Source organism: Rhipicephalus microplus, chromosome 4 (genome assembly GCF_043290135.1).
Source record: "Rhipicephalus microplus isolate Deutch F79 chromosome 4, USDA_Rmic, whole genome shotgun sequence".
Lineage (NCBI taxonomy): Eukaryota > Metazoa > Arthropoda > Arachnida > Ixodida > Ixodidae > Rhipicephalus > Rhipicephalus microplus.
Window position 1 is genome coordinate 17,697,716 of NC_134703.1, and position 72,089 is coordinate 17,769,804.

Below are 72,089 nucleotides of genomic sequence, written 5' to 3' on the forward strand. Positions count from 1 at the left end.
CACAGGTAAGTAGGCAGAACCTTCAAGAAGATGATGCCCTACTGCGTCTTTTATCGTAATTTTCTTCTGGCCTCAGGGAGATATGGGTGCAACAGAATGAAGGGAACAAGGCCCTACTATATACAGATCAGGGAACAATATTCGTGAAATAGAGGGTCATCGTGTTAGGACAAAGGTACATAAGCTGACTCTTCAGACTTCTCGAAGAGAAAACTTCTTAGTTGATGAAATACTCGTCCTTGTTCTGAGAGCCGTTTGAGAAGTACGTATGGATTTCCCCTGCGGTCTCTTGCTACAAAAGAATGGAGGGCAATAGCTTTTTGCTGTCTCTAACCTTCCTTCATAAGGGAGAGTTTCGCAGAACTGACTTGCCAGCGAAAGAAATTATGCGAGCTTTTCAGGAATTCAAACTTTTTAGTGTAAACAATGTACCATAAGTCGTGTAACTATTCTGTGGAATAATAGAAAAGCCGACATTCTAAAATTTCTTCATTTAAATTGAACCAACCCACAAGTACGTGCTTCCAGGTCAGTTTTCCCGGCAACTTTGATCGAATTCAGTTACCGCTCGATAATTACGAGTACTCACTCTTGTCCAGATTGTCACCACCTTTCGAGAGTGTCAGACTTGTATCCCTACAAGCGGTGTATGCGTCATGAATCATTATTAAAGAGCTTAGTAACCACACGTGTGACTTACCGAAGTGCGTAGAATTATTCTTGATGCAGGCTGTTTTTTTTGCACGTACAAGTGATCTTGATTTGCGAACCTATAGCACCGAATGTGGCATCCATGTCTCAAGGTGCCTTACTACAGCTTTTTGAGTCAGGGCAATCTTTAACTAAGCTGCATGTATACTTAGCGGGATTGATTGATATACGGGGTTTAACGTCTCGAATCCATCATATGACTATTAGAGACGCCGTAGTGGAAGGCTACGGAAATTTTGACCACCTGGGGTTCTTTGACGTGCTCCCAAATCTGAGCACATGGGCCCACAGCATTTCCGCCTCCATCAGAAATGCAGCCGCCGCAGCCGGGATTCGATCCCGCGACGTGCGGGTCAGCAGCCGAGTACCTTTCACTAGACGACCGCGGCGGGGCAACTACTTGGCGTGAAAGGCGTGCCTATTGCATATTAAATGGCTTGGCAGCCTGTTATCATGCAGCGTTTCGTGCGCAGTGCAGCTAGAATCGGGTTTTGACCGTTTGCATACTGGGCACCCTTCAAGGTTTAAAATAAAGTTTTTAATTATTAAGGAATTGTTTAAAAACCGCATAAAACTCATTATTGATTGAACTGCGCCGTCCCTGAGTTATAACGGAAAGATTACAAAACTGTTTATTGTGTGAATAAGCCAAATTTTCCATACGAATTCATAATTACACTTCCTTCATAGAGCAGCTGGAACTAAGCGACGCCTAAGTTATTTGGATATATATGCATCCAGTACCTCGTGTTTTCAATGTATATATTTTGCACGATTCATTCGGGAAATTCGGCGTTTATGGGAGTTTATATCTCAATATTATTCCATGCACCGAAGTTCAGTATTTTGCTGTGATTTACCTGCGTTACGACAACGTTTTTATATAATTTCATTTCCAATCGATATTCGCTATTCTTGCTAAATATGCCGTTTTTATATTCTTTCATTTTCAAGGTTAATTTGCCCTAAAAATAAAGCTGTTGAGGGCCTATGTTGTAAACTTGCCAAAGTGTACTTTTGCTGGGGCAGGGGCTAAACAAGCTGCTTCCAAGTTTTTTTTTTTTTTTTTTGTCAGACTCTCTCATCTTTTTGACGAAAGAAAAACGTTTATACTAAATATTATTATCAGTACGCCCCGAAATATTACGTGAGACGATATCTGAACACGAAAATATATGAACACACTAAATGTATTTTTAGGTGTGTGTGAAAAAAAGTATGAACGCGAAACCACATACACATTTGAGCGCAAATACTTGTGCAAAACACCTCCGTTTGTTCGTAGTACAACCATAACCGTTGTTATTTACGCAAGCATATACTTTTCAACGTTACTGCCGCTGATGAAAGTGTGCTCTTTTTTAATGATGATTCTGCACTTTCAAAATGTTCTTTATGCTTTGATAATGGCCTTTGAAATCAGAGCTTGTCGAATGAATTCAAATTGCCACTTTTTTCACTGGTGAGTCTTTATATTATTTTCACATTTATCGGAACACACGTGGCCTTAGATAAATATTACATCATGTGAAGCTACACTAAAAGGTGTGAGCCCTTAAGGTATTTCATAAGGCGTCATATTCTTACAGAAATTACAGAGTCATCTGTGGCATATTGACAGCATTTCTCCTCAACACTTTTCGCGAGCAGAATAATATTAATCAACAAATGAATAGCAGCACCATTTGATTGATTGATTGATTGATATGTGGGGTTTAACGTGCCAAAACCACTATATAATTAAGAGAGACGCCGTAGTGGAGGGCTCGGGAAATTTTGACCACCTGGGGTTCTTTAAAGGGCACCCAGATCTGAGCGCACGGGCCTACAACATTTCCGCCTCCGTCGGAAATGCAGCCGCCGCAGCCGGAATTCGATCCCGCTACCTGCGGGTCAGTAGCCGAGTACTTTAGCCACTAGACCACCACGGCGGGGCTAGAAGTACACTTTTATCCACAGTTAAAGCTATACGATACGCAAGCTTACCATTTCTGAACTATGGAGATTACTTCTCGTATAAAAGAGGAATTTCGGTGCTATATACTATATTGAAACCAAAGAAATCACATAGTCACTTGGTCTCTGAATTGGCGCGAGCACTTTGCATAACATGTAAAATAAACCCGTTGTTTAGCAGAAGCTGTTAATAGGTGTTATTAGGATTCAGGAACATCTATTTAAAAACTAAATTAATGAGAACTGCACTTCTGTGAATATTTTGAGAAACCTAAACACGCAAAGCTGCCAAGAAAAAAAAGCCTAAAATATTGCAGCTAAGCAAACACTGATACGAAAGGAGAGATCAAGACAACATAGACACAGTTTGTAATGACCAGCGTTTGTATTAATTTTCATCTCTTCACTTTGAAATAGCCCTAAACAAGCACTGATATTCTATTTGCTCATGTCAATATTTTTGCGTTAACGTGCAGCTAATGAGTTCTTAGTAGCGAGTCGTGGCATATAATCACGCAACTGTGGGACGAACAACTATCACTTTAATTGGTTTATATCACTGGAATATACTACTATTAAAAATGGCCGACAATCTTGTCAATATAGCATTAGGAGCGCTATCAGTGGTGCTACCACGCGGTCACCTCCAGATTGCGCTATGGCTGACCACTTCACAGAAAAGAGCGACCCTAAGGCCGGTCTCATGTATCCGTTGCAGAGCGTCGGCACTGCAACAGATACGTGCTGTCAGGCCTCAAATGAAGGGCACCTCTCTATTCTGAAATTTGCTGTCTGTGCTTTTTTAAGGACAAGATTGGCGCTGCGAAACATCTTTATTACAAAGTACGCTTAGTATTTTAACCACCCTCGTGTTTCTCGTGCAGAGAATGCTTTTGATTTCTGGTTGCAGTGCATGAAGCTCTTCTGCTCAATACAGCTTCCTTTCAAAACATTCGACGTTTGTTCCTTGCATAAAACGTTTGTTAAAGTTGAGCCATTAGACGCATGCGTATCTTGGCAGCCTTTGGACAAGGGAATGTCTTGTGCAGATGTTTATATATAACTAGTTATATTGAGACTGACTGGAGCTGTGAAAAGAGCGTGTACAACGTTTTATGAATGAAGCTTGTTCCACTTCTTTTATAAATCTCGGCAACAACCAGAAGTCTTGCGCGCATATGTGTGCTTGAACCAAAGGCAGATGTCACAGTACCACAAAGTGTGCACTTGATTGGCGACTTTCATTTGTACGTCTTTTGCGACTGATCAAGAAAGAAAAACTTGTAATTTGGTTATTGTTAAGCATGCTTTCTTTTTTGTGACACACAAACATCGCACGTTCTGTGATTTTGCTAACCTTGCTGTGCGTAATTTTGGCGTCGATCAGCCGTTTATTTGCTTTCTGGACGGCGTGACGACAGCCCTGTCTTTTAGCATATTTTTCTGCCTGCTCAGCGAAAGCTAAGACCACACTTAACGGCAGCCCGTCGCTAACAAATAACGATGATGCCGGCTGCACAGAGCGATGGGGTGGCTACTTTTCGCGTGCATGGCTTCGGCGGTTTGTGCGCTCCGGTCACGTCGCGAGTTTGTGAGAGGACATGTTTTTGCTCTTTCCAGCACCTCCTTCTTTTTCTTAAGACTGGCTTTGTTTAGACGAAGGCAAGCAGAGAAAGCAGGCACGGGATGGCCGGTTCCTGCGGCCATTGTACATTCTGCCTTCCCTAGTATCCCGCATAAAAGGGCTTTCAGAAAAATCCCTGCATGCGACTTTTCACGAATGTGGTCGTCCCCGGTTTCCCCTTCCTGACTCTGAAGGTTTCCTTCCCCAAGGTCCCGAACGATGGGCATTATGAGGATAGGCGCTAAAGTGAGGAGGCGGGGATGCATCTGGTAGGCTCCATCTCCTAGGTCTGACACTACACTGCCTCCCCTCGGCGTAAGCAGGCCGCCAAGAATATCGCTCTCCCCACCTCACACTTTCGCACGGTTAGGCAGACTTTAACCTTCATATACTGCAGATTCCAGAACCTTAGCATTTTCGAAGCACTTAGAACTGTTCTCACTAGTTCCGGCTGACAAGCTCTTCTACACGTTTCTCGGCTGTCTGTGCTTAGTTTGTTCACTCGAGCAGACGTCTAATGGAAAGTCGTTACTGAAGGCAAATGGTGTTATGGCAACATGGGCGAACTATCGTCACTGGTAATTTTGTAACATGAGAGAAGCATCAAATGAGTTGGTGTTGTGCCAGTGGACGGTGGATGAGCCGAAACCTGATTACGCAATTTTGTGCAGCTGTGGAAGCAGAAGCTAACATGGGTAGGGATATTACTCTATCGCATCACGGAGTAGATAGCATTAAGAGATTATTCAAGAAAGCTCGGCAAAGAGCTCACAATTCTCAACCAACGTTTTGGAGTCTGCAAAAGTCTGATGCCTAAACCAACTTCTTAGTGGAGCCTTCTCACGTTAAAACACAGCGAAGAATAAGAATGGGATGAATAATGTATGGAAGACATTCCCAAATGACATGACAGGCAGTCTGTCGCAATCAATAAAGTGAAATGTATGAACCACAGCATTCGGCTGATTCTAACATTTGAGAATGAAACTTGAATGGTGGCAAGAAAACTGGTTCAGGACTACGCGCAGTGTAAAAAAACGGAAATTGATTGTGAAGTACTGAGAGACCAGAATGCATCAACGAAGGTATCAGAAAAAAAGTGCCCACTTGAGGTGTAATCTAAACATCTGAGAGAACAATGGATTGCATACCAAGGAACTGAAAATGCAACCGAAGACGGTGGCGAGTTATATGAGACAGACATAAGCAAATTCAAATTGCTCAAGATAAGGTAGACTGCAGAAGTTTCGTAAGGTCTTCACCCTCGAAAAGCATAACATATGCTGATAGTAAGCACATGCGTTTTAAGGGGAACAAATGCACAGCATTGCGTGCGTAAAGGTTATGTGCACACGAGACAACCTCATTTGATAAGAATTGACCGAGAAAGTACTTAACAACGTCCTCGTCAATTATCATAGATGGTTCCTGATAATATATATATATATATATATATATATATATATATATAAGTCACCAGATGAAGCGAACGAGCAAACGAAAAACGATGCTTTATTGCCAACGTTACGGCCGGCGACCGGCCTTCGTCAGGGCATACGTATGCCCTGACGAAGGCCGGTCGCCGGCCGTAACGTTGGCAATACAGCATCGTTTTTCGTTTGCTCGTTCGCTTCATCTGGTGACTTATATATATATATATATATATATATATATATATATATATATATATATATATTTATATATATATATTTATATATATATATAGTGGAAAGAAGTGTATACCTAAGGGCTCGTTTTTCCGTGTTTTTGACACAATAATAATGAGATCTAACAGACAATAATGCCAAGGAATGTATAGGGCAAGTTAATACAACCAATCTAACGTAGATAAGAAAAAAGTAAAGTGGGTGAAAAATAACTTGCCGTGAGCAGGAATCGAACCTACGACCTTCGAATAACGCGTTCGATGCTGTAGCCTGCTCAGGGCAAGTTATTTTTTCACCCACTTTTCTTTCTTCTTATTTACATTACATTGGTTCTAATAACTTACCCTATACATTCCTTAGCATTATTATCTGTTAGATCTCAATAATATTATATATATATATATATATATATATATATATATATATATATATATATATATATATATATATATATATATTTGTGCGTGTGCGTGTGTGTGTGTGTGTTAAATGTCTATTTAACACACACACAAACGGAAAAACGAGCCCGAATATGCACTACTTGCCCTTATTCATTACCGAGGGTCTCACCTTTCACATGAGCTTTGACAGGAAACTAATTTATGCTCCTCCACCTCGGTCGTACAGTGGTTATGTTATATGTCTGGTGGCTCAAAAGCCGTGGGTTTCACCTAGGCCATGGTGAACGCATTTCTATGGAGGTGGAAGGCTAGAGGCTTGTTGACTCTGTCAGGTAAATGTGCCCAGTGCACCATCTTTTACTACCATATTGTCGTTTTGGCAGAGAGAAGAGTACAAATTTATACATTGATGCCGTGGGGCTTCCTTAACGTAAATTTTGGTTCCTTAGCTGCTGCTTCATTCGTTTTATATAACAGAGAAGTTAATCGGCGCTAATAAGAATGCCACCACAAAAAACATAAAAAGTTATCTTAGTTGAGTATTCAGAAAACGTTCGTTATTAAAAAAATATATCCAATTTTGAAGTGCGAATAACATTTAGCGCTATTTAAAAAAGGCTCTCTGTAAAATGCACTTCGACGTTACATTCACGTTACACGTTCGTTCACGTTACATTCACGTACACGTGAACGTGATTCACGTGTAACGTTCATTCACGTTACAATGTAACGTTCATTCACGTTACATTCACGTTACAACGAATTAACAAGAGTTCGTCGGAAAATGAGGAAATTGGTTAGGATTAATTTTCGTCAGGCTGTACGGCTGGACGGTACGCGCTAAACTGCGTGAACGCTACATTAAAAAATCGAAAGCTTCCTTTTTGGATGTACGAAGCTTTCGTTTCGTTTGTTTCAGTTTGTGTCCCAACATGCAGTTTGACCGAGATATCTACACTTGCTGTCCGCGTCATTAGACCTGTAAGCCATCAGCGCATACGTTGTACGTAAAACAAAGAACAACACGTAGCTATGTTGGGTTCCGCGTGCGAAAACCACCACATAATTTCATAGCACTTTATTGTACGGGTCTACAGAACAGTTTTTCACGTTCGCACTTTTTCAACGTCGAACTATAACAAACTGTGCAAGTATTTTCGCAATTCGCCAAGACAAATCACTTTAACATGAAAATTTTCTATGCCAATGTCCACCATGGCTCCACTGATGCTTTTTCGTCATGACTATGACGTTATAAAACACGTACAAAAGAAATGCAAAAACACACCAAAAGTTCCATACAGGCGTGGAGTCTACACAGCCCTTCTCCCCTAGGCACCCGGTGCGATGACATTACACCATGAAGCATAAAGGATGTCCCACTTGTTGATGGCAATCTATTTACATACAATATATCGTTGGTAGTCACCTGAGCTCAGCCACTTCAGCACGTTTTGATCATCAATATCAAGTTGACGCAAAGGGCACCCGTTGGATGCACTCTAAAGATCCTCGCCATGCGCGCTGACCTCCACAAGGTGTTGCCCGTGTGCACACACTCATTTCGTGATTCGGGCGCATTGTACCTCTTGTGCTAACACCGCAAGTTCGCTTTGAAGTTAGAGTGGTTAAAGACAGCACGAAGGTCACTTCTCGTGCTGCCACGGCAGCGTTTACGAAAATATCGTGCTTCTCATACACGAACAAGCAAGAACTGGGAAAGTTCACGATCGTGCTGTAAATACTTGTGCGTTCAGGTTGTGCACACTTCTTTTGTTTGAGCACGCGCTGTAATTGCTGGGCTATGACCGTTGTTAGTCCACGCTATTTCTGTGTATGTTCACTTCATGCTTGCCTTTTGCTTGAGGTGACCGCTGCAAGTTTGAGCTGCTTGCCGCTCTTCGCATGACATTACAGTTCGTTGTTCCAGTGTTCATTCTTTCGCCTTTTTGGCAAAACCAAGTACAATAAATTATCAAAGCACTTTGTGAAGCTCCATTTCACTTTCGAGATATATACCAATTTTTAAACAGAAGGATCAGCCTCGTGTTGATTGATTGAATGATTGATTGATTGATTGATTGATTGATATCTGGGGTTTAAAGTCTCGAATCTACCATATCATTGTGAGAGACGCCGTAGGGGAGGGCTCCGTAAACTTCTACCACCTGGGGTTCTTTAACGTGCACCCAAATCTGAGCACACGAGCTTACAGCATTTTCGCCTCCATCGAAAATGCAGCCGTTGCATTCAGGATTTGATCCCTTGACCTGCCGGTCAGTGGCCGAGTACCTTAGCCACTAGACCACCCTGTGGGGCAATCAACCACGTGATTTTTTTTATGCGTAGATGTACTTAATATTACAGAGATATTGTTATTTCAAAACAACTACAACAACAACAATGAGAAGAGCAACTAAAAATTGTAGTGAAAATCGCACTGTATATGACATTGTTACTTGTATTAGTCTGGAAATAGTTGATCTTTCCTTAAAATTATGTGCAGTAATGTCAACCTGTTCCCGCTTCAGAAGGAAAATTTTTTACGTCTGAAAAACACCCTTTATTTTGTCGTCCAAAGTAGAGTAAACGAAAATTTGGACCCATGCTGGGCGTTTTGTTTTCAACAATAGTATTCAATATCGCCTGAATAAAAAAATAGCAACGTTCACTCACTTGTTTTCTTGAGCACCTCAAGGAACAATTTTTTTCCCGAGAAAAAATAGCCGCAACGTGCTTCTCACGCAGAACTTGGAAGTGAAGGACAAGCACATTTTTCAGTCTCTCCATCCACGTTTCGAACAGCGCTGGAAGACTACGAAACCTTTTCGAGATGCCCGCCCTCTGGACGCCCAAGATTCTCGTCAGCCACGTTGTAGCATTCCTTGGCGCAGTCGTCTCTTCTTGTCTTCCTCTCGTAATGTACATGTGCCCCTTGCTACGGAATGCACGCTGTGTGCAAGCTCCCATGCGCACCCAGCCAGGCGGCACTGTCGGGGCAAACCCACCGCAGAAATACCCTCTTCTACTTTGGGGGCTGCTGTCCTTGTGTCTTGTTTCATCGCAAAGCACTCCATTACACGCCTTCAGAAGCGAGGCCACACTGTGACTAACGCGAGAACAGTAATGTGCTCGTTTTCGGTACAATTCGATCACTGCGTCATCATGTTTGTTTACGGCTACGATCTTCAGTTTCCCCCTGCTTCCCAGGCCGTAATACTTTCTTTCACTTGCGTATAAGAAATGACGACTGAATGATTGAGTTAGACACTAGGGCGCCTACCAAAGAACATATAAAAGCGTAAAATGCAGACAGATCTATTGCCGAGTTCATGACTTTTTGTGGCCTGTGTGAGCATTTGTGTGCACAGTTAACGTTACAGGTTTGTTACCATGTGCCCTCTTTGGTCATTTGTTAGAAACGTTACAGCCCAACCTTACTTAGTATCCTATACTATAGCAAGGCCACTGCGGAACTTTGAAGCGTAAAGTTTGCGTGTGTTAATGAAACATCTTACTGCGAACTTTGTCCAGTTATTTTATTACACAGCACTGAGATGCGAATTCTGCTTATTTGAATTTTTAGGAATAGTGGAGCTCTTTTAAGGCAGAAGCCAATTAAGGAAGAATATCTACAAAGCCACTCGAATGTGTGTGTGAATCGAGATTAACCAAATATTGTAAAATGAGTCAGCCCCCACTGGAATGTTACTTTGTGACCTTTTCCATTAATTCATAATTGACTGGTCTGATTTCCGCAGCAAGCCGGCCATAGGAGCCATGATGCAAAGCATTTGTTAACCTTTAACTCGTTTCACTGAGGCGTGGCCCAGTAAGCTGGGGAACCATCTACTCACACGAGTTAAAGTAAGCTGCTGCAATATTCAAGCCATGGAACATCCTCCGCTAATCATGGTGTCATTAACGTTTTGCTCCATTGGCGTTCATAAATTTGTCCTTTAGATCACTTCGAACTTTAAGTTTCTTAAACAACTACCCACGTAGAAATCATCAAATCATCCTGTCCTGTTTGCATATTACGCTCACCGATAGATTATTTCAGACATCTCGAGCCACCCCTGGGCAGCCGCTATAGTTCTATAGTGAGGACTTGCGAATGTTCTCTCTTTTAAAGTAGTAAAAAAGAGTGGTTGCGTTTAATAAAACTAAGACAAAACTAAACAAGTCAATGAACGGAACCCCTCGAATTTCATTCGAGCCAGTCTACTCAAGCATAGCACGGAGAAGCATGCTTTGAAGTACTGCCCCCATCCCTGCTATACTGGGAGATAGCTCGCGAACTGCAACGCAAGGCGCATTCCTTCGTGCAACTACTGCTGCAAGTATGAAGTACCAGGGGTGGAAGGTGAACGTTCTCCACTTCCCGTCCTGCTTTTGATCGCACGTCCTCCGGCGTAAGGTTGCTATGCGTGAGCCCAGGCACGCTTCTTTGTCTAGCTCCATCAAAGTTGTGCAACCATGCAGAAGTGCGAGTCCAGAATATCACAACATATTGTATAATCAGAAATAAAAGAAACAAAAATGACGCTGGATGCAACGCACCCTGCGGCGATCTATATAGAGAGAGGAGTTCTATAAGCGTAGTCTTGAAATTCACTTGTTCTTTTCATTTCTGTTCTTTTATTACTTTTTTTTGTCGGTAGCCAGAAGCCGTGGTCGACGCTAAATGACGTATCAACGTGAATACCTTCCTGTTTGTAACAGTGTACGATGCGCGCAATCTTCATAATGTCCCCAATGCACACAATCACTTCTGTTTGCATTTATCTGGGAGGTCTTTTTAGAGAACGTATGGCAGGAAGCGAAGTGATATAGACATAGAGCAGAAAGTGGAAACCAGAACTGAACGCAAAGCTGCAATTACCCCTAAGTCACATGAACCACTAGATGTTGAACAACGGGAGTCAGGTATGACCTTGTTTTAATCTTTCTAAAGATATTGAATCCTGAGCTGTTATGTTAAAAATGAGCATTCAGGAGAAACAGGAACGCCGAGGCGAGCAGCAAAACATGCGAAGGCTGTAAGAGGAGGAGGAGTAAACTTGGTGCAAAGTAACAAAAACGCCGACCAAGGTAAAATACACAAAATATTAAAAAAAGACGTTTCGGCTCCCCACACGGGAGCCTTGTTCACAGTGAAAAAACAAATATGGCTCACTGTGAACAAGGCAAAAATCAAAATATTAAAAATAAAGACGTTTCGGCTCCCCACACGGGAACCTTGTTCACAGTGAAGAAACAAATATGGCTCACTGTGAACAAGGCTCTCTTGTGGGGAGCTGAAACCTCTCTTTAATTTTTGTGTATTTCACCTTGGTCGGCGTTTTCGTTACTTTGCACTATGTTTGTCCCCGACCAGATGGGATTCCGTCGGACAATGGACTATAGGAATAAACTTTATTATCAGAAATTCCAGGTGTAGGTGGCCGGCTCTAGGCCTCCCATGAGGGGACGTCAATAGCTTGCCTCGAAGCCACCTTATGGGTGTGCTTGGTCGCCCAAGTTTGGTCGTCGAGAGCGGGGCTCCACAGAGCGTCATGAAGTTTCGACGAAAGGCTCATGGTGTTCGCCTGTCTGTACTGTGCCTGGCACTCCCGCAGCATATACGAAAGCGTAGCCGGGTGAGTACCACAGCCTCGGCAGTGGGAAATTGTGTACACGTTCGGAAAGATGAGGTGAAGGCGGGCAGGGGAGGAATACGTGTTTCTTTGAAGTAGATGAAATATAGTAGCCTGTGCCCAGTGTAGCTTGGGGTGAGGTGGGGGAAAGGCTCGGCATCTGAGGTAAAAGTTTTTGACGACATCATTATAGGTAGTCAGGTTGTCCCTGGTGTTCATCTCAACTCCAGTGGCAGACGCGTGGTTGAGAAGGTCTCAGTCCACTAGGTCACCCTAGCCACTCAGGATCTCACCTGTGACACCATCGTATGCGACTCTTGCTCAGCCGTCACTAATTACAGCAAAGGCCGCATTTCTTCTCAAGTGCTTCGCATCCTCTGCCAGGCACCACACTCGAAAAACAACATGGTCACTCTGACATGGATCCCCACCCACGCGGGCCCAGTCCACTCACATCTCCCAACCTCAAAGAGGTCATCCACTCCTTTGCACGAGTCAATAGGAGAGGAAAAAAAATTCACAGCATATTCATGAAGTAAATAATGAAGAGCTCAGCGAAGCGTCAACCTGTCCGTGCGTCCATCCATGTATCTGTCCTTCCGTACGTCCGACCGTTCGTCCGTCCTTCCGTCTATGCAAGCGTCTGTCCATGCAAGCGTGCATCCGTGCTTCCGTTCATGCTTTCATTCACACTTCCATCCATCCGTCTGTCTGTCTGTCTGTCTGTCAGTCTCTCTGTCTGTCTGGTGATGAGCACTAGCCTCCACGGCCCTCCGCGCCCATCCCTCCATTTCGTTCATGTCCCACCAACGTTCCGACACGTATACCGTGATGATCCAGGACACTGAGAGGCACTCGTTTAACGCGCACCCAGGCGGCGACGAGCACGAGCCACCGCGGCCTTCAGCGCCCACTGCGCCGCCTTGTCCATGCCCCACCAACAACCCTACACATACGGCGATGGTCCAGGAGACCGAGAGAGGCACGCGTTCCCCGCGCAGAAAGGCACAGCCCACGCAGCAGCCAATCGGAGAGTAACGGTACAGCACCATTGAAAATATCTTCAGTCAACTGCTCTTTTTTAAATAAATATATATAAGCAGAGGTTGGGGCCAATGCGGGGTGGCGGCTACTCCTCTTCTGTTGCACAAAAGTCGACATCGCATATTTTGTAGCAAACACAAGGCTATACATATGTACATAGCACAACGCTTACAAAATGAGTCCACGTTTTTCAATACTGAGTGTCCACACCACACAGAAATGTGTCCACACTACACAGAAATGTGTCCACACAACACAGAGTTTGTAAAAACACAAGTAATCACGCCAATTTAAGTGTTCACACAAAACATGAAAGTTCAAAAAATGTCTAAGGTGATCTTGTTGCTTAAATACTGAACAGTTTTCAGAAATGTTTTCACGAAAATATTGTAGTGAAACACGAAAATACTGTTTTAAAACATACCGCTTAACATTGACAAAGTAGATTGTCTTTTGTTTAGTACTTTTGAGCTATTTCTGATTTCTCCAGAAAGTGAACGACTGCACGCGCTGCATTGGCTTGTAGCTTTCCTTTTGGCCATGTACCCATGATTTTTGCAATTGATGGAGGTCGCGTATCCAAAGAATTGAGTTTTTGTAAAAGGGTATTTCGGGGTACGTCGTGATTTTTACAATGCAGAAGAATGTGCTCCGTGTCTTCTTGAGCTTCTTCACTTGAGCAGGTAGGACTGCCAGCTTTCCCTATTCTATACAGGAAGGACTTCGTGAAGGCTGTACCAAGTCGAAGCCCATGAATGACTGTTTCTACCGATCGGCTAACCTTTAACGGAATAATAAATACTGTACCAGGATTAGTCTTATACAACTGAGAGTTTTGTGCACCATTTTCGAACCAGGTTTCTATAGACAGTTGACAGCTCAGCTTATTTATTAGACGGATACTTTCATGAGACAGCCCCATTTAGTTTACTTTTCCGGGGACACTACCAGTTACGCTTGGCGTGGGACAAGGTAAAACTAAGAGGAGCTTAGTTCCTAAAATTGTGTAAAGGCTTATGCGTGAAGGTGGGAGGGTCCCTTATTCCAAGAAGCCTGTGGCCTGGATTGCCCGCCGGGCTCGAGCGACAGGTTGACGCTGGTCGACCAGGTCCACTAGGGAGGTCGCAGCCTCTGACGCTTCACTGAGGAAGTTTGGGTCCACATCTATTGCTTCTGCTTGTAGCCTAGGAATGCTTACCTTGCTTGCACTGCTATAGAAAGCGCGCCAGAGTGTCAGCCACATTGAGTGCGGGCCGATGGAGCTATGCAACGTTGGCCTACTACGGTGCGAAAAAAAATACTGAAACAACAACATACTGAAACTTTAGCGCACACACACGAATACAGAGACAATAGGGACGCAAAGAACGTGTCTGCGCTTGTGTGGGTGCGCTAAAGCTTGAGTATGTAGCATAACACACAAGCCCGCCTTTCCGTATTATCATGATGACAAACACTGCGAAGAAGCCTGACATCGACTTTTGTTACTTTAACACTTAAAAAATACATTCGGGGTCTTAGCCCCGTATCAGAGTGTGCGTAGATAGCAGGTGAACGGCGCGTTCCAATTCACAGTGGGCTGGGCTGTGCAGAGGACGCGCACAAGAGGACACATATAAACTTTCTACTTTTCACTGCACTGTTTTTGCTTTCTGTGCATATGATCCTGCTTTTTTGTTCTGTGCGCGTGACGCAAACTAGGTGGCTCGGGAAACGAGCGTTTTCATATGTGATGCCACATCAGTGATGAATGAATGGAATATAGTTCTATCTAGATGCTAGGGACTGAGAGCTGCTGCTTCGACTTGCCTCTTGTTATTTTTTACAACGTGAACGACTTTGAAAACGTCTGGTCTTGCGGACACTGACTATCTTACATATATATGCAGACTTTGCATGAGAGAGAGAATTATTTTAATGAGAAGCTGGAGAGGTTTGCCTGTGTGATGATGTGGATTGTGTGGCCCGTGACGGGGCGAAGAGGTAACGGCAGTTCTGCTCTGCGGTACGCCTTGGAGGCGAAGACGAGGGAAAGGAAGCGCGAGCAGGGCGTGCGGCTCGGGCAGTTGGAGCGTGACAGGGTTCGAACGGCAGCTGCTGGTCGGCGGTTCGCGTCGCGACATCGCTTAACCAGGCGTCCGGCAGCCTTGCGGACCTGGTGAGCTGGCTTCCCGCTCTGTGGCCGGCGCTGACACGGGGACCGGCAGCATAGTCTGTTCGTGGCCTGGGGTCCTGGGGCCCGAGTGGTGGCACGAGGTGGCCGCGGCTCATGTTGGCGACGGGCCATTAACCTGCACTGCAGTGGCCTGGTGATCTACCGGCCTGCAGCACCACCATCACCACCACCACCACCTCACCACGGTCAAGGCAGCGTGACTGCACAAGGAACACCGGTGACGACCGACCTCGCCGCAGCGGCAGCAGTCATAACGGCGAGTAGGACAGTTCGTGTGCCGAGGCGCGTAGGACGTTTGGCATGTAAATAAGGAACGCTATAGTGTGTTGTGTGTGAATTGTAAGAGTTATCGGTTGTGTTAAAGTCTGTGTTGTGTGTACAGAGTCACCTGATTGCCGGTTGATTTATTCCGGATCCTGGGCCCACATTACACCATAACAAACTTGGCGAGCCTGCCAGGATCCCGCCAGTAACATCTCGAACGCGGAAATCGCCAGTCAGGTGTGTGCACGCAGCACAAGACGAGAGACATGGATCTCGATAAGTTAGTGGCTGTAGCAGCTCAGTTAGGCTTGTCTGGCGCGGAACTTCGCGAATGGATTGAGCGAGAGCAAGTTAGGCAGAGTGATGAGCGCGCAGCTGAGAGAGAAGAGGCCAAAGAAGCAGCCGAGAGACAACGGTTAGCGGACGAGAGGCAACGGTTAGCAGACGAGAGGCAGCTGCAAATCCTCCAAATTAAGCTCCAGCTTCAGGAAAGTGCTCAAAGTCAGCCATCTGCGGCGGCAGCACTCGCCCCATCGGCAAACCCGTCATGCCTGAATCCGCAGAAGTTACTACCGCTATTTGACGAGCGACGCGATGACCTGCACGCGTATTTGCAGAGGTTTGAACGCGTGGCTACTGGGCAAGAATGGCCAAGAGAGAAATGGGGAGTAGCCGTAAGCATGTGCTTAACTGGTTAGGCACTCACTGTCATTGGTCGAATAACTGCTGACGAGGCCCTCGACTATGATAAAGTGAAAAAAGCCCTACTTGAGCGCTTCAGATTCACGGCACAAGGATATAAAGACAAATTTCGGAAAGCCCGGCCTGAAGATGGCGAAACAGGGAAACAACTAGCAGCAAGGATCTCGAGCTATTTTGATAACTGGATTGAGATGGCTGATGTGCCCAAAACATTTGAGGGTCTTCGTGACCATGTTATAGCCGAGCAATTCTTGCGTTGCTGTAATCCGAAGCTGGCCATCTTCCTGAAAGAGAGGGAATGCAAAACCCTTACATCCCTTTCAGAGTGCACCGACCGCTTTCTCGAAGCACAGGGAGTCAATAACATTGGTAAAATTGCAGATGATACAAAGGAGGCAAATAAACCCGGTGCTATGTCACAGTACAAACATCCGAGTTGCTTTCTGTGTCACCGCAAAGGACATAGCGCTCCGGATTGTCGTGCGGTTCCGAAAGAGTCTGTGAAATGTAAAGTATGTGGGCGGCTTGGCCACAAAGCCACCGATTGCAAGGATCAGAGCAAAGACAAGTTGGTGTTTTGTGCCATGATAGAACAGAAAAAACAGGATTACTTCCCTATGGCCAAGTCCAAGGATGAGACATGCGCTGCTGAATGCCCCAAGAAGTGCGAGAACCAACCTATGTTCTTAGTCGACAACATGCCAGTGGTGGAAGGACGGGTGCTTGAACAACGCGCACGTGTCTTACGAGACACAGGGAGCAACACGACCATCGTCCGACGCGAGTTCGTGCCGGATCGATGCCTGACCGGGAAGACGGCAAGAGTTATGCTTTTGGATGGAAAGGCCAAGGAACTACCGGAAGCAAACATACAGATACACACGCCCTACTTCGTTGGTGATGTAAACGCTTTATGCATGACTAACCCTTTGTACGACCTCGTGCTCGGCAATATTCCAGGAGTAAAAGGACCACAGGAGCCAGATACTACCTGGGAGTACTCTGACGCCCTGTTCCCTGAATCAACTGGTTCGAGCAAAATGCCGGCATGCTGGGAAAAGTCAACCTTGCTTTCTGCCGTCGTCCGGACGCAGGGGAAGACGGAGAGTATGATGAAGATTCCGCTAGTTGGTTCGCTAGAAGTGACCCGAGTGCAGCTGAGAGCCAAAAAGACGACCCAAGTCCGAAGAGTTGCTTCAGCAAGATTGGGAAGGAGTTTCACTCCAATAAAGACACGACGTACCAGTTTTCTGAAGAGGCTGGTCTACTGTATCGACATTACCGCCTTTCTACGGGGAGGACCTTTAAGCAAGTATTCGTGCCAAGGACACTTCGACAACATATTTTGAAGGTTGCACACGAGGGCATTATGGCTGGTCACCAAGGCGTGCGACGCACCACAGACCGTATCCTTGGGGATTTTTACTGGCCAGGTATGCATGAAGAAATCAGACGGTTTGTCAAGTCGTGCGACGTCTGCCAGAGGACAACGCCGAAAGGGAAAGCCGGAGTCGCTCCGTTGGGCAACATGCCTTTCATACGGACACCATTCCAAAGAGTCGCCATTGACTTGATCGGACCGTTATCTCCTCGATCAGATAAGGGAAACCGCTATGTGCTTACCCTCATTGACTTCGCTACTCGCTATCCTGACGCAGTAGCCCTACCCAGCATCGACGCTGTCAGTATTACAGAAGCCCTCCTTGAAATATTTTCCCGAGTGGGCCTGCCTCGAGAAGTGGTTACCGATCAAGGTAGAAGTTTCACGTCGGAACTCATGAAAGAAGTGGGCCGACTACTAACTGTAAAATTTTTTCGTACCACCCCATATCTTGCCATGGCCAATGAATTGGTCGAAAAATTCAACGGTACGCTGAAGGCCATGCTCAAAAGGGTGTGTCAGGAGAAGCCGCGGTCATGGGATCGCTACATTGCTCCTCTTCTCTTCGCTTATCGCGAAGTACCGCAAGCCAGCTTGGGCTTTTCACCATTTGAGTTAATCTACGGCAGACATGTGCGTGGACCTTTGAGTGTTTTAAGAGAGCTGTGGACGAACGAGAACATTGAGGATGAAGTGCGAACAACGTACACTTACCTTGTGGACCTTCGAAACCGACTCGAACACACCTGTAACCTCGCTCATGAAGAGCTTGGTAAAGCACGTGAAAAGCAAAAGCTTTATTACGACCGTAAGACCCGCCACAGAAGGCTACGGCCCGGTGACAAGGTTTTAATTCTCCTTCCTACAGACACCAATAAGCTTCTCATGCAGTGGAAGGGCCCGTTTAAAGTTGCTGAAGCCAAGAATGGTGTTGATTATGCAATAGACTTAGGGCAGAGCATCAAGGTCTTCCACGTGAATATGCTGAAGAACTATGAGTAAAGAGAAATAACGTCTCCTCATCAGGTGGCTGCAGTGAATACTACAAGTGCAACACCTGGGGAAGAGGCGAACAGTGAGAGCAACGACTCTGAGGATACCATCCCCTCTCTCAGTCTATGCCAAACACAAACGGCATCAGACGTCAAGATATCGCCCAAATTGCAGACAGATCAACTTCAACAAGTTCGACAATTGTGCGAAGAGTTTGCAGACATATTTTCGGACCTTCCCGGCAAGACACAACTGGTCGAATGCTCTCTTGACCTCGTCATCGAAAAGCCGGTTCACGTGCCTCAGTACCCGTTTCCTCTAGCGCTGCGTGAAAACGTCGAAAAAGAGGTACAGGAGATGCTTTGAATGGACATAATCGAGAAATCAAAGTCGCCATATCATGCGCCGATAGTTGTCGTCAAGAAGCCCGACAACACCATATGGTTGTGCATTGACTTTAGGGAGCTGAACAAGACCTTGGTTTTCGGCAGTGAGCCAATTCCGAGAATTGATGTTGTTCTAGCTCTTGTGGGGAAACAGAAACTTTTCTCGAAATTCGATTTCACGAAGGGCTATTGGCAAGTACCCACGCCTCCAAACAGTCGTGAAAAGACGGCATTTTCAAGCATGTCGGGGCTCTACCACTTCAAATACATGTCTTTTGGGATTAAGACTGCCCCAGCGATATTTGCACGCCTTATGAGGAGAGTTCTAGGCGATTTGCCGAGTGTGCATCATTATTTTGACGATGTGGTCATCGCTACTAGCACATGACATGAACATATGGAAGCCTTACGACTTTTCTTCGAAAGAATCCGCAATGCAAACCTCACAATCAAACCGAGCAAGTGTGAGATCGGAGAGCGTACCATTACTATCCTCGGACATCGCATTGGCGAGGCGAAGGTAGAACCAATGCTGAAAACGCTGGACAAGATCCTAGCCGCCAAGCGCCCCACGACGAAAAATGCTGTACAATCCTTTCTCGGTCTTACGGGCTATTACAGGCAGTTCATTCCGAACTACGCAGAGATTTCCAAGCCCTTGACTGACCTTACCAAGAACGGCCAACATCACATCGTATCGTGGGGACCGACGCAAGAAAAAGCATTCACCGTGCTGAAAGACAAGCTCGCCGCAAGTCCCATACTGCAAACACCGGATCTTTCGAAGCCTTTCGTGCTCCGTACTGATGCCTCAAGCACAAGCATCGGCGCAGTGCTTCTGCAAAACAGTGGGGACGATATTTTACATCCGGTTGCTTATTCTAGTCACAATCTGCTGCCTAGAGAGGCCCGCTATTCCACAATAGAGCGTGAATGCTTAGCGCTCGTGTGGGCTGTTCAGAAGTTCCACATTTACTTATGCGGCAAACCCTTCATTATTCAGTGCGACCACCAGCCAGCCCGGTACTTGCAGTCAGCCAAACACGTCAATAATCGAGTGTTACGATAGAGCTTACTAATGCAAGAGTACAGCTTTACCGTAGAATACATAAAAGGCTCAGACAATGTAGGAGCGGACTACTTAAGTCGCATCTGAATTGCTCTAATCTTTCTCCGCTTGTGTATTTTTCATGTGTGTTTTTTTTTCAGTACGTGCTGTGTGGATCACAACCATTCGGATTCGTGTGAACTTGTTCCATCTTTACAAACGCGCCTGCACTTTTGCCTACTCACCGCCTGGCGTGGATTGGAATAGTTGCTCACAACTATCTTAAGTGGGGGGTGGTGTGATGATGTGGATTGTGTGGCCCGTGACGGGGCGAAGAGGGAACGGCAGTTCTGCTCTGCGGTACGCCTTGGAGGCGAAGACGAGGGAAAGGAAGCGCGAGCGGGGCGTGCGGCTCGGGCAGTTGGAGCGTGACACGGTTCGAACGGCAGCTGCTGGTCGGCGGTTAGGGTCGCGACATCGCTTAACCAGGTGTCCGGCAGCCTTGCGGACCTGGTGAGCTGGCTTCCTGCTTCGGGCCGCGTCACTCAACCAGGTGTCCGGCAGCCTTGCGGACCTGGTGAGCTGGCTTCCTGCTTCGGGCTGCGTCACTCAACCAGGTGTCCGGCAGCCTTGCGGACCTGGTGAGCTGGCTTCCCGCTCTGTGGCCGGCGCTGACACGGGGACCGGCAGCATAGTCTGTTCGTGGCCTGAGGTCCTGGGGCCCGAGTGGTGGCACGAGGTGGCCGCGGCTCAGGTTGGCGACGGGCCATTAACCTGCACTGCAGTGGCCTGGTTATCTACCGGCCTGCAGCACCACCATCACCACCACCACCACCTCACCACGGTCAAGGCAGCGTGACTGCACAAGGAATTCCGGTGACGACCGACCTCGCCGCAGCGGCAGCAGTCATAACGGCGAGTAGGACAGTTCGTGTGCCGAGGCGCGTAGGACGTTTGGCATGTAAATAAGGAACGCTATAGTGTGTTGTGTGTGAATTGTAAGAGTTATCGGTTGTGTTAAAGTCTGTGTTGTGTGTACAGAGTCACCTGACGGCCGGTGGATTTACTCCGGATCCTGGGCCCACATTACACCATAACAGCCTGGTTTTTCACCTGACAGGCTACTCCAGTTGCCGAGTGATGATAATGATATATACAATGATAAACACACAACACATACAGTTACATACACGCATAACAGTCCCATAACACATAAAGTCACTCACAGGCACTGCACTGTTTACAACGTTTCGTTCAAGCCTTTGGCCGTAAGAAGCACCACTACGTTGCCTACTCGACGACCCATAAAGACTGCTTCTTTGCGCCATTTAGTGTGTCTACTTTCTTGTTCTCGTTCCAGATATAGCACGCGTTTTCCTTTCACCGATCGCTGCCACACCAGGTGAGGCACGTGCCCATGTGTCCCGCAGCATTTTCGATTCAGCACCGCTAATTACGCGGGTTAGTCGCATGGCAACGCGCTTGCGGAATAGCTGCTCTGCGCTTCTCGCCTTGTTTCACTGGGTTAAGAAGAAACAGACTTGAACATACTGAATTGCGCTGGCCGTGAACGCTGCGTGTCAAACAAATATGTATTTTTTTAACCCAGATGTCTTTTATTCCGGGGCCCACCAAGACATTAGTGACGCATTTCCGTCGCGGAAATGGCGTCGACAAGTACACACAACAAGAAGCTAAAAAAGTTGTAAACGGGAGTCGAACCCATGACCTCTCCCCATGACCATGACCCATAACCATGAACCAATGAGGTGCCGGGCATGCTATTTATGAGCCACGCTTACACACTGCGTAGGCTTTTAAAATACACCTTTTATATCTACCACCATCCTCTGACAGGGCTCTCGGTAAAGTGAAGTAATGCATTATTACTGTGACATCTGCGATTAGTGCCTCAACGCGTCGTTTCTTATACGCGTCTATCATGGTCGTTGCAATTCTAGATAACATGCACATGGAGCTGCGAGCTGACGTACAGCATACATCATGTTTCACAGCAGAGCCGTAGCCAAAGGTTGGACCACGGGGCACTACCCCATCCGCTTCTTTGATTTGTTCATTAACATAAAAACAAGACATGACACTCGACCACATCGGCCTGCCCGGCCCCTACTTCCGTTCAAAATACGCCCCTGCCTCCTGCCCCCTCCCTCCCCTCCCCTTAAAAAAAATTTCTGCTTACGCTCTTGCACGTTTAGCTCCAGGTGGACTTCTCCCACGCGGCTTTCCTTCCGTCCGGGAGAAAGAGGGGCAGCGCTTATAATTAACACACCAGAGCAGGAGTGGAATTCACCTAATTTGCCGTCGGGCCGCTTTACTGTCAGCAGTGGCTTCAGTTTTTACTGCGCAGAACTGTGCCTTTACTGCTATTTGAATTTCATTTTTTTTTCTTTTCTTCCCTACATCAGCCCGAATGACGGCAGCTTTAGTTTGTGTTGCTGTGATCGAACATCGTATGTGCGACTGTGATCCTGAGGCATGTTCTCAGGGGCATTTTTTGTTCTTTTTGTCGTTCGCGGTTTCTAGAATCAGAGATCGATACCCTGCTGCCGCTTCCCCTCAGTTTCTCTATCGGATTTGCCCTAACTATTTGTGCATTTCCTAGTGTGCCAACTTACTTCCTTTTAGTTATTCTTGCCCACACAGCAGATGGCAGCGAGTGTGCCTCGTGGGAAGGAGTTGCAGAAGCACACATCTTGTTTTCGTGTTTTTCTGCGCCTCGACCGTACATACAGCAATATTTTTGTCATCCTAATTTAAACTTTCGGACGACAAACACTCGTGCAGCTGAATCGCACAAAGTATCCCGACTGAAAGCAATAGCAAGCTCTTAAAAGGGAACATTAGTTAGTTAAGTATAAATGTATGGAAATGAAATTTTTTGTGTGAGCCACAGTGCCACGAGATTGCGCGTAGGTACTTTTCAGAGCAGAAGCCTTTATGAGCGTCGATTTCCCTAAAATACAAGAAGACCCTAATAACCAGTTTACGACTTTGTTTCTCAGTAATAGCTAAATGCTCTTAGGCCCCTTGTGCGAACTTCACCCAACAGCATAGGTAATATTTTGTGGCGTGAGTGAAAAGGGAAAGAACATTTTTTCTTCCATAAGTAAATTCACTCATTCTTAATACCAATATCACAACGTTTAACGCAAGCAGCTGCTGAGTAAGTGAGGAAACGCGGAATGAGAAAATGTGGCTGACGACGCCCCCTTGTATACCCGCACTGACTACCCGTGACGCAACAAATTCTCATAGCGTCTACCATGGTAGACGTAGTTCCTAACAGCTAAGATTGAGACACGTTGTTTTCTGGGAGTGCAGAAATTCACCGTACCTAGTTTCAGAAAATATCATGTAGCTAATATCGCCAAAATACACAGACATGTAGAAGACGTGCAAACCACTGGTATTACGAATAGTAATTCAGGCGCGAATTTCAAGAAAGAAACATCTGCCCTAATTTCCATTTTCTAATTAATTATTTCACATGTGTGACTGAAACTTATCCCAACAGAGTATCCAGAGTAAGGCTTGTCCGCCTACTCTGATTTTAGTGCACCGTTATGCCCACGACAGTGCAGGGTAGCAAACCGAATTATATGAACACGTATACCCGTCTTTATTCTTTCGTTCTCTTTTTTTACTCCGAACGCATCCGAGACTTTAAAAAGACAACGTCCTGTGGCATTGGAGGGAACAAGCGAAAAGCATTACCAGCAAGCCCGAGTGGGTGTTTCGTCCTTCGTAATCCCTTTGTTCTTTCACGAATGGACATGTCACCAGTGTAGAAGAAAAAAAAACAGTGAAAAAAACACACAGGGAAAAATAACTCAGTACTTTCTTTTTTCGGCTTGTGTTTGCGGTCGTCGCTTAGGTAGGTCGTGGTCTGACTGGTGGTCCGCATCTGCAGGTGATCTCCGAGCCACTGTAGAGCTCCTTTTTTTTTTTTATGGCCTTGTCTTGGCACAGATGTTTGGTACGAAGAACTGCTGTTTGGAAATACAGCTCTTTTGTAACACCGTATTGTTGGGGCTCACCTTTTCAACTCAAGTGAGACGCCTAAAGTCCATGCTTGCATGATTAGAGCCTCTGTATACCTTCTGTATACCTTCTGTATACCTTCTGTGGAATATTTGTTTATGTTAACGTTCATGCATCTCTTTTTGTTCATCTGTACTTGCGCGGTGGCTGAGCGAGTTCCATCATCGGGGAAGCCAGAATGACAAAATGGATATTGCACAGTACTGTGCACTAACGCAGAAATCATTTCGGATGGGTGGCTTCACATGCGACTGACCGCCGCGGTGTTCAATACATTTCATTCTGAGTATAGTAATTAAAGGTATCTTGTACTAAATGCTGCAAAAAATTGATTTAAAATCAACCCTTGCTGAGTCTGACCTTCGTCTGTGCTTCCCGAAGTTATAACCTAGAAAATATGTTTTACTCAGAGATCTCTCGCAGTAATACATTTTGCCGCAGTCAGCATTTTAGTGCATATACACTTATCTAAACGTTTCGTTCAAAAAGCCCGTCCGTCGGTAGCCTAAAGAACAACAAAGAAAATACAAATATTGGCTTGGTGCCGAAGATCGTCCATACCGCGGTGACCCAGTGTTGCGCTATATCAGCCTTCAGCTTAGCTCAATACTAGACAAACCAGTGGCCTACTATTGCCCTCCTTCCCTCTACTGTAGTTGAAAAAAAAGATTGCTGTTTTAAAGATTTCGTTTAGGCGCTTCAATAGAATTTCTCAATATTAACTAGCTGAACGTGTCACGTGTACTAATCGTTGTATGTGTGTGGTTCCCAGAGTCGGCGGGGTATATCAATTCAAGCTGACGCTATGTGATGAGTGATGTACACGTCATTACTTTCGTAAGAAGTTTCATGCCTTTTGCCGCTCCCTAGCATTAGAAATAATTCGCTCCGTCCCTTTTCATTCACTATTCTACGTTATTAGGCTAGCCACATATGTAATCACTAGTACGTACATCTCGCTCTCGACGGCGGACCACCTTTATAACTATTTACCAGAATTTTAACTACTACTCCAAAACTCCAATAAAGTAAGAAACAGTCTTACAAGCAGCGCCAGTATATTCTTTGGCTATTAGGTACTTTTATCGTATAGTTTTTGTGCACTTTAATCACCCGTGACGTATGCGCTCAACATAACAATTGCATTAAGTACTCGATTAGTTCGCAAAACACAAGCGCGCAACTCGTCAGTTGACACGAAACGTCAAAGTAGGAGTGCGACCACTCGAAATCAGCAAAGCTACGACAAACAATATCGAAATTGAGCGGGACAAGGAGAAGTTAGAAAAGAATAAACGCGTGAGAAGAAAGGTCATCCGGTGCACAAAGTGGGCCCGAGGTCGCAAGGTCAGAAGTTCAAAACCGCGTTGTTTGTTTTAAATAACGGTAATATTGACTTTCAAACAGTTAATAAAAGGTCATGCGAGCTACGAGTCATGTGAAGTTGAGAGCTGCTGGGTGGTGAGGTGGTATTCTAAGGTGCTAAGAAAGTAACAACACAACCTTCTACACAGAGATAGCGCAGCAGCCAAGCATACAACGACAACCTTCGGTTCGAATGTAGATGCCGGACCTCAATAGTAATTTAGGGGTGACGCCCCTTACGCCGTGGGTCGTATGTCCCATGTCGTCGTAGTTGTCGTAGTAGCCAGTTGCATTGCATTGCATGTCAATAAAAACGGTGTCACAGCTTATCCACGGAGTGAATGATGATAAGTGGGGTGAAGCGTCCATTAGTCCATCCATGTGTCCGTCCACCTCGCTGTCCGTTCGTCTGTCTGTCCGTCCATGCGTTCATCAGTCCGTTTGTGCGTCTGTGCGTCGTCAGTCCGTCCATGCATCTGTCCGTCCGCTTCACCCCATTCGTCATCATTCACCTCGTGGATATGCAGACAATTCTTTTAGGGGCGAAGCTCCTTAGGGCGTGGGCTGTGCGTCCCCTGTAGCCTGTATGTAGCCACCTCTCGTTTAGTTCTTGCAGTGTCCACTAGATGGCGGTACCGTCTCCTGTATGTCGTCTCTTCTCGTTTAGTTCTTGCAGTGTTCACTAGATGGCGGCTTCGTCTCCTGCATGTAGCCACCTCTCGTTTAGTTCTTTCAGTGCTCACTAGATGGCGGGACTTGTAGCTGATGATGAAAAGATGCAAGATGTTATAAACTAGACGGCGGTACTTGTAGTTGATGATGAAAGATGCGAGATGTTATAAAATAGGAATGATGTCACATATGGCACGTGTCATTGGTGGAAGGCAATCGTTCGATTTAGTGCGGCGACGTACGCTAGGGGGAGCATTGTAATAAAATCGAGTAGGCAAAATGTACGGAAGATTCATGGTTTACCAGGTTTTCCTCCAGAGCTTCGCCCACTCATCATCATTCACTGCGTAGATATGGCGGCACTTTTTTTTTACATGAAACGCGTGGTGAAGGAATGGTCAAAAAGAATAAAAAGAAGAGGTCTGGGGGGCGGCTTCACTGGCGACCACCCTGGGGCAGTACTTGGCTACTACATTCTATGGCTACAGCAATAAACAAGGGTCCTCAGTCTCCAATAGGTGAGGAGCAACTGCCCAAGGAGGTGGTCAGACTTGCGGTGCAGCGGAGAATGCTACGAATCTCTGGGTCCGGACAAGCCGCCAATGAAATCTTGGCGACGTTCAACGCTAGAATAATATCTAGCGAGGCAAGTCTAACTGTGCTATTTGAGGGATTAGAAGGTATAAAATGGGATGTAGTATGGATAAAAAACAATTGGGAGGACATGCGTGGCTTACAAAGTGCTGAATAACAGACACGTCCTATGCTACCGTGGATTAGTCGACAAAAAAGAACTAGGGTGGGGTTTCTTATACACAATAATATCGCTGGCAACATAGAGGATAACCCTAGCATCAGTGAGAAGGTGGCAAGTATCATAATTAGGTTAAGAAAAGAAAAAGGATTAAGGTGGTATACAGGCCTACGCGCTTACATAGAGCCACGGTGATCATTTGGTTGAACGCTTCTATGAAGACGTAAAGTCAGTCATTTATAAAGTAAACACGCAGTTTACTATGTTGATGGGTGACTATAATGCCAAAGTAGGCGAGAAAAAGGCTTGAGACCAAGCAGGGGGGAATTATGGCATTGTCTCTAGAAATGCTAGAGGGGAGTTAATAGTAGAGTTCACAGAGTACAATATTTTACCAATCTTTAATACTTTTTTCAGAAAATGAGCTAACTGTAGGTGGACGTGGTGAAGTCCTAATGACGATACTACAAATGAAATGCCTGTGTGCACACCCAGGCATGTACAGGGCGTAGAAGTAGTTGGCAAGATCCGATGTAGTGGCCACGGAATGATAAGACCTCGTATTCAATATAGATTTTAAAAAAAGACAAAGGCATAAACTGATACGCAAGAAGCCAATTAATGACCTTGATGTGAGAGGTACAGTTAAGAAATTCATATTTTGGCTTCATAATAGATTCGATTGATTGATTTATTGATTGATTTATTGATATAAGGGATTTAACGTCCCAAAACCACCATATGATTATGAGAGACGCCGTAGTGGAGGGCTGCGGAAATTTCGACCACCTGGGGTTCTTTAACGTGCACCCAAATCTGAGCACACGGGCCTACATTTCCGCCTCCATCGGAAATGCAGCCGTCGCAGCCACGATTTGATCACGCGACCTGCGGGTCAGCAGCCGAGAACCTTAGCCACTAGACCACCGCGGCGGGGCAGAATATATTCGAGGCTCTAAACAAGGTAACCTTCTTTATCGTTGACACAATGAACGACAGTCTTAATAGTATCATCAAAGAGTGTGCCATGAAAGTCGGAGGTAGAATCACTAGACAGGGCACTGGCAAACTTTCTCAGGAGGCGAAAAAGCCACCGGGCCTGCACGCAACGCACAGCACAGTCACAGGGGAAGCTCGAAGAGTGGCCCTTAAGAACCTTTTCTGAACACTCTTTGTGTAACTGCTACAAGCAGGTACCCACTCCGCCATAAATAATGAAAATTTAGGTGTCGTAGGCTGGCATTCGCTGTGCTGTTTTTCGTCATTGTTCCGAGAATCGTGGTATTCACTGCTCTTTTACCAAAAAAATTGCGCCAATTTTTTATGCTGTAGCTAACGACCATGAAGAATTAGGCCTGAAGTTGGTATGCGCCACAGGAAATAGGTCATCAAAAAAATTCTGCACCAGATCAAACATACCTGGAAATCACGTTATGCGAAGCATGCGGAGGGAAGGTGACCGTGTTGCAATTTTTTTATTGAGTGACATGTCATAAAATGACACTGAATATGTGTACAAGTGTTGCACGCACAGACATATGTTGAAGAGTTGCAGATGTTTATATAAGCAGTTGTTTGCACTTGCGCAACGCTGCCAACTGGAACATGCGTATTAGCAACACCAGAATCTAATATGAGGCGCTGATGCTCGCTAGGATGATGGCCCTGGACCCTGCTACATAAATCAACTTTAGCGCAGGGCAACTATAACCACAATTGATTTTAACCCGACGTGACGGCTGTATCAATGGAGTACATTAGTAATGTTTAAAAAATTGGGTATGCCACACTGTAACCACCATTGACGTTTGACGAAGATTAGCATCTATTTGAAAAGTAGTTCCAAGACCTGGCGTAGCTCTGTGGTGAAATGTCTACCGTCACGCAAAATGCGTTGATTCAATACCAGCTGGGACCCTGGCTTTTATTCTTTAAATTTGCCGGGTTGATGCTATACTGCTTTCGGGCATTTCTTAACGCTCGCGCGTTAAAATTGCCCTTGTGGTTCTCGTCGTTCCTGGGTAGATACTAAGTGCCAATCACCTGGGGCACATACCCACCTACCAGCGGCACATACCCGCCCACGGGTATGTGCCACTGCCTGGCGGGAAGTGTTTGACGACGTGCGCGACGGGATTGTGACATTATCCGTGTCTTGAACAGCGCGTCATATTCGTCAAACAATCTTACCCTCCCACGCTGATTTTTGTTCACACCAAGTTGAGGGGTCGACCACGAGAGAGCCCAAACGTAAGCGGCTAGATTAGATTAGATAGATAGATAGATAGATAGATAGATAGATAGATAGATAGATAGATAGATAGATAGATAGATAGATAGATAGATAGATAGATAGATAGATAGATAGATAGATAGATAGATAGATAGATAGATAGATAGATAGATAGATAGATAGATATGCTCAATGTCGCCAAAGTTTGCTATGAAATGCTTCGCATTTAACAGGCTTTTGTAAAGGGCTGGAGCATTGGACGATCCACTCGTTACGCCATTCGCATTGTATGACGCCTAGTTGTTCCTTTGCTTTTATAAAACGCCTTCTTCTTAAAACGTACTCAAATTAACGCGATTGCTTTCCCAACACCAAGCCTGCCTAAGGCAAAGTTTTCAAGCGAATTCTGAGCACCCGCATGGCTTTGTGAATAATAAAGCAAAAGCAATCGGCGTGGCTATGTGGTAGAATACTTGACTACCAAGCAGGGAACCCGGGTTCGACTCCCACTGTGTCCGTGGTTTTTTATTCACTGAGATTTTTTTTGTCTTATTTCACGCGATAGTAGTTACAAACACCAGTGGCGGCGGCAGCAGACAACTATGGCGCCGCACGTGACCCGTGTTGTGATCCCATAACAGTATTCACTGTAAAATCTCATTAAAACCCGAACCGTACGCACGCGATTTTCCAGCGAATAGACAAGCGGCAGCGGCAAACGTGTTCGTCGCGCCGTCATGTCGCGATGGCTACAGCCGCATGCCGGAGATAAAGGGTCATTGTTGCTTGAGTGAAAACTATCGCATGCACAGCCGTAAATTGCGAATAAACATTTAAAAATTGATCGATGACAACATGCCAAATTTATTACTGTATTGTGTGACATAAAGAAACCACAAAAGCTTTTCACGACGTTTTTTTTTTTTTTTTGCAGGGTTTGGTTTAACAACGACAGGCTGCCCAGAAGCGTACGCTACGACGGCTACGACGCACTTCGGACGACGATTTTGCATTGTAGCAAACGAGCGAATTGCCGCTTACTACAATGCGTCACGACATCGAAACAAACCTTCGATGACAAGGTTTAAGACAAAACACGGCCGCTATCACTCTCAGCGTGGGATGAGAATGTAAAAAATGGTAGCCGATACCTGGCATTCTTTGAAGTACGCGAGAATAACAAGCATCGAGAGCAAATTGCAAACGAAGCGAGGACCAAGAGCACAGCTGTGTTGCCAGAAATCATCCCGCTGACTTTCGGGCGACAAGCGATCTTCTCTAGTTTTCCAGAAATGCGCGACGCGACAAGCGGCGGTGACGGATCGATAGCGCAAGGCTGCCTTCCAATATTTTCAGTGTTCTATTGTTGCTAGATGCAGGGATCGTACCACACGCGAGATCATAGAGGCAGAAAAGATTTGCTCATTGGAAGATGCTTGTGTTAGCACCCCTTCTGTCGCGCTCACCGATAAGGAAAGAAAAGTTGTTCCTTTGCTTGTCAATGTGATGTACTTATGCATTGTCATTGTGTTTCACGCATGACTAGTGCGACTGGTAACTGTATAAAAGCGAATACCTTCACAAGAAATAAATTGTTGGCAATTGTTGCAGCGTAGAAACTTGTCACTGGATTATGGTAGTGGAAAGAAAGCAGCACTTAGCAATGATGACTTACGAATTCATAGCAGGACTTTATAATAATCGGTTTCTGTCGCCATTCTGTTTAGGTGTTGTTCCAAAGCATCATGTTCCTCATAAGTTAAGTTTTGGGCTTTCGAGTTTTCTTTAGCTGTGCTCCAAGTTTCTCGTAAGGAGAGCTTTATGTATTCATCTGTTGGACCATCCAACTATAGAATTCCAGGAATTTATAACTTGCCGAGTGGTGCTTTCTTCCGACAACCATTATTCAATGACACGGGTACATCACCCAACCCCACTTTTTTTCCACTGATTACATTCTTTCTTCTAATTGTACATCCCTCACGCTCTCCCCGTAATTTGCAGTTGAACTGCCTTGCTCCTTTTGAGGAATTGCAGGAGAGGGTAGGAATCATTCAAACACAAGAACTAAGAAAATCAAATGCAGCCTTGAAAAAGAAAAGTCCACTTGTCGTAACGTCGGCACCAGTACCCACCCCTCAGAGGCGTAGCCAGGGTGGGGGGGCACACCCGGCATGTCCCCTCCCCAAAAGTTTCTTTCGCCATTGCATAGAGACCAAAAAGAAAACATTTTAGGGGATGCCCGTCCCAAAATCAAAATGGTGTTCCCCGCCATCCTCACCCACCCCCCCGAAAAAAACTTTCTGGGTACGCGCCTGCCCCCCCCCCCCTTTCTACAAATTTCTCATCGGCATAGCTTCCTCATTTAGGAATTGCTATATTCATGCAATTTTCTTGGTAATTCCTCACTCTTCACATACCCAAAGGAAAGCCGCATTTATCTCAGCCTTTCCTCAGCAGTTACTACTTAAGCTTTTCTCAGCGTCGCCTTATTAGGGTGAAGGCCCTAGATGCTTCATAAAAAAGCGAAAGTTGGCCGTCGGCATCGTCGCTAGGCGTCCACGTCAACACGAAGGAAGTAAAGGATCAGCAAATTAGCCCAATGTGACGTCATCATGTCATCGTACAGCATCAACAATAGTAACATCTGCATGGGTCACTTTAGTGAGTGAGTGAGTGAGTGAGAAAGGAAAGGCCGGGAGGTTAACCAGATATTGGCATCTGGTTTGCTACCCAGCGCTGGGGGTGGGGAAGTAGGGGCAAGAAAGAGGGGTTAGAGAGAGGGAAAAAAAACGCACGCGCACTCATAAAAAAAAAACGAAAACACACACTGGAAGGGCGTCCCAGCTACAACCGTTCAGCAAGGCCGGTCAATCGCAAAAAGTTCAGCAGCGCTTTCAGGGCCCTCTTCTGTGAAGTCGCATCCTGACGATACTGCAGAATTGCCTGCTCCGACAGAGGCTGATCATCTAATTTGTTGAGTTCCCTGCGAAGGCATAGTCGCCACCTACTATACGCTAGGCACTCACAAAGAACATGTTGAATGGTTTCCTCCTTGCCACAGTGGCCACAGGCTGCGGTGTCGGCCATCCCAATGCGGAAAGCGTAGGCGTTGGTAAATGCAACGCCCAACCACAGCCTACATAACAGGGTCTGGTCTGCTCGGCGAAGCCTCGACGGGACTTGAAGACTTAGCGTAGGGTCAAGCGAGTACAGTCGGGCATGCTTGAAGTGCGGCTGATTCCATTGCGATGTGGTTTGCCGGCGAGCAAGTCTGCGGAGCTCTCGTGCAGCATCCGTCCTAGAAAGTGGTAGTCGCAGTTTATGATTTTCTGTGTGGGCTGAGCGGGCAGCTTGATCGGCCCGTTCATTGCCGATGATTCCGCAGTGACTGGGCAACCACTGAAATGTAATTTGGTGCCCTTTCTCAGTCAGGTGGTGTATAATCTCTGCTATCTCTAGTACCAGCTGCTCGTGTGGTCCACGGCGTAAGGCTGATAGTAGAGACTGCAGTGCCGCCTTCGAGTCGCAGAAAATAGTCCACTTGCGCGTAGGCTGATCAACTACAAATTGCAACGCGGCACGAAGTGCTGCCAATTCTGCTGCCGTTGATGTTGTTGCGTGAGATGTCTTGAATTTAATTGTCGTGGCCAACCTTGGTATCACTACTGCTCCTGTAGAGCTGTCCGGCTGAACCGATCCGTCAGTGTAGATATGTGTGGAGTCTTGATATTTCTCATACAAGAGAAGTAGTGCGAGCTGTTTAAGAGCCGGTGACGACAAATTGGCCTTTTTCTCGACGCCAGGTATGTTAATATTAATTATTGGTTGAGCGAGGCACCATGGCGGAGTCACAGGTCTAGCGGCAGGAGAGAACGAAGTTGGGATCGACTCACCATGTGCGGTCACTGTTTTGCAGTAAGATGTGCATGGTCGGACCACTGGTAGAGAGGCTAGGTGATGTCGAGGGGTTCGAGCAAGGTGTCGTATATGTGTCCTCAGCACTTCCACATTAATGTGGGTCTTGATGAGGTTGTCCCTTGTGATGGCGATAGTCGCCGCTGTTGATGCACTTTGGGGCAAGCCTAAACATATCCGGAGTGCTTGAGCCTGGACACTTTGAAGCATTCGTATGCTTGTTTTACTTGCGTTGGTTAACACAGGTAGGCTGTACCGAAGGAATCCAAGGAAAAGAAACCTGTATAGTCGCAACATAGCAGTTGTGGACATTCCCCAGTTCTTTCCAGCGAAGAACTTGAACAAATGACAGATGCCTGTCAATCGCCTTTTCATGTATGATACATGTGAGCTCCATGAGAGGTCTCTGTCAATTATAACACCTAGGAACTTGTATGATCTGAGGTGACGTATTCTTTCGTTGTTTATCAGAACGCTGTAGTTATGCATTGGTTTGCGCGTAAATGCCACTAGTGCACATTTCTCAGAGGAAATTTCCAGACCTCGTTGACGGAGGTAAATAGCAACTTGAGTGGCAGCTCTCTGAATTCGCGCTCGCAGCTGTAGACGTGTTACTGCAGACGTCCAAACGCAGATGTCGTCCGCGTACATTGACAATCTGACAGTACTTGGCAGATGCTCATTTAGAGCTATTAGCGTCAGGTTGAATAGTACAGGGCTAAGTATGCCACCCTGGGGAACACCACGGTGGCTGTAGTGTAGCGAAGTGTCACCATCCTCGGTTCTCACGAAAAAGGATCGCTCAGAGAGATAGCTGCGTATCCACTGAAACATCCGACCACCCACTCCTACCTCCTTGAGAGCGGTGAGGACAGCTTCATGTGTGACGTTATCGTACGCCCCTTTAACATCAAGAAATAAAGAAGCGCAGAGACGCTTACGGCTTTTTTCGTGCTGCACGTAGGTGACCAGGTCTATGACGCTATCAATTGATGACCGGCCACGGCGAAATCCCGTCATAGCGTCCGGGTAGATGTTGTGATGCTCCAGGAACCATTCTAGCCGTCCAAGTACCATCCTCTCCATCACTTTGCCCAAGCAACTAGCCAGTGCAATCGGGCGGTATGATGTGAGCACCAATGGTGACTTGCCAGGCTTCAGTAATGGAACCAAACGGCTGGTCTTCCAGTTAACTGGGAGGGTGCCCTCTCGCCACGAGTCGTTGTATATCTCGAGGAGGGCACTCCTCGCACACTCACCAAGGTGACACAGTGCTCTGTATGATATTCCATCAGGCCCGGGTGCTGATGTCCGTCTACACAAAGCCAGTGCTGCTTGAAGCTCATGAATAGAAAAAAATTGGTCCATGGGGTGATCGTGTGATGTCGTGCCACCGCGTGAGAGCGTGGAGATGTTGGGATCTGCGAGTTGACCAGATAAGTTGGCACAGAACTCTTCTGCCACGTCGACCTCCGATCTCTGTTGAGAGAGGGCTAGAGCCTTGAATGGAGACCGCTGAATGGGAGATGTCCGGAGCCCTCTTATTGTCCTCCACAAGTGTGATAAAGGCTTGCGAGGATCTAACGAAGCGCAGAAGGCTGCCCAACGTTGTGACTCTAGCTTGTCTATGCGGCGTTGTATCTTCTTCTGAAGACGTCTAGCGATTCGTAAATCGTCGATTGCTTTCGTGCGTCGGTACCTTCGTTCCGCACGCCGTCGGAGAGCCCGAAGTCGTTCTAATTCCACATCAAATTCGGTTACTCTCGAAGAGCATGTGAGGGTGCACACTGTGTCTTGCACTGTGGACTTGATCACCTCTTCTAAGTCAAATGAGGTGTTCTCTTGACAGCGTTCTTCCATGAGAGATTCAAACTTGGTCCAGTCTACTCTTTGGATAGTTTCGCGTACCTTGCAAGGTGATAATCCTCTGATCTTGACATATGTGGGAATGTGGTCGCTCCCATGTGTTTCTATGTCCGCAAACCATCCGGCACATCTGACAAGACCTCGAGAAACAAAAGTCAAGTCAAGGCAACTGCTGTATCCAGGGCCACGTAAAAATGTTGGGCTGCCATCATTTAACAAGCACAGCTCGTTGTCTGAAGCAAACGTTATCAGACTTCTACCCTTTGCGCTGATCTTCGGGCTCCCCCATAGCGTATGGTGGGCGTTGAAGTCTCCGATGATCACCCATGGGCCAGGAGTGGATGATAGGATGTGTCCTAGTCTTCTGTGGTCAAATCTACTTGATGGCGACAGGTATGCACCGACAACAGTGATAGTGAGACCCCTTTTCTTCACTGTTAAGCATATATATTGGTTATCGTTGTCAGGTGGTACAGGCCGAATAATGTAGGTCAGGTCACGTCGAATAAACAGCAGGACCTTGCTGTTTCCACTATAACAAGCCGACATAAAGGATTCGTATCCGGAGAGTCTAATAGCGCTCGATAAATTTGGCTCGCAGATGACGATGATGGGAAACATATTAGTGGAAACGAACCGACGGAAATCTGCAATGCGTGATTTCAGTCCCCGTGCATTCCACTGAAAAATTGTTGCTTTTTTGACCTCTTCCCTGAAAGACAGTGGCTGGTGGGCCATTATCTACTCAAGAGCCGCCAGTACTGGACTCAGAGCGTCCAGTACTTGAAGTGCACTTTTGGCTGACGTTGTGCGCATGTTGTTTAACACAGTGCGAATGGCATTAATTATGGGTCGTAGAAGAGCAATCACTTGCTTATCCAAGTTCCGCTGCTCCTCTGTTGTCGCAGCTTGCTCTGATGAATGCGGCTTCTGATGTGGTTCTTCCACAAGTTGCGTGCGCGTAAGTGGCGGCCAATCTTCAGTAGAGAGAGATCTACTTGTTTTCTGTTTTCCATCGTCTGCGTTCGCCGCGGTGTACCCTGCAGTGGGCGCCGTTCCCAGATGCGTTGGCTTACTTCTTGTAGTTGACTGCGTTCTTCGCGAAGATCTTCGACGGTGACGTCGTCGTCTTCGCCGGACTTTTTCCGCGGCCTCTTTGTGGGTAGAGCTGTCTCGCACCATTTGTCTAAGAATAGTAAACTCCTTCTTCATGCGTGGACAGTCTTTGGAAGATGCACTGTGGGCACCTTGACAATTAGGGCACTTTAGTATGGTTGCGCTATATTTGTCCTCGGTATGTGGTTCTGAGCATCGGGGGCACACTTCGGAGTTCCTGCACGCTCCCTGCACATGGCCGATCTTCTGGCACTTATGACATCGCATAGGTTTTGGAATAAATGGTCGGACCTGGTGACGAAAGTGGCCAACCTTCACATGGGAGGGGAGACAGTCCCCTTTGAACGTAATTCTCACACAATGTGTGTTACCAAGGCGACTGACATTCACAATGACGTTATCTTCATTTGCCGGTTTTATTAGCACTGAAAGATCCGATTCTGGAATTTCAGTGGCGATGTCATAAATTACTCCTGTTGACGTGGTGCTATCAGCTGGTATTATAGACTTGACACTGATGTTACCCAGTTGCGTTACTTTCTGAAGCGCGTTTAGCGCACGTGGGTTCAGCACATCGATTGCCAAGATGTTCTTTCTTGCGTTTAGACGTATTTCTTTGATCTGATTTGGCGTAATATTCTCGAGATACACAGAGAGCGCTTGCCTGTTCAGCCCGCGTAGACTGTCGGTAGCCTTCAGTGGCACAAACAGGATAGAGTGAGGCCATCGCTGAGGGGCAGTTTTCACGGTAGTCGTGCTTGATGCCGAAGATGCATTGACGATCCGTCGTTTAGCCTTGCGGTACAGGACGGGTTGGAAGCCGTCGTCCGAGGACTCGTCGCTTGATGCGGAGTATAGCTCAGTGTCCTCACTCTCACTGGACGCGTTTCCTCGCTTCCTCGAAGCAGTCCCAGCGGTCGAACTGGACTCGGACGGTGCCCCGTGAGGTTGAACATCCATCACCACGATATATGGGGCGATAGACCCCACAACTGCGGCGAAAAAACCAGAAAAGCACAAAGACGAGCAAGATGTGTTCCGTAAACGAATCACTTCGTCTTCTTGGTCACTTTATTTTGACATGACGCTATATGGCATATGAAGACCTCTTCACGTGGAGTCATCGCTCGGCCAAATGTCAAAGGCCAATCGCGGAGGCAGTGGTTAACAAGGGGAGTTGCAGAGGGATTCTCAATTCTCCGGTCCTGAAGATTGCGCAATCATACACTATGCGAAGAAAGCATCTGGAGTGGAGCGCGAGAAGATCAACGCTTGAGTTCACAATAAAAATGAAACGGTGTTCTCCTTCGCATAATCTTATGCGAATACATGAGAGATTTTTGGAGTCATTGCACTCCAAACCTTCATTAACCTGCTGTAACTTCTGAAGTAATCTTACCAGTTTCTGCATTTCGGTTATTCTTGGGCTCTCCTAGGTCCCTCCTTTATTGCATAGCCGGCCTCATTGCCAGCAAGCATGGTGGATGATATATCTCTTCTATACTTTCGTACGTTCAGCGAGATCTGTGGGAACTATTTTACCGCAGTTGGTGCAATATGTATATACGCGGATTTTGTGCTGGAAAAAGAAGGGCCTTTTCGAGGCCTGTTTTGGACTGCGTTTTTCTTCTATTTTTATAGGCTTTCTTATCCCTCTGAGCGAGCATTCTCACTGCGCCTTCGCATCCTATCCACGTGTTCTGCTAGCAGTATTTTACCCGGCTGCCCTAGCCTGGCATATAGCTCTGGCCCGCTGGCCCTGTCCATCAACGCGGCTTATAATGATGCATTCCCTAGGGAAATCAGATTCCGTATTCTTGTGCCGTCTTCACGCTAGTTTACTGCCTATTCTAGGAGGCATCATTCGTTCTCCGCTTGGCACTCTTGCTTTCGTGTGGTTTCTTTCGCATTGCAGCATTCATCCCATACTGTTCTACGGTTTCTCAACTTTTCTGCATTTTTCTTCTAGTTTTTTCTAAATCTGATGTCTTATGCCCACTTCCTGAGAAGGCACACATCTCCAGGCAGTGTTCCTGTCAGAGTAGAGTATTTTTTTTTCTTTTCACGTCACCGCGTTCTCTGCTGATTCCTTTTTTGATGCATGTTCTTATCCACATAATATGAACAACTGAATTTACCAGTGTGCCCAAGAAGCTTGTTCTTTAAGATTGATGCCTCGCTAATGATGCCGGTTGCAGTGATAAAATATCACAACAGCGTTTTCTTGTAAAATATCTAAGCGCTCAAGGGCTATGCGCCACCTCGGAGTAGCGCGGGGTACCAAACGAGCGATGTTTCTTCAATTTGGGTCATAAGGAATTGTAGAATCAATGAATAAAAAAATAAGTGATATAGACAAAATGCACACAAGCGGAAGCTCTTCTATTCATCACTGAATTTTTTTCCCTCTAAGTCTACTCCGACGTTGTGCTAAAAGTCAGTCTAAGATGACCGAGAAACACGAGTTGCCCCCCTCTCCCTTCCTCAGCGGATATGGCATGCCTCATATTGTTATGGTATTGGCACGTACATGTTAGCAATTATTAAAAACTGCATGCCCATTTCCTTTTCTGTGTAACAATGTCGGTTATATTGACAATTTAAATATAAGCACTTCCCTATAGTCGCCAGTGAACAGGTTCAAAACAACATTTTATTGAGTATTTTTTATAACATCGTTAGTGGTGGTAAAGTATTTTCACTTTGATGATGAGTAGTTGTACGAAACGGACAGGACCCTTAAATGGGCCCTCTAACATGGTATAAGTGTCGTTCAAGCGCTCGAATGAACGCAAAATAAGAAAAGACAAGCGCTTTTTCGCAAATAAACGATTTACTAGATTTATTGAATATTTATTGCAGCTATACAATGCATATCCAACTAGCCCAACTTTCAATTCTGCTCCCCTCTAACACTTCTCACGACTTAATAGTTTTTTTAATCGAATCCCGGTTGCGGTGGCTGTATTTCCGATGGAGGCGGAAATGCTGCAGGCCCATGTGCTCAGATTTGGGTGCACGGTAAAGAACCACAGGTGGTCGAAATTTCCGGAGCCCTCCACTACGGCGTCTTCCATAATCATATGGTGGTTTTGGGACGTTAAACCCCACAATTAAATCATCAACGACTTCATAGTTTTACATGTTTTTCTAGCTTGTTGCGTACACTGACGGCTTAAGAGATAAGTGCCGCAAGAACGGCAGCGATAGGGCTACGCAGTGCAAAGTTATTCAGCATAGAGATATCAAAATACAATGAGATGGATGCTTACCTTCAACTCGATTTTCGCGGGCTCACCTTACCGTGTTTCTCTCGCCCTCTGACGTCGCAAGGCTGCCCAATGAAATTAATTTAAAGCCCTGATATTCAGGAAGCACACATGACATATTGCCTGTTACGTCCAGCGTAATAATGACGCCGTAGTGATGGTAACAAACAATGTGGTACTTGAAGAGGGAACAACACATGCGAAACGAGCCAGCTCGCGAACGCTTCTGTAATTTTTTCTAGCTTTGCTGATCTTTCTTTTTGCAATGACGTATGCATATATTGACGCTTTTACATTTTTTTCCTTTAGTTTCTTCAAATAATGGTGCTTGGAGCGTCGCCGGTGCATTTCCTCCAGCTCATGGCATTTCGCGCATTCTTTGACCAGCTTTACAGCTTCCAAGCGGCAAAAGTCAGAGAGCTTCATTCTCTGTCCTTTTGAGCAAAAGATCATGTAAATGAAAAAATGAATCCAATAGTAATCCCTATTTTGATGCAATTCCGCAATCACATTTAACGTTGCATTTATCCAATCATATGGCAGCAAATTTCCAGCGTCATTTCGGTTCGCAGTAGTTCTGACGACCGCCACTACGTGTTATGCACTCCACACCGATGTTTTCATGCATTATAGGGCTCCTTAAATATCGCAGCCTTTTTTCACCGAAAATATATTTTATTTGAAGCAACATCGCGTATAACAAACAAGGCTTGTCACAATAGTTCTGCAGCCCCACCGCGGTGGTATAGTGGCTGAGGTACTCGGCTGCTGAGCCGCAAGTTGTGGGTTTGAATCACGGCTGCGGAGGCTGAATTTTCGATGGAAGCTAGAATGTTCGATGGAAGTTAGAATGTCATTGGTCCGTGTGCTCAGACTTTGGCACACGTTAAAAACTCAATTTGGTAGAATTTGTGTAGGCCTCTACTACAGCGTCTCTCAAAATCATATGTTGGTTTGGGGACGGTAAACCCCTCATATAAATCATCAACAATAGTTCTGCAATTTACGAAATTTTTCCTGCATTCACTATGTCACTGGCATCGCTTTCTTGAGAAACTACAGCGACAGTATCAAGGAGCATAGCCGGGGAGCAATGAAAACTCTCTACAAAAAGAAATTGCAAAGCTTGCACCATATCACTTTCCTCATTCAAGAACCTCTACCGCCATATCACAGAATCTTAATGGGTTGGCAAAATAGAGTCGAATGCCTCGCTGATAGACACCCATGCTCAGCCACGAAGCGTGAGACATACCTAATATGAGGATGAACGCGGGACATGGCAGCTTTTCTTGGCAAAAAGAAAGCTGTTCCACCAGCGACCAAGTAAACCAGACATAGAGACTTCATCGTCTCTCTCCGCAAACTGAGCGCGGCCAGCGAAAATGAGCTGTCATCCGCTATAGCACAGCTCACTTCGGAGCGTATTTGTACGACTGACCAGGCTGCAGAACTGCGTCGAAAAAAGCAACTTGCTAGATCAGGCCACCTACCATGAAAAACGGAGTGGTGTTTTCTTTCTGAAAGAGACGGTATAGCATGGGGAGAAAAATAGCCCTGTCTAATACAAATGTTTGCGTGTTTATTCTGTTTTAGACAACTGGCTTCTTTCGAATGACGTGAAAAAAATTCCAGAATGTACAGAACGTAGGCAGGGTAAATAGAACGCTGCGGGCAATGCATGACGTACTTTTTAGCCACTGAATTAGAGGCACCATAGTATTATTGATAGATTTGTTTGCTGTTTGCTATTCATTCATTGTAAAGGAAGGTACGCCAGAACATCGCACATGTCATTGTTTGTGTTGTCTTGATCTCTTCCTTTGTGTCCGTTGGTACTCATCTAAGTACTTTAATTATGATGTCGCTAATACCTGCCCGCCCCTTCCAGGCTTCACCTCTGGTGCCTCGGATCTTGTAAGCAAAACTCTTTTTTCTTAGTTTGACAGTTTTCCGCTGCAGTTATATTTTGTACGCAAAAGCGATACGTTAGCTCCCAATGTGTTTCTTGATTTCAAAAAATATTTTCAGACCGATCGCTAACATGTGCAACCTGGATACGTGACAGGCATCACATTTAAAAAGAATGTGTACTCGTAGAAGCAACGCCTACTTAAACTCGTATAAGTAAACGTAAACTGCTGGTATAAAATTTAAAATATAGCCCATAGTTACGTGGCACAGTTGCAAAATAGTGTACAGAATAAACTACGAAACACACACAAGCAGGTTGAGAGTGGTAAGTTCTGCTAAGCTTCTATGAATACGTGCAATTGGCAATGAGTACGGTAGAAACACACTCTACTACACTCATTGGCGACTCCAATGCCCAAGTAGGGAAGGAGCAGACTGGAGACCTGGCCGTAGGAGATTATGAAATTAGGCTTATAATTGCCAGAGAGGAGTTATTAGTAGAATTTGCTGAACGCTACAATTTAGAGATCTTGAATACCTTCGACACAAAGCAAGTCGATTGTAACTGAACATGGAGGAGCCCTAATAGCAGAAGTAAGAATGAAATAGACTGAGTGCACACCAAGGAATCGCGAAAATCTGGAAGTGCTTCGCAAGATATGAAGCACCATAAAATGGCAAGGTCTCAAATCCACCTAGACTTGAAGAAGTAACCACAAAGACTTATAGGCAAGAAGCAAATATTAGCTTGCGCTGAGAAGGAAAGTGCAGGAATTCAGAGTCTAGCTTCACAACAGATAGTAAGCTTTTATTGAGGCCTAAAGTTTGGAATTGGGCTAGTTGGTATTTCATTGTTAAACTGCACAGCGTGAAACGTTTAGAACACGAACATGAGAGATGCAAGAAACTGGCCTTAGCATTGACGCAATGAATAATAATATGTCGAGTATAATCACGGAGAGTGAGGAGGAAGGTGGAGGTACGGTATTTAGGCAGGACTCTAGTAAGCTGTCCCAGGACATGAAGAAACTTATAAGGAAACGTCGAAGTATGAAAAGCTCAAACAGAAAGGACAAACTAGAACTTGAAGAGCTTTAAAGCTGAATAATAGGCGTGAGGTGTCCGACGTAAGAAGGTATAATGTGAAGATAATTTAACATGCTCTAAAGAACGGAGGAAGCGCCAAAGCAGTGAAGCGGAAACTTGGGATAGGCAAAAACCAGATACATCCACTAAGTGTAAAGTAAGACAAAGAAACTACCAATATCGATAAGATAGTTAAAATAGCGGAGGAGTTTTATAGACATCTTCACAGTAGCCAAGACAACCACGACCTTTATATATAAACTAGCAGTAACCCAGATGGCACCCACCAGTAATGATAAGATGAGTCAGAAAAGCCTTTGAGGGAACGCAAAGAGGCAAAGCTGCTGGTGAGGATCAGATAACATCAGGTCTGCTAAAAGACGGTGGACAGATTGTGTTAGAAAAACTACCTACCCTGTTTACGAAGTATCTCCTTACGGGAAGAGTACCAGAATCTAGGAAGAATGCTAACATCATCCTAATATATAAGAAAGGAGATGACAAGGACTTGAACAATTACAAGCTGGTCAGCTTGCTCTCCATCGTATACAAGCTATTTACAAATGCGATCGCATACAGAATTACGACAACGTTAGAAATAAATCAACTAAACAAAGAAGCAGGATTTTGGACAGGCTATACTCAACAATCTACCACATTCATACTACCAATCAGGTGATTGAGAAATGCTCAGAATATAGCCAACCACTATACATAGCCTTCATTGATCGTGAGAAGGCGTTTGATTCAATAGAAATACCAGCAGTCATGCAGACACTGCGGAATCAGGGCGTCGATGAAGCATATGTAAACATCCTAGAAAAAATATACAGAAGATGGACTGCCATCATAGTGCTCCAAAAAGAAAGTGACAAAATACGAATCAAGAAGGGTGGAAGGCAGGAGGATAAAATCTCTCCTCTGCTATTTACCACGTTTTTACAGAAGGTTTTCAGAGGCCTAAAATGGGAAGAGTTAGGAATAAGTGTTAATGGAGAGTACCTTAGTAATCTGCGCTTCGCTGATGACATTGCATTGCTGAGTAACTCAGGGGACGAATTGCAACTCATGATCACGGAGTTGGACAAGGAGAGCAGAAAGGTAGGTCTTAAAATTATTCTGCAGAAAACGAAAGTAACGTGCAACTTTTTCAGAAGACAACAGCACTTTGGGATTGGTAGCAGCGCACTTGAAGTTGTAAAATAGTAAATCTACTAAGGACAGGTAGCAACTACGAAGCCGAACCATGATATCGAAGTAACAGGAATTATAAGGATAGGGTGGAGTGGATTTGGCCAACGTTCTCAAATTATAAACGATAGATTGCCACTATCCCTCAAGAGGAAGGTACATAACAGCTGAAATATACTGGTACTTGCCTATGGAGCAGAAATCTGGAGAATTACAAAGTGGGTTCAACTAAGTTGGAAACGATGCAACAAGCAAAGTAAAAAAAATATAGGTGTAACGTGCGCGTTTTATGACGCGAAACAGGCTTGCTTCAAAGCAGTGCGAACAGTTGAATCTTCTCTCGATATCTGTTGGTCTTGTCGATAGTGTCATTCCTATGAATAAAGATAGTTTTCTTGACAGTAACCAATCACCTCGTTGTATACAACTCTTCGTATTTCCTGCACGCATGCGCTGAAATGCCGTATTTATTAACGTGTTAAGAACTCCATGACTACTAGCACATGTTCGTGTTGTTCGTTGACAGCATCCTACCACCGAGCCATGCGCCAGAACTTGATACTGTTTTAAAAAAAAACTATTTACTGGGATGATGCACCAACAGTAGTGGTGTTAGGACACGTACAACTTTGTGGATGAAGTGCAAAGTAAATTTTGTAGAATTTTTGCAATACGCAAGATTTTTATTAGGAATTTTTGACGATGTATTGCAACGAAACGTTACTGCATTAAAGCTTCACTGAGAAGTAACAGACAATAGATAACGAGCTCTTAAATATACACTTTCTTAACATAAAACAGAATAAATCATATTTCACCACGCTTATATGCTGAGAATGCAAACGCAAGTATTGTCATAGACTTGACGATGCCTAATGACATGAAGAATAATCTGTGGCGGTACTGATAAATAGGAATAAAAACAAGAAAACGCAGAATAAAGTGTCATATCCTGTCATCGCTAACTTCGCGTCTTCGTGTTGACTTCTACCAAAACTTTTTATTTAAGATATGCACTAACTCACCCAACGTTACACTCTGCTTTATTCCAACACTTAATTGACCATGCACTATTACTTTGGAGAGAAAAAAAAAAGATCTCAATGAAACATATGTCTCTTCAACTTGACTGCCAAAGCCGTCGTTGCTTTAGCATTCGCATGCTCGTTTAACAGGGAATAGTGGTTGGGCAAAGAAACTTCCCTACTGTTAACCTTGATTGTTTTAAGTAACAATTACCAGTTTCAACAAACTTTCTTACATGTGTTGTATTCGTCAAGAAGTTGTGCACATAAGGCCAGAACTCTAAGGAAGGCTTTATTCGCTCGCCTAACTTAGCAGGCTAAAATCATGGGTGTCTTTGAACGTACGTAGCATGTACCTCTTCGCGAAGACCGTTGGTGTGACTCCAATCTCGTTGTTCACAGGAAGGAAGCTCTGTGTTTACGAATGTGTGGGACGTCGGTATGTGACCGGAAAATCCGACTGTACAGCATGGTGGTCGACTACAGAACATACGTGCTATCTTTTTCACAGCAAGCCATTGAACTTGAAGCAAGAACTATAGAGGTTCTAAACTCAGTCATCAAACATGTAGATAATGTGAAATTGTCGCCATGACAAGGACGACTAACGAATAGCCTGGCTCCTTGTAGCTTCGTGTACATCGACTACTTCGAACCGAGGGCAGTTCAAAACATTGTGGACCATGGCTAAACTGTACAACCGGGCTATTTGGCATGCTCAGTACGGTTACTTGTCGTGTTTCATCTTTATCGCTGGTAAATAACTAATGTGGCCCCTCACCTATTCGCCACAGATGACTGCAGTGTGAAATCTATCCACTGTCATTATTTCACCATTCGCTTCGATACTTCTACGCACCGATTTATTTTTTGAGCTACGTGAACGCCCAAATTACAAAATGAACGCTCAGATCACTCAACTCAATCCACAAAACTGAGTGGTGATATCATGACTTCTTCAAAAAGCGAAGAGAGCGAAAGGACAAGACAACTATGCCATGGTTGTCACTGCATACAATAATGTGAACCTGAATAAAGCAAAAAAATACATCAGCACGAAAGTCTTGCCGTCCAATTTTCATGCCACAAACCATTAAAACAACGAATTGATTAACACGATAAGGCTTCACGTCCACTGATATACACAAATGAGATAATAAACACGCTCTGCAATGTCTACAACCTATACGTCTTCCTCAGCTCAGACGACGAGCAAGTAGAAACGAACGCAGACTAGTCAGCCCAATTTTACTGTTTCCAGTTTCTTGCACTAAAATAGGCCTGCATACGCCCTATACAGATTTTAAATCCGGCTTAAGTCACGAAAGTAGTCATAAATTGAGTTGTCTCAAAAATTTCGTTGGCTGGCTGACCTGTTTGCTTTCAGGCATCCTATCACAGAGGTATTTCGTGACTGCCCGTGGCTTAACAACAAACATTTCGCATTTTTTCGGAGCGCTGGTTGTCATCGATTATCTATGCGCAGAAAGGTCTGGGTGCTTACCTTATAAGAACAAGTCCCTAGCGGACTTTGTTATGCGTGCTTCGTTCCCCGTAGAGTTTCAGTTCATGGCACAGCTAACACATACATGGCTCACACTGTGCGTCTCTACGCCGTACATCATCAGCTTTTGACCTAGCGCTTTCAGCGGGCATTGTTTGCCACCATGCCGACTGCTGAGCTACAGAGTATGACGCATGCATCGTAGATTCAGTGAAGCCACTATGCGAGAAAACTCCTCTCATATACTCATCCCGGTCAAACGGGCTTAGAGGCCCGTCCGACCTATAAGGAGGCACTATAAAAAGGATCCTATAAGGAGTCACTAAACAGATGGCGAAAGTGAACTTAAGGAATTGGATTTTGATATGGAGTTTCTCTGGTAAATATTTGACTTGCTTTTTTTTCGCGGCTCATTCGTGAAAATAGCGGCCAAATGCATTTCAGTTTTTACGTACTGCTCAGACATCGCGTAATCCGGGCTACAAAAGGCTTTTCATGCATGCTCAATAAATAACGTGGCTAAAACAGCATAACAGTTGTGAAGCAAAAGATCTAATCATTCAAGGCTTTGGCTACAAGGACGTCGTATAGTCGTATAAATTGGCTATTACGAGGTACCGACACCCTTTAATAACTTACTTCGTACTGTCATCAATACAAATTATGTTCTTTGTGTTGCAGAGCAGTAGTGACATCGTTGCTAAGAGACAATAAAAAGAAAATGGCCTATTAACAAAAAAATTCTTTCCCTATGATTGAAAAATCTGAGGTGAACTACTGGATTTTATTTTCGTGGTTGTTGTTTACCTGCATGAGGCGATGCACGCTTTACAGCAGCCTACATCAATGTCATTCCAGTTTGAGAGCCTCTTGCTGCTTGTGCTAGTGTTCTATCAGGTGTGGTGAATAAATACATCCTCACTGGTTTGCATAGATTCTGCTACACCTACTTTTTCTTTCCGGTTCATCTGTACATTGTGCACGAAAACGTCAGATTTCAACAGCTACCCTCTCGACTTTGTTATTGAGTAAAAAAGGTAGCATTATAAGAATAAGTCGGAAGTTGCAATTATGTGTATAATGAAGAACGAATGCTCTCACTAGGTGTTCTATACTACGTCTACCCAACTCTAGATGGAGGGGAACGTGTGGAGCATGCACATAACGTTATTACAGAATGAGTGATGAGGCCTTTAAGTTTTTTGGTGCTTGTTAACCTTAAAAAATTGAGGTTGTGTGAAGGCGTAAAATCGTGTTTATTGGCTTCTTAAAACGCATAACACGTCATTGTAAACTGCCATTTCATTTTAACATTGGCTTGACGGGTGTTTATACAGCTGGGGTGTTTCTATTTAGATGTCGATGATTTGCGTTCTGTTCCTTGACATGGCTGTTGAACTTCAAAGGGAACGAAACGCAAATAAATGCCTTAACGTTTTGATTATGTTGCGCAGTAAAAAAAACTCCAGCTGATCAAAATATTCTGGTGACTCAATCCACGACTTCCCTTACGATAAAATACAGGTCCTGGTGTATATAACTTCAAAATATCCCGTTTTTTTATTTTAGGGCTTTTTGAGATCTTTATGGTTTTTATGGCATTGTGTTAGTGACTATTTCCAAAAGGGCACGTACTGCGTCGGCATTATTCAGGCCCTGCACGGAACATAAAGGGCGAGAATCGGTATGTAAAAGGGCCGTACTTGGTGGTATAAAGTTTTGACGTCACCATCAAGCGAGATATGCCGAGCTGGCTCTGACGGAAAGCACGAATAGCTGGAGCGGCAATATTGCGCACTACCGAGCAGAAAGAGGCAGCCGGGCGGGAAGCCCGCGTGTCCAATGCATGGGCTACATGATGCTTGGCGCGTATGTGGCACCACGGCGTCTCTTCTGCGCTTGCGTAAATGAGGGCAAGAAACCAGATCCTCGGAGACCTAGGAGGGCCCGATTTCCGGAGCGTAAATTGACGGATGGCCTAAGAGCACCAATGGCATAAAAAGGTTGTCCTCCTGCTTTGTGCCTTAGATGGCGCAAAAGAACGAGTGCTATGCTTTTTTACTCACGAGGTCTCGCTCCCCGAAGGTGGTAGTTGAGCCGCTTCTGCATAATGCCCAATATTAAATATAGACATAAGCAGCAGCAAAATATAAAACTATCGCCTTTCATCCTAATCAAACTGTACAAGCTTTTTCTTCACTTGAAAGGCTTCTGTCGAATGATGAGCCTAAAGGTGCGGCATTACTTACTACATGTGGTATGCCATGTGTACTGTGTACTGGAAAACTGCGGTTAGTACGAAGCTGGTTTCTGTTTCTGTTAAGTTTGTGTACCTGTTTATTCCTTGTGTGCCTCTAGTATTGCCCAATCAGGTGGCCTAAAACGTGGCCAGCGTAACGGTGCGTGCTTTGGGCATATCAATAATCATCCTGGCCCCAAGTTCGAAATAACGGAATCTTAACTAAACAAAGTAGCTCCAGTGGCTTGATCTCGAACATCGTCACTAAGTTGCTTTGCAAAGACAGTTCGGTTCGCTAACTAACTTCAAAAAAACCCTCATTATCAGGAGCGAGGTGCATTATGGAGTATAAAAGCTCACGCAAGACGCCGGAGTGTGAAACAGATTTATAATACAGAAGGCGTTCAAAATATAGGAGCAGGACCACTTCTCTTTATCGCCCTGTCTTCTGAGAATTGCAGTGAACATTATGAGGGGTCGATTGAGTTTCGGCGTCGAGAATTCAATATCCAGGAAGCTTGGAAGCGTTGTTTCACCATTTTAAACCTTCGTGCTGCCTGGCCGCTGAGATATTCACCTTTGTTATCCCCATTAGTTACATCGCCTGCTCTGTGCTTTTTTTCCTCATATATTGTATGAGTTTAGTGCCAAAGTTATCAAAACAGGGTGTTCTAGGCTTTGAAGCCTAAGGAGGAGGAAGCAACAAAAAGGGAGAAGGCAGGGAGGTTAACCAGAAAGACATCTGGTTGGCTACCCTACTCTGGGGGATTAGGGAAGGGGACAAGAAAGACGAGAAAGAGAGAAGAGAGGGAAAAGAAGAAAAAAAGGTGGGGGAGAGACTGACAGTAATTTCACTGCAGCGTGTAGAACTCTACCGCATGTCAGAGGCGTTCACACAAGCCTGTCTTTCTCAGGAAACACAGCAGGGCTTTCACTGCCTTGTGGGCTGTCGAGGCATGTGGACGTTGCTGTAATAGCACCTGCACAGAACGAGGCCGATCATTCAGTCACCGCATTGCGTTGGCAAGTACTTGTCTATCTGAGGCAAATCGAGGACAATGGCCCAGCAGGTGTTCGATATTTTCGTCGGTGCCGCAAACATCGCACGCCGCACTGTCAGTAATTCCGATTAACGTGGTATAAGCTTTCGTGAAAGCAACTCCCAGCCAAAGGCGATAGAGAAGCGAAGCTGCACGTCGATGTAGGCCGGGTGGATGCCGGAGTTGTAGTGAAGGGTCGAGCTCGTGCAGTCTTGTACGTCGTATGCTTGGTGTGTTCCACTGAGTCAGTGTGAGACTGCGGGCCAGTTGACAAATCTGCCTCGCCGCATCCGCTCTTGAAAGCGGAATCGGAACGCTGTTCGCTTCTTTATGTGACGTGCGAGCAGCATGATCTGCAGAATCATTGCCGTCTATACCACTATGCCCAGGTAACCACTGAAAGACGATGTCATGGCCTTTTTGTATTAAAAGGTGGTGAAGTTTCACGGTTTGGTAGGTCAACTGGTCGTGGCATCCACGACGGAGAACTGATATCAGGCACTGTAACGCTGGTTTTGAGTCAGAAAACACAGCCCATTTACCTGGTCTTTCTTCTGAATTGATGTGTTCCAGTGCATTGCGCAGAGCCTCGAGTTCTGCCGTCGTTGAAGTTGTCACATGTGAAGTCTTAAAACACCGAGTTACCCCTTGTGATAATATAACCACTGCTCCACCTGAACTAGACGGCGTAGAAGAGCCATCCGTGTAAATGTGCACGTGGTTACTGTAGTTTTGTTCCAGTAGGAATAGACTCAGTTGTTTCAGGGCATGTGTCGGTAAGTCCGATTTTCTCCTCATTCCTGGAATCATTAAATGAACTCGCGGCCGGCTCAAGCTCCGAGGAGGAAGCAGTGGCTTTGATGCAGGTGCGTATGTCTCAGCAAACGATGAACGATGCTTGTAGACAATAGTGCCGTATGTCGTTCGGGAACTTTCAGCAGCTAGGCTCGCCAGGTGGTGAGAAGGGGTCCCGGCATAATGCCTGAGGAGCATGCGCATTGTCTCGGTAATAATATGCGTATTTATCGAGTGATCTTGAGCGATGGCAATGGTTTCAGCCGTTGAAGCACTGCGGGGTAATCCAAGGCATATCTTAAGTGCTTGGGCTTGAATGCTCTGCATTGCGCGCAGGTTGGTCTTGCCGGTGTTAGATATTGCAGGTAAGCTGTACCGTAAGAATCCGATAAACAGCACTCTGTACAGTTGTAGCATGGATGGTATGGACACTCTCCAATTCTTTCCTGCAAGGAATTTGAACATGTGGCATGTTGCGATCAGCCGCTTCTTCACATAGTTCACGTGTGGAGTCCACGACAGGTTTCTATCTATTATGACTCCCAAGAACCTGTGGCTTCTGCTGAACGATATGTATTCTTCAATAATCGATATACTGTAAGCAGACATTGGTTTCCGCGTGAACGCTACCACTGCAAATTTTCCGCAGGACACCTCGAGGCCTTGTTTACGAAGATAGCATGACGTCGTTGTAGCAGCCTTCTGAAGTCGGACGCGAAGCTGAGGCCTTGTCGCACCTGATGTCCAAATGCAGATGTAATCACCATAGACAGAAAGTTCTACAGTGCTAGGTAGCTGCTCGACTAGACCAATGAGAGTTAGGTTGAAAAGGGTAGGGCTTAGCATTCCTCCCTGAGGAACTCCTCGGCTGCTGTAATAATCTGGTGTTGGGCCATTCGCTGTCATCACGTAAAATGATCTCAGCTGTAAGTAGCTCTACACCCACATATATATCTTGCCACCAAGACCTACTGTTTCCAAAGCACTAAGGATGGCTTCATGGGTGACATTGTCGTAAGCGCCCTTAACGTCTAGAAACAGGGCGGCGCACAGTCTCTTACAGGCTTTCTGGTGTTGAACATATGTCACCAGATCAACAACGTTGTCGATTGACGAATGGCCGCGCCTGAATCCGGTCATGAATACTGGATAGATTTCATAGTGCTCTAAATACCACTCACTCCATTCGTGTTAGAATCATTCGTTCCATCGTTTTTCCCACACAACTGGCAAGTGCGATAGGACGGTATGAGGCAATATCCAAAGGAGATTTACCAGCCTTTAGAAGTGGAATGAGGCGACTTGACTTCCATACCTGGGGAACCGTACCAGTCTGCCAGGAGTCGTTGTATAGGCGTAAGAGTGCCTTCCGAGCTTCGTCTCCAAGATTACAAAGGCACGATAGGTAATGCCGTCAGGTCCGGGTGCTGAAGAACGTCTGCACAGTGCCAGTGCCGCCTCTAGCTCATCCATAGAAAACTGGCATTCCATACGGGGATCACGTGAGGGCGGTGGGTTGTCAAATGTTCCCGTTCTTGATACTGTGAAATTGGAATCACCGGCAATTCTTCTACAGAAAGATTCTGCGACGTCAATCTCTCTGCATCGAAGGTGAAGTGCCAGAGATGTAAACGGGTGTCGCTGACCCAAGGTTGTGCTAAGACCCTGGACAGTTCGCCATATCAGTGATAGGGGCTTTCGTGGATCCAATGACTCGCAAAAGGATGTCCAACGTCGCCTAGCCAGTTTATCCGTGTGCCGCTGCATTTTCTTTTGAATGCGTCTAGCCAGCCTCAAATCATCCATGCACTTTGTCCGTCGGTACCTTCGTTCTGCACGACGGCGTATTGCGCGAAGTTTCTCAAGCTCGATGTCGAAATAAGTGCGTTTGTGATTAGTCAAATGTGTATGCGTGGTATTCTGTAGGACATCCTTTATCGAGTCCTCTAGGTTATATGATGAGCCGTCGGTACAGCAGTCTTCCATTAACATTTTGAATTTCGACCAATCGGTGTACTTGAGGCCTCTTGAGGACTTGGAGCTGGTGAAACCTCCTATACACAGGTAAGTTGGTATATGGTCACTGCCCCACGTTTCCAGATCTGAAAACCAGTGCACTTTCCTGGTAAGTGAGCGAGAAACCAATGTAAGGTCCAGGCTGCTGCTATAGGCTGATCCGCGTAAATATGTAGGGCTTCCATCGTTACAAACGCAGAGTTCGTACTCCGAGGCTAAGGAATTAGGCTTTGAAGTCTAAAGAATGTGATTTTTCAGGGGGACGCCCGCATGAAATTCACTTCTTTTTTGTTACACGAACTATCCTAGATTAGGTGAACGAAAATAAAATCTAGCTAGCAAAAATACCGTGGTGCCAAAGATTTGCATCATTTGGCTGTTTTGATACAAAAACTTCTACGCCTGCCTTGAGTGAAGTTTCGCACTGCGAAGGACGCTCGTTTGTTTAATTAATGACGCATGTTAATGAAAACGTCTCTAAACTCTGATAAGATGATGTAGACCGTGATGTTGTTATCGGTTTTGTCAGCTAATTATTGGTTTTCACACTCGAGTACAGCCTTCGACCACTGATATTTTAAAACGAGCCATGAACAGTCTACGAAAGGTCGCTTTTTAAAACAACTACAATGACAGGTGGCACTGTTGAGAACCACTGTAGTATGTGGAGGAGTGTAATCTATTGAATGGGAAATGCGTGGCTAGTGAGTTCATTTTTATGTTTCGTTGATGTCATAAAGCGTTAGCCTTGTTTTCCCCCTGTGGTATATTGTTTGGTATGAGCCTTCTATATTAATATACAGAATTTAAAACAGGGGTATATATTTTCTAGTATACCAGAAGATGGTTGAATAAACAGCCGTAGAAATAAAAAATCGCTGACAGCACTACAAGTAAAAGTCATTGAATAAATATCTGCAGGGGGCACAGAATTGTGGATGACAAGCAAAGAGAGCAGTCAAGGAGTCAAGGGAGCTGAGAATTGAGAGGCGCACAATCGAGTGCTCATGTTGATAGACTGACACAGAAGATGAAGAAAAGAGCGAAGTCAGCCTATGCTGTTTCATTTCTGTTCACCCTACCCAGTGCAACAAGCTTTCATAGCCTGGTTGTTCAAAAAGCAATCACTACCACTGCAACAACCCTGCTGGTGTTAGGAAAGTTGCTACCGAAGCGATAGCTTTGTTTTGTGCTCTTTCACGTTCCGAGCTTCTGTTTTGACAAAACATACTGTCATTTAGCGACGCAGGCAACGCCTGATCATTGGGTTGCTTGCTTGCTTGCTTGCTCACTTGGTCACCGTAATTTGGCTCTTAACCACTTCAGGGGTTGGCCAATAAACCAGTGATTAAGATAGGGTTAAAGTTAAAATTCTACGTCAGAAGAAGGAAAAAAGAAAAGAAACCTACTAATCGGCTGGCTGGGATATAAACATTTATTATTGTTACTTTTTGTACCAGTAGAGTAAGTAGTATAGATTTATGAAGTGACACGCAATGAACTAACAAGTGGAAGGCTGAAAAGCAAAGTGCTTTAAGAACATAATTAGCAATGCATACATACTGTTTCAGCGAAAAATTCCCATACGGCTAAGCAGGTGTTCGTGTTGCTGTGGGCCAAGAAGAAGCCCCAAGGGAAATAATATTTTCTGATTCAAAAACGATTCTTTAGTTTCGGAATAAAATTTGAGTATATCTGTTCTTGTGGGTAATGAAATGACAGCAGGTTAGTAAAAAGCGATATGTATGTACTCCGCTCTTGACAGCAAAACTAAATGGGAGATGGTGATGAATCAGACCTGTGTAAATTGAAACTTAGAGGAGGTATCCGACGTCTAAACTTTGCAAGAGACAGTTCCAGTTTACGAGTGGAACACCATTTTTTTTTCAGGCAAAAGAAAGATGACCATGTTTTGAACTAGTCATTTAATTTTTATTTATAATTGAAGTAAGGCACATTTATTGTGATTATTTTCGTTTTTTTTCTTGCATATGTGCCCGTAGTCTCAGCACACAGCCGATCCCCAGTGCCGCACTTTGTCATAAATCCTGGAATCATGGAGCAAACTTGCAAAAAAAGAAAGTGATGTTTAAACAATGTAACAATTACTCCAGGTGTTCTTTAATAAGTCTTCTTTTATTATACAAATGTTTTTATGACACATTCGTTATCATTACACATGGCATAAAGAGCGGCTGTAGTTTTTGAGAGCTCACTGCGTTGTCCAACCAGTCAAGGTAACTTCCTGATCACGAATCATTTGCTTCGTCATTACGTATCATCATTGGATATTTGTACTCTGTTATTTGAATATAAAGAAAGCATTACTCGGTAAAGTAATATATTACCTCTAAAAACCAAGAAAGGTAAATTTTGTAAGGAACAAAGCCGCGTTGCAGAGGCATTTTTAAAATATTTTTTTTGAAATGACCATTTTTGACATCTTTTTGAAATGACCATTTTCGTTTTGTATGCCATGGCGGAATTAACTTCGGGGGAGGTTATGCCACTATGACGTGCATAGCCGTTGTCGAAGATGTACCCGTTTGAGCTCGATTAAATTGCCCTGGTCGCATGTGACACGTCGTTTTTTTCAGAGCGGTGCACCTGCCGGTTTTTGTTTTAGCTGCGCTAGAAATGGCTGATCGCCTCCTCTCTATTATACGCGGCTTGCCGACAAAGGTACGAGGCAGGGAGCACTAGCGATTCAATATTATCTGGGCGGAATCATGTCTGCCCTTCTGTTTTCTACAAGCACCTCTACCTTTAAAGCGTTTCCTCCGATAAGCGTCCGTAATGGCAACATAATCAGCCTCAACAAGGCAATGACTGCTCGTTGTAGGCTTCAAAGTCCCCACTTATTGAAAATATCACAACCTCTACCTCTTATTGAACGACAAAATTATTCTACGATTTTCCTCTTTGACATTCTTTTGTAAAGTATCCCCATATGCAATAACTTATCACTCGCATACACATGAATTATCAAGAAAGGCCATAAAAACAACTGCGAACTGGCCTCTAAATGCGTGCAGTTACTTAGGTGTTCGAACTCCACAATTACTTATTTTGCATGTGCTTCCTTTATGATGCTTTTCATGTGGGGACTTTTTTTGGAGAGAACAAAACAGAAGTAATTTAGGAACAGCTTAAAACACTTGTCTCCATCACACGGTAAAGTCTGAAAGCACACCTGATTCATGAAATTGCTTAATCGTCTATTTTTAAAGATATATGGCGGTGGTGGCGCACGTGATGATGAGCAAATGAAAAATAGCGCTGACAAACACGGCACGTGACCGGAATCATAATGGTAACAAAAGAGGGAGACAGAAGAGCGTGAACATAATTTCTAGCTTGGGCAATACAGAATGACACTTTTCAATGATATAGGAGAAGGAGCAGGTGAAAATGATGTAGATGGGTTAGCCACAGTAACATAGGCGTTTATGCAGAAGCTATGAGAGATAACGCCCAAACACAGTTTGAGTTAGAGTTGCTGTCATAAAACATCACGCAGGTAAATGCATGTAGATGTCCTTGTGATGTGTTGACAAGAAAGTTGTTTAAAATAGAACTTTATCGGCATTATAAGGAATAGCTATAACACTTCACTAGCATTCACTTGAATTTTCTTACATCTTGATTTCACGATGGTCTTGATAATAAGTATCCATCATACACACATGCTGCTCCTCCGGGTTGATAAATATGAATACCTTAAATAAGAAGGGAAAAGCGTATTACATAGTGCAAGTATTTATGTGGAGTTAACTGAGGTACTTAGTTACGCGAATTTAATGTGCGCCCCTCACTCACAATTTTTCGAAAATCAACGCTCGTTTGAAGCTGTGTAAGTTGTCTAAAAAGACGTACCCAAAGATGAGAACGTTACTTATAGGAAAGGTTTCTGTAACCTTTGTGCATTATTATTCCCAAGTCATTTTCGCAAAATAGTAATTGAACAAGGTAAGGCAATCGACCCTTGCCTAGACCCGACAAGACAAGAATCGGTTTCAGTGGGAGGTTGTTTTTTCAAGCAAAGTACACTGCTAGCCGAGGCTCAGAAACAAAAGTAAGCGCCATGTTTGCACTGAGCAAGCACAAGCACAATTTATGGACCTTTCAAAGCAACTAGCCCTTTCCTTGTGCCCTCATCGAAGTCAAAATCTGAACCATATGAAGCCTTCGCGAGATGGCTCCTGTTCAGAGATTAGTTTTTTTTTTTTTCTGAGAACAAGGAGAACTCGCCTCGGGGCTTCTGGTCAAGCATTGAAGGAGAGCCTCTGTGCCCGCACGATCGATGGGGCGTTTGTTTTACTTGAAAGCACACCAAGATTCCGGATAAAGGGAAGCTCGAAAAAATAAACGCGACTTGTTTGTCTCCGCGCTTCTGGAAAACTCGTTAGAGTGGTATTACCTGTGATAAGTAAGCTTCAAGCGGCAGCCATCTCCCTTACTCCACTTAGTAGCTGCAATATAAAGATATTCATTACCAGTTCCTGTACACAGCGGGCCCGTAAAGTTACTTTACCCAATGAACCATTCCTGATGTAGGCGCTTCCCGCAATAACGCTGTATCGCTGAAATATAAGTGACAGAACGCGTCCGAAAGCGTTAAGAGTCTTAGAAACTCGCTCAGTATGTGTCCAATGACCAATGCATTGCTAAACTGATTTAAAATAAAGTTCTAATCTACTATAGAACTTACATGCTGTACGGCTCTGCGCTGATCTTCTAGAACGCATGCAAAATTTTCGTTTATAAAGATTACGGAAGAGCCTTTTTCATTCCAGAGGTCTATCCACCCTGAGTGTATTGGGGTAGTGTTTAGGTTTTTCGATCTGCATATACAAAGGTACACCCTTACCAACACTGAAAGCTGTTGCTTATGGGCACTTTTTTACTTTGAAATAATGAACAAATCAGTGAATCGAAATGTAGGCAATCAAGTGTGTGGAAGCTTAGAGGCAGCTTTGGCCATGGCATTTTGTGGGATGCTATAACATCTCAAAATTAATCTCACTATAAAAATGATATTTTTGATGCCATCAAGAGGTTACTGCAAGTTACATTATTAAACTGTTGAAATAAAATGATTCATTGGAAAGATTCGTATCGATAAAACGGTAACAGCGCTTTCTTATCACATATATAAAAAATGAAAATAATAGGAAAAAGATATTAGGAGTATGACAACGTATCGCGCAATATTTGAAAGTGGCCTTTAAAATTTCCTCTATGCTTTCAGTCCCTTATTCTATTTTCTTTAGCGCTGACTTGTACGCCGACAGGGGCTGCAGGAAATAGTGCCACCTCTGCTTTTCTAATGAGACATCGCAAGCATTTAGGCTTACAACAACATGCTGAGGATCCAAATGCAGCGCTACAGCGAGGGTTCGAATGCAGGGTCAATGCCCAAACAAACGACTCTTATATTCATGGTATTATTCTTGGGAACTTTTGCATGTATACGCTATGCCTCGATTGCACAGTAGGGGCTGCAGCCATTCGGAAAACAATTGCTTTCAAGTTGCTTAGGTTGAAAGAACGAATTGGGCCTAGAGCTTAGCGACAACCCTTGCCACCATCTCTAACTAATGATGATATTGTTAATCTAAGGTTTTATGTGACAGCCTGCATCAAATTATGTATTGTTAATATATGACGTACGCGTCTAAACATGTGCTTGAACAAATAGTTAGGTCACCTTAATGCGTTCTGAGAGTGAGTGAGTTTGATATATCAAAATTAAAGGCTCTCATATTGTTGGTGCGGGCTTCCTACACAATATCTTACATAAAGCTGTACTGACACCTATAATATTTTGCATGCCTTTTTTACAACTCTAGACAGCTCTAGGAAGTAACTCTATAGACAACACGTAGGCGCCTTCATATTTATCAGAGAGAATTGCCTAAATAAACTGACATTATCAAACAGCTACACATGGAAAGAACTCTCGTGGAGCATCACACCACCATTTATTGTGATAGTAATTATATGAACAGTCTCGACAGGTTCTTGCCGTCGCCGTCATGTCCCGTATAAAATTGACAAGATCACCCAACGTATAGTACGTTCTACCTGCTGGTATTAAAGTCCGAGCAGGGGTGACGAACGCGGCTGAAGCAGAGATCACGAGCTAGCCCATTACCGTCATTCGGAAGGCGCATTCGATACAATCCTCCCGTCGGTTAGACTGTCCATCGAAGGCTCAAGCATATAGCAAACGTTGCTTTCATATTTATTGAACATGAGAAGATACGAGGGGGGGTTGCTCAAGCAGCAACTGTGGACTTTGATGTTAAGGGCACAGTCACCATCACTAGCGCACACGCTATCTCGCTATATATCTCGGCAATGATAAGTGGGTGCCTCTTATACTCTATTACGGCTTCATTCTCAACGCGAAGAGGCTGCGCGAAAAGTGCGCCTGGTGCAGCTGCGTTATCTTGCACCAGCTTTCTTGTGGAGTTGCGCGAGATCGGTTCCAAAAGAATTAGCTGCCAGCTTCACTTCGTATAACATTACAATTTGTTGCTATCGCATTCATTGATTCACCCTTGTGGTGAAACTGTGATTTTTTATGTGTAAACAGTGCGATGACCACAAAAAAAAAACGATTTCTGGTGATTCATAAGGCCAATTTATAAAGGAAACAAAGAGCTTTGCAAAACAATGTTGAAAATCACAGATGCGGCTTTTTATTTGGTCTTTAGTCGTACTTCGCTTTTAATCACGTAATAAAGATCGATCTGATTAGGTTAACTCCGTTTACACGATTGCACATTCGCTAAATTCCTTAACAGCCACTATATCGCAGCATATAATCCTATCCTTCATAGCCTATGAAAATTGACTACCTAATTCTTGCGACTACACTAACAACAGAAATTCACAAAAACGAGGCTCTGTTGGGGCACCTTGGGAAATTAGTACCTTCTATTGCATTACAAGCAGCGCTGAAGTCTCTGTGGTCACCCGACGTCGCTGAACGAATACGACACTCCCGTGCCTCTGTCCGTTTTTTTGCTTGCACGCGGCGCGAATGTGTGTTTTGGTGTTTGAATGTGTGTGTACGTGCACGCGCGCGTTTTATGCTGTATTTTAGCCCTTCATCCTATTCTTTTTATCTTTACAATTATGTTCCCCTGATCCCTTCTCCAATGCGGAATAGCAAACTCGATAATTTTCTTTTAGTTATCAACACTGTCCTTCTCTTGCCCTTATATTTTTGTGTGCTGCATGGTACATTTGAACTTAATAATGCAGCTCGAGTGGATTTCGACACTCGATAATATGATGGTGGGGAAGATATGTTCTACGGGGTGACAGTGGACGTGTCTTTCGCTGTTACAAAAATGTTGAAGGGCTGTCAGCCTCTTGCAGATGTCAAAGACTTATGGCTTTTAGCGCCGCTTTGAAACGTGTATGGGTAAGCTAAGTGCGAGTAAAATAATGCAGGTCTCCAGATAGAACCGTAAGTATAAAATGAGTTGTGAGTTAGCTAACCACAAGCTGTCCAATGCAGCTAGATGCCGGTCGCCATTCTTCAGCGATTGGAAGCAGTGCCAACAAGTTTGCCACCCTCAAAAAACGCTCACTCATTATCACTGCGTCTCCTGTGCATGGCTTGCCTGTGCACTTGCCAAGAAAGCAACGGCAATTGTATACAGTGTTGCACCTTAATTATTACCCAAGTGTAGAACAGCGCTATACCTGAAATGTAACGCGCACAGGATAAGAACGCCTTTTCCTGATGGGGAACCGTTACGCAAGTCGGCATTGCGAAACTGTGCCACGCTTTCTGTGCTGGCCATCGTTCCGCAAACACGAAGTCAAGCGGGTGTGCTTGCACTTCATTGTCCTTATTGCAAAAATCTCGAGTCTGAAACGCGAATTTTTGGAGCTGTACACGTGCGTTCTGATTGAGTTAAACAGCAGGTATAGAGATGAAGCGTGAAAGCTTGGGTAAGTTAGTAGGAGGTAACTATATACGAACAAGTCAATATAGAAGCTGTAGTTACAGCGTAACTACGTAGTTGCTCCCGTAGTTACACTCAACTACTTCTAGGTTGCACTATTTGTATATTCGGGTAATGAGACCACGGAGCATCACGGTGTATTTCATCCAACAGCTAATGTATCGCTCAGGAAGTTTCTGTGAATATTTAAAAAAAGAAACATTCCATGTGAAGATCAGTTGCTGACTTTCGGCATACGCGAAGTACCACTCAACATAACTTGACCTGAAACGCTACAAAGCCGGGGCGACCTCAAATGCACGCAGTTGCTTCATCGCTTACGAGGCTTCCCTTAAATCACAGTTTTAGCAGGCGAAAGGTGTGGTTAAAAAATAGAAGAGGGGTTGGTTTCGCCTGGTTCGCGATGGGGTCGCAAATTCTGTTTTAAGCAGCACTGGCCTTTGCTAAAAGGGCATGACTTGTGTAAGTATGTGTGCATCAATTGGTATGCAGCATTGAGGTTTTCGACGTAAGCTTGTAAGGTGCTTTTTAAAAATATTGTTGTAATATCTAGAAAACGTGTTAGAGTACGAGGCAAAAGATGGGGTTAACTGTAGAAGTGTATGCAGGATGCAACTAACTTTGAATTTGTATGATAAAAGGTTGTTTACTCGTTCGCGACCTACAGCAAATTGTCTTTTGTGCGCTTTAACAGTTTTTCAATACGCCGTAGTTGATATACTACAGCGAAAATCTTCAAATTTTGTTACCCATGCCATCCTTGGCTTTTCATTAGGTTGTCTCTAATAAGAAAACAGGCCCTTGGATTCTTACCCGCCCTGTAGTTATATATATAAAGGCTGTGCGTGGGCCAGAAAGCACCTTTAGATATAGCATCTTTATTATTTGTTTATATTGTATATACATTTTAAATTTCAATTCTCTTATTTGCGCATATAGGAAATTCAAATTTTACATTCCCCAAGAAATCAAACCAGAAGGGGCGGTAGAGAAGACTTATTCTAATTAAAAAACACTGACTGCAGCAATAAGAGCCAAATTGAAAGCAACACGCATCAGCACGTTTAAATGTGTATAACGGTAGAAGTGATAAAATGATGGGAATGGAGGGCAGTGGGACAAACTTTTCGGTAATAGGAATTATTGACCTCAGAATTGGCTCAATGTTTGCTCCATTTTTAATAAGATGTAGAACTAAAACGATAAATAAAGCGATAACTGAATAAAGACGGATTACTCTCCGAAAACATGATTCGATAGGGAAAAAAAAATGCGCCTCGCCGTGGTGGTCTAGTGGCTAAGGTACACGGCTGTTGACCCGCAAGTTGCGGGATCGAATCCCGGCGGTGGCAGCTGCATTTTTGATGGAGGCGAAAATGCTGTAGACCCGTGTGCTCAGATTTAGGCGCACGGTAAAGAACCCCAGGTTGTCGAAATTTCTGGAGTCCTCCACTATACGGCATCTCTCATAATCATATAGTGGTTTTGTGATGTTAAACCCCACATATCAATCAATCATTCAGAAATGAAAATGCACTTGAGGTTTTAGTTAAGCTCCAGGCTTAGTCTTGCAAAATTCAAACGCAGGTGCTTCTTGTAAATCTTCCAGTAAATCTACGCGTCGCACTCAACTTACGAAATTCCATAACACGGACAATTTATTTCGCCTATTCTTCGCTGTTGGTATTCTATCAACGCTTGTATTGTTTTCAGGCGTAACAACCAACTGGGATGGAAAGTGCAAAAGTCAAGGCCTTAGCAAAATTACTAAAACGTGAACATTTCATTAGCCGTGCAACAGCTAAAAAATAAAAAAGAAAGCTTTCTATAGACGTAAAAAAAGAAATGAGGTAATGTCAATATTGCCCTCTTTTTTTTTTCAAGGCTTTATGTTTCTGCATTCCGAAATACAGAAAAGCTTTCACCAATAAAGGAGCAAAGTTGTGGCCTATTTTCCTGTTGTTTCCCTAGTACATAACAATAGCGTTCTCATGAAAATCGAGCAAGTATAGTTAACTTTCTCTTCTACAATGCAGACTTCACGCGGCCATACACTGCCCAGCCGACGGCCAAAAATCGCTGTGCACAGCTGCAGCTTGACACAGTTTCTCCACCGGAAAAAAAAAATTGCAAAGAAACACGCAAAGCGTGAAATGTAGCGTGAGCAGTACCACATTTCCTCCTGTGTAGCCGAAGCATTCCTCTTGATTCGCTCGCCACTTCCGAGCGCGTGCCTGCGAGGCAGTCGTGCGGGATCGGGCCTCGATGTAGGAATATGGTGAGTGTCTTTTCTTGGTTCCCACAACTCCTTCGGGAGACTGGCTGACGTAGCTACTTTGAACTTTGTTCCGTGCATCGCAGTCAGCATTCATCGCTCGAAAGGCGTGCTCGAGTGCTGTGGCTGAAATTGAGGCGTTATCAATTTATTGTCTCTCATACGCTGGGACTTTCTTCTATAGCCTCCCTCATTGAACCAAGCGTCCCACGCTCGAACAGCATAAGCAATCGTACTCACGCGAGGTAGTGAAAAAAGTAGGACCTTTTCAGCGTGGGAGTCCTGGGACGTGTGTGGGCTGTGTTACGCAGCACGCAATTGTCTTGCTGCTAGTGGCATACCAGCCGTACTGACAGTGCCAGTACACTCGCCTTGCATGCATCTTTCTGTTTTATGAGTAAAGCTTGATTGTCGTACGCGAGGAGCGTCCAGCCGCGAAAATGTCGGCATCATAGATTGCATGTCCCGGCTAATGCTCGAAAGGAAATTCAGCATCTTCCTGTTGCCTGCCATGGTGTAATTCTAACAATAGGAAACATGCTCATTGGTGGAGTGGTATGAATACACATACTCCAATGAGCATATTACTCCAATAACTTCAATGAAGTATTTCAAAAAAATTTTTCAATTTTATACCACGCGTCAAAAGACTTGGGTGCCTCATGTGTAGCAAGCTAAGAAGCGGAAAAGCCACTCGAATGTCATGTTCTTAATTTTTGATTCAACATTATAAAGGGCCTATAGAGATGCACATTTACGGAAAAATAAGGACAATTGCAGATCTTGAAGGAGAAGTGGATGCCATCTTAAGCATATTATTTAGAAAGAATGGCGACAAACCGAAGTAGGAAAATTGTACATCTATATACTACAACGCCTGCATTTTGGAAACGCTATACGAAGGCTGTAGGATTATTCACTACCTGAGTCAAGTTGTTTTTTTTAACCTCATTACTTTTTTATTTTATGATTACTACAAAACAGTTAAAACATGTAACTACAATTGTTTTACATTTATTGTGTTTCGGTTGATTTAGTTTGTGCGTAAAAAAATCGACGATATATCGATCAATGTCGCCTGTTTTTGTTCGTGCTAGCGGAGAATTGATAAATGTATACTGAAGGTGACAATCTTTAACGCATCTTGAATTTATTACCAGTATAACCAACACAGTTATAAAAAAGCACGAAATAAAATTGGATTAACTTCTCTGCTTGATTTTTTAAGGAGAATATGTCAGCATGTGCCAGCAACTTTTTGCTTGACGTTTTCACCGCCAGAGGCAACACCGACCAATAAAGACTATTTTCAAGTTTTTAAATCTACTTAGCCACTGAAGCAAAATTTCCGGCTCTTATGGTAGCCATCGACGCCCTTAGCTTCAATTCTCCTATTATTTTGTTTTACCAGAAAATTGAATTATATCCTACAAGCCAGCGAGGCTCACCACTTCGCAGCTGTCTACCTCAATGAAAAAGGCCTTTGTCTCACTTCCCCGCTCAGCATTATAAAGTCTCCTCATAAGAAAAGCCCTGTTTTTTTTTAATTTTTGAGTGTTGTACCATAGCAACCGTCCCATCGTCACTTCTATCTAAAGCTTGTGACTTTTTTTCCTTCTGCCAAAAGTGGAAAACCTGCAATTCGATTCAACGCACGTATCCCGCTGCATTCCTCATTCCATGAGCTTAGACAAGCAAAAGGCGTCATGTTCTTTCCGAATACGCTGTAGATATTCACGCTACTTCTCTCTTGTTTCATGAGCTTCTTTGATTTGGGAGCCAACAACTTCGCTAATATTTTGCGGCTGCAACGCACGACGCATGCAACGAGTGCTTATACCGATGACTTCGCTCGAGAGAGTGAGAAAATAGAAGAAAATTGAAAAGAAACGCAAATACGAGGGCCTATTCTTACACATTTTCAGCTCAGAATTTTCGATCGAGGTTTGTTGTTGTCCTCGCTATGAGCGGAGTTTCCACCATTTCCGGGTGCCTAGATAGTGAAAGCGGAATTTACTGCAACGCTTGAGTTGTATACTGCATGCTTACGGGTGAAACGTCGTAACTTGCTTCGTACTCACAATTTCTATAAGGTGCACCTAGTCTTTGTCCTTGTATGTTGCTTGCTTTTCCACGCTTCCTATGCCTGAATTGTGGCTGACAGTGTAACGCAACGAAATCAAATGAAATCACATACTTAATCACTATACACTGCAAAACATCAGCAAATTGAGCAGCCGCAGAGGTTCGCGTTTGCCCTACGCAAGCTTACTGGGCCCTTTGTTGATTCGCAGACGGAAACATGGCGGTTAAGTGGGCACTTCAGAACCATTTTGAGCTAGGAATCGTAGGGTAATTTGAAATAGCCAATGTTACGCGCACTTGTTTTCGTACGGTACGGTTAAGGCAGGCACCGAGAACCGAAGCCATGCTAGCAATTCAGAGGGTGACGTACACGGAGCCCGATTACGCTACCGCAATCCGCTTTTAAAAGCAAAGCTCAGGCACCCTTCAAGTTTTCTTCTGCTTTACTTGGTGGACTATTATATCACGGCTAGCTGTTCCTGCTTCGGCTCATTCTGCAGTTTGCCGGTGTAAGGACTTTGAACTTATAATTGAATCTTCAGAAATGTTGTTTTTCATCCACCTTTGTTCCTCGGGTATTGAATTTGTTAAATTATATGTTAGTAAACACAGTTAACTGACGTTGTTATACTAACTGCGGTCGAATTTCCTCCCTTTGCACAGTGCGACATAATTCTTGCGTAATAATGGGAAATAAAGGCTTTCGTATTCAAATATTAGTAATACTAATTATTAATATTATTATTGGTATTGTTATAATTATTATTATTGTTGTTGTTGTTACAGTGCGCTAAAAGTTTTGTTATTGTTTTTGTCTAAACTATTTACATGCTTCTTCAGTCTGCGGACCGGATATGTGCCATGATTTAGGAAAACGGCAATTCTTAGTAGGAGTACCAAACAAACAGCTGGAAAGCTCTGGGAAGTTTTTTTTTTCATCAAAAAAGGGCCCAATTGTATCAGTGATAAGTCTATTATGTTGCATTCCACAGAAATTCAGTTTTTAGATAACGTATTGCCTTGCACATGACGAAATGTCCTTTGCGCCTCAGTCATCTGCACCAAGTATGCACACACTTACCCCAAAACAAGTTTTTTTTACAGCACAATGAGTCAAGCAAAAGTCAAAATCGTGCTGCAGAAAGTAAGAAAGCGCAGAAAAATGCTAAAAAATTAAGCAAAATAGTTAGACGAAACGAAGCAACAGACGTGTTAGTGCGTACTCAGATCTCACGTGTGTTTGCGCACCGCAAAAGCTAGTCACGTCAGATCTCAATAACTTAAATGTATGAAATATTTCTTGCAGCATATGCGGGCACACTAAGAGAGGTAATGGTGTAATAAATGTAAAGTATGAAAGTCATTCCATAGTTGGTTTGTTTTGTTTTTTTTTTGTTTTTCACTTTCAGATTCTGCTAGTTCGCGCAAGGCTCCTGTGACTTGGTGCAGCGATGGTAATTTGAATAAATCACCTAGATAGCCCGTCGAGAGAAAGAGAGAGAAATAGGAGCAGTTTCGGAGAAGGAGGTCGCATCAATGATTCGGTGAGTTCCCAGCAAACCACGCTGTCAGGTTAGCAACCACTGACTTGGCCCGAACGGCCGAACCATACGTCCATGACGTTAGCGAGGAATAGGTTTACAGAACTAGCATTCCTTCCCTCAATTCTCTTCTCTGCGCAGTAGTGCATGAAAAGCGAGCAATGTCTAAATTGCTGTTCTCGGCACACGTACAAGTGTTCTTTTAGTGCTTCTGGAGCAAGAAATAATGCATGTTGCGTGTATAAATAACACAGTGGTTTGGTTGGCGGTACTCATGGTCACATAATTATTGCTCCGTTTTTACGGGAATGACCAGGATAAGCCGTTATAGCTAGTATTTTCTGTTATGAATGATTCATGTTTTCATATTATCTGACAGTAAGAAATACAAAATATGCCTACGTCACAATGATGGCCGTGAAGATAACGCCACGTTAATGACAATCAAAAACCGTACAAAAATAATATTTCTTTTGCGCAAGCAACATTATGATGATTTCTAATTTCTGTCAATAAGTTTTGGTTAGTTAGAATGATCAGCCATTGCATGGCTTAGACATTATACGTAAAGCACTCATTCACATATATGAAAATCCTATCTCAACAACAAAACGTTGGAGAGCTTTGTGTACTTGTGGCTAACCGAGGTCTTCATTGAATGTGTGTTTCAATATATATGAACACAGACACACACACCGACGTGTGTGGGTAAATTAAAAAAGTGGCAATCTGCGTGGATCATATCACCTTATAAGAAGTTGTTGCTTATCACCCGGCGCAGACTTCCAGCGCCCCGAACGTGGAGCGCCACTGACACCCTGAGGTTGTGTCATACGTGCATTGCGCTTACACCAGCCTTTCCCCTTCTTTTTTTAGCGTTTACCCATTCCCTTCAGTCACGAATAAAAGAGACAATCAGAAACGCGTGAAATTCGCATCGCATAATTTCAAATCAATTCATTATTACATTCTGGAAAAGAAAGGAAAGGAATGTGTTGTTCTATAAGAGTTTTAGTTATTCAAGTTAATAGGTGTGTAATAAACTATTCAATTGCTTTGCCACCAGTCAGCTTCATCGCTTGTATAAGAAGAATCAACTATATGGCTCGAAATGCATAAACAGTTTGTTTGTCAGAAATATTGGTTGTGAGCACAGAGAAAAACTACTTTTAACGTTGGTCCTCGAATGCAGCACGTCCAAGAATTGTCGAACATGGTAGTGTATCCTGCAAAGTGATCCTTTGCATCAATATGCTGCACAATGAAATTAAATGATTGCTAGTTGTCCACCCGGGAAGCCTTCAGGGATGTGCACATCAAATTTCAGGCCATTCGAAAAAAAAAAAGAAACAGGTGAAGTGTGACGTGGTTTTGAAGTTCGCGTGAACAATAACTCATAGCCACTTAGCTGTTGTTTTAATGGTTGAAGGTTAGGTTGCTAATAACCCCTACCACTCTACTATACAAAATGTCAAGTTAACTTATGTAGAACATGCACTAAGTCGAGACACAAACTAACCACTACCGCTCACTTGCGAAATCGTACGTAATATGCAATTATGTGGCATTCTTACCGCCATCAGATTGTTACTTACTATTTCATGAGACACGCTTCGGGCAAGATGGCTGAATATCAAATGACAACTAACGCTTGCTTCACCGTGGCAAGAGTTCACAACGCGGTAACCACCACACGTGTTTCTTTTTTCGTGTACAGACAAAATAAGAGCACAAATGAGATATTGTGTTATGGTCTGCGAGAAACCTGCTTCGAGAGAAAGCGATAAAAAGAAAAGCACACGAAAAGCTCCCTCTTCGCTTAGGCCTCAACCGCAACAATTCAATCAGCGTGCCGCGCGATCGTCGTGCAAATGGCAATTGCCGTGCATTGACGTCGATACCATGGTGGGTTCTGTTGCACAGACCCGTCGAAATGGATCCCACCGAAGCAGAGACACATGGCTACCCAAAAAGGGTGAGGAAAGTCCTTGGTCCACGGTCAACACGTTGGTTTTGAGGGGAAAATACCAGCCTTATAGGAGGATGCTCTAGCATATATGATCATCACCAGCAGCAAAAGCACAACCAGATGAGCAGCCTCATGGGTTTGCGTGTTGGCTTACCATCGCCCTTCGCTATTTGCAAAAGGAAGGATGATGGCGTAGTGAGCACTTTTTAAATGTACTTGCAGTAGGCATTTTAGCATAGTTTGAAACACGCGCACAAGCGTTAGTTTCCTAATGGCATGGTTGAGTCTTTCAAGGAAAACCAAAGTCAAGCTAGCGAGTGAAAAGGCGATGCGGGCAGTGCCCGATGGCGTTATGGCGTCCGACTCTTGAAGTCGAAGCTGGAGAGTTCCCTAAGTTTTTGTACATTTCCTGCGGGTACCTTTGCCTTAAAAACTCACTTGTTTATTCCCTACCTCTTGGCGTTAGTTTGCTCTTGGTCACTTATTTTATTTATTTTGTTAATTAAATTCTAGTTTTAAACAAAGCAGCGTCTTGGCACTGCATTCGTTTGTTTTTCAAGCGTGCACACCCCAAGGCGCGACAGCAGTTAACGATTTATATAAACATACTCATGTACAGACACGTTTTGCCTGCAATGACAAACAAATCAAACTCTACACGTAATCACTTTCTGTTTGGAACGACACTAAGAAAGTTTTTTTTTTCATTTTTCATATTCGTGAACGTTTGCCAAACTATACCCAGTCTGTGCAACATTGAGCACTAATTTGTTCAAAATACTCTTATATTGTGCTGGTTCATAGTTTCAGTGTTTTCACTCGGAAACTACGTCATGCTAGTCACGTTCCTATGCGCAATAGTAGCGTGAAATCATTAATTTTCCTTCACGGACACGCATAGCTTGTGCGCGAAGAAGGCTTTGAATAGTGTTTTTTTTTTTAGATCGAAAGCTGTTATCAGATCCCAACTCTGATCCCGCGCAACGCCGTAGTTGTCTGCCGCCGCCGGTGTCCGTAACCACATCGCGCGAGATTATAAAAAAAATACCTAGTACCAATCACACAGAGGGGCTCCAACCAGGTACGCTGGATGCCAGCCCAGTATTCTACCCCTGAGCCACGCCGATGCTTGGAACTCATTGGCAAACTTGCCTGAGGCAGGCTTGATACCGGGAAAAAATTGCGTTACTACGACTTAGTAACCGTTATAAAACAGCTAGAGAACAAGCAGTCGTCGCACAATGCGAATAGCGTAACGAGTGGGTCGTCCATTACTCCAATTCAATACAAAAGCTAATTCTTCTTCCCCTATTAACTATGGCGCGTACCCAATTCAGCCATGATTTCTCATCGTCGTCAGCCACTGCTTGAACAATTGGCCCAAAATTCATTGGAATAGTTTAGCGGATGCCACGCTTCTCAGCAGAATGACGAAAAATAGCACAGCAAATGCCGGCCTACTAGCCTAAATCTTTCATTATTAATGCCCTAGTGAGCATAAAGCAAGTGTGCTTACAACAGTTACTCAATGAGTGTTCAGAAAGGGCTTAAATGCCGTTCTTCTAGCTTTCGCTGCGACTCTGCTGTGCCTTCCGCGCATGCCTGGTGCTTTCTTTTTTTTTTTTGCTAGGACATATTTTCTGCACTATAAAACTATGCTTACTGTGCTTTCGTTGACAATTCTTTGAATACATTGTATGTCCTTTACTAAATGACTTCATTGTGATGTGTGTCACGAAGCAGAATTTTCTAATTTCATATGTATTCGCGCAGTACGAATTTTCTTCCACGTGAACTTGCATCTGAAAAGCTCCAGCTGCTTTGCATTAGAAGGGGCTGGTTTTCTTTGTCTTTTTCTATATTGTATTTTGTCACAAGCACTGGAGTTCCTTTGCAGTCATTGTTTATATCAAAACAGTGAAAATATTAATATCTAAAAACTTTTTATAGTCGTCCACAAAGTCTGTTAGCATTTTTTTTGTATTCTGCATACGTTTCCCTGGAGTGTCTCCTTAATCCCTAAGGAGATTGTCACCTAACTTTCCACCTCGTCTGTGTGATCTGTGCACACTATACTATTTTTTTTTTCTCGATGGCTTGCACGAAAAACTTCGGCATGAAGTCAGGAGGGTGAATATGGTCATCCTTATATTCGGCATGCTATGAAGCCTACCCCAGGGAAATTATATTCCTTCCTTCTTTTTCTTTCATTCTTTCCAAGCCTAACTCCTCACCCCTGTTGCTTTCTTTTCTTTCATACTTCATTTTGTTCTCACTGCTGCTATTATGGAATATAGTATTTTTTTCAATAAGGAAAAGCCACTTCAGATCTCCACCTCAGCTAAATGTAAAAATAACTGACCCGATTAGATGAAGACCTTTCTCGTCTTCTCAATAATAAGTTTCTTTTGCGATAAGCACGCGGCATTGTGCTTCAAGAAAAATGGAGGCTTGACTGCACGTGTGGTTCTTTATACGCAAAGAAAAGCATCATCAAAGTGGGTGAGTAAACGCTATCGAAATTTAAAAAAAATACAGCATATTCCCGGAGTGAATGATTACGAGTATGGCGAAGCATCTGTCCCTCCATGTGTCCATTCGTCTGTGTCTCCGGATGGACAGACGGAAGCAAGGACGGACATAATTACATATGCACAGATGTACAGGTAGACAGACGGACGTGTGGACGGACAGACAGAAGCACAGACACACGTACGGGCAAGCGGTCGGACGCATGGACGAATGGACACACGGACGGACGGATGGACAATTTGACCCACTCATCATTATTCACTTCGTGGATTTGCTGTAAAAACCATTGACACCATCTACTTATATCATTCCCAAGGATGGATGGATGGATATGGATGTACCCTCTAGATCGGGCGGTGGCTAGCGCCACCATGCCGTAATACCTAATGAACCAAAAACAATATTTATTTTTATTTTTTTAAAGTGAGTTTGAGGATTCGTATTTTGCAGTGAAGAGTTTAATTTTCACTCGTGCCTTGACTTTAGCCACCAATCAGATAACCTCCTTCTAGTTAAGTCTACCCGCTTAAAGTTTATTTTACCCTCCCGGTCCCTAAACCCCAGCGCTTTGAAAAACTCGGCGCCATCATCCTGAACTATAGGGTGAAGCCCTTTACAGAACATTATCAAGTGTTCGGAAGTTTCTTCTTCCTCTCCACACGCACTGCATACTGTGTCTACCCCTTTGTATTTGGCCCAATATGTGTTGGTTCGCAGTACTCCCGTCCTGGCCTCAAACAGTAGAGAAGTACCCCGAGTATTATCATAGATCCTTTCCTTGGCAATTTCCTACTTAAAAGTTCGATATATCTCTAGTGCGGACTTCTTAATCATGCCCATTCTCCACATGTCAGTCTCCGTTTCCTTCACTTTCTTCTTAACCGACAGTTCTTTTTGGTTTGGCCACCTGCTGTTTTCTAAGTATTTACCAGTCAACTTCCTGGTTCTCTTCCTCCATTTTGTATCGACATTCTTCATGTACAAGTAGCTGAAAACCTTCCTAGCCCAACGCTCCTCCCCCATTTCTCTCAATCGCTTCTCAAATTTTATCTTGCTGCTAGCTTCCCTGCCCTCAAATGATGTCTATCCCATATCACCTTGTACTCCCTGATTTGGTGTATTCCCGTGAGCTCCTATAGCAAGCCTACCTATTTCACGTTGCTTAATTTCTAATCTTGCTTGAACTTCTGATCTCATGCACAAGACCGCATTGCCGAACGTCAGCCCAGGAACCATGACCCCTTTCCATATTCCTCAAACAACATCATACCTATTGTAATTCCACAGTGCCCTATTTTTCATGACTGCTGCATTCCTGTTACCTTTAGTCGTCACGTATATTTCGTGTTCTCTCGTATACTCGGTCCCATTGCTTATCCATACGCCCAGATATTTGTATTTATCTGTTATCTCTAACGTGACCTCCTGTATTCTAAGCTCACTACCTTCGTTGTCACTGAAAATCATGACTGCTGATTTTTCCTTACTGAATCTAAAATCTAACCTATCTCCCTCATTACCGCAGATGTCCATCAATCTCTGCAAATCTTCCTTGTTGTTGGCCATTAGCACTATATCATCTGCGTACATTAACGCTGGTAGTGCCTGATCAATAGGTTTTCCTTGTTTGACTAAAGAGAGG